Below are 72,089 nucleotides of genomic sequence, written 5' to 3'. Positions count from 1 at the left end.
TAACTTTTGATTTCTGATTAAGGATGAACGCACAGCACCCCTACACGTCATAAGAACACCCCATTGAATGGGAGGAGAGGGCCTTTAAACCCTACTTTGTTCTTATGACCGGACGACCGTGAGGAATACCTTAATCAGAAATATAAATTTAACTACAAAACTAGTTAGATCTAAATTTACATATCACATATATAATTTAAGATCTAACTAATACATACTTTGCATACATCTCATGTATCAAAAATTGATCTAATTAATATGCTTTCAGATTTAATACATCACATGTAATATCTGAAAAATAAAATTTAAATTGAACTATTCAACATAAAATTTATTCTAGACAGTTACTAGAACAATTCTATAACTAGTCTAGGCATGTAACAGATCAATCTTATGTATTATCCAAATTTTTATTTTTTATTTTTGATCTGAATATATAACATTTATATCATCAAAATCAGAGAATAAATCAGATCTAAATTATATTTTAATCTCATTAAAATATAAACTTACAAGACTATTCATAGATCAAACTATTCCTAGTCTAGTCATGTATCTCATGCATATTAGATCTTCTCAGATTTAATTTTAAATATTTTGATTTTAGATACTATCATAGCTGATGTGATATCTGAAATTTTTTAATATCAAATAAATTAAAATTAAAATCAAATTTAAATTAGATCTGAAACTGAGCCATCAACCTGGCTCTGATACCAGTTGAAGAAAAAACCGTCTTTTTCCTTGTAGGATCTTCCAGATTTCATCAAATCTGGGATGGAATAATTTAAAAAAAAAATTTATCCTACATTTATTTCAAATTTAAATCTCTAGAACTAATTTTATTATCTAATATTAATTCTAAAATAAATCTAAAAGCATGAGGAAATATGAAATACCTCAAGGGTAATCTGATTACCCTATAGATGATCGTAGCAAGCTTGAGGTTCTGATTTAGCCACGCAATCACCAGGCCTCTACTAGTATCCACTTAGAAAGGACTTGGATCATCTTCTCCTCACAAATCTTTGCTCCAAAAATCAGAACTAAATCTGATTAGGAAGATCTTCAAAAATCTCCTGAAGTTGGAGCAGCAGCTTGTCGAAGAACTCCTGCAGCCTTCCTGTTCAAGGCATCACCACATCTTGATCCTTCACTAGATGGATGCCCAACCTCTTGGGTGTGAAGAGGGGAGAGGGAGCACCAGGGAGGACATGGAGAAGAGGAGGGGTGGCTGGCTTTTGCTGTGTAGGGGGCAATCTCTTGAAACCCTAGGCACAGACAGAGTTTATATAGACCCTGCTGCACTGTGCAGTGCCATATCAATCGACCAATCAAAAAAATTTATTTAATCTAAAAAAATTTTGATTGGTGGAGTGATATCATCTGATCACATCAGATAAGAACCCCAGCCTCTCTCCAAGAGTTGGCACCAACATTGGATAAGCACAATCATATTGGCACCAAAGAGTCCATGTTGATCAAGACTCCTCTTGATCTTTATCCACTTGGGGCACAAGCCTTATCCAATTGTGGCACCCACTTTGGTGCTTATTTTTGATAGGTGGACACTCCACAAAAAACCTCCAATAACCTCTTGCCAAGTGGCCTTTAGTTTAAGACCCATATGTCAATATTTGACAGATGTCCTAAAATAAAAATGGCAGGTGTCAGGAATTAGCAGGTGTTGTCTTAAATTCATCTCATGAATTAAGACAAGACTTTTCTGAGCTGGACTGGCTTTAGTCAGACTAAGAGAAACCTTCTCAAGGTTCTCTGGGTGAGTCAAATCACATTTGGCTCAGTCAAAATGAAAAAGATTGCACGAGGAGAAAGTTAGGCTCAATCGTGTGCTAGTACAATTTTCTTAAACCTAATTGGATCTAATCCAAATCAATTGGGCTAGCCCAATTGATGACATCTAGATCCTAACCCTTGTTAGTGTGATCCAGTTAGGTTCAATTCCATATAGTAATGGGATATGTCATGATCTCATCATCGACATCATCGAAACTCCTTTCGATGGATCAGAACTCTTCTGATTCATACAATTAGAATGATCGATCATCAAGATCATTCTAATTGCTCTCAAAATCTACTAATGACACCTAGCAGTATATGGTGGCAACCCATCAGAACTGAAAATGAACCTCTCGGTGCAGCTACCTGTGTGATTGAGTTTCTCTATCATGAGTCCCGACTGAATTAGGGTGAAGGTGAACTCGTCAAACCCAACATCAGTCATATGAATTAATCGATCGATCCGAGTCCGATGTGAAACCCCAATGGAAAATTTTTTTTCATTATTTCACTCTACCATGGCCATGGGCTTAAGGACTTGATCTTTCGATCATCATAGGACTACTCTCATCTATCGAGATTGATAGATCCCATCTTGGTGCGATCTGGTTCCTACAATGAATATGCTACAGCCAACATACACCTCAAGATTTCGAATGGCTAGGAGACAGAGTTATGGTGTAGTCAAACTATAACATACTCAAGGTGAACTATCGATGCACCTTAGGTCAAAGAACCAGACACACAACTGCAGCATCGAGCTAGTCATCGATGAGAAGATAGACTTTCTTATGACTGCTCGATATGGTCACGCTCAGTACTCTCATTCTTAACGAATACCTGTACTCTCACTTCGATGTCTCCATACCGTAGATTCAAGATACATCTACCCTAAGGAATCGATCGTACACCAACCTTTCGGATCGATCACCATCCTCGTGATGATCCTATGGTCAGGAGCTGTTTATGAGTTATGTAAATTCATACCTTAAATTTTTAACTCTTGAAAATATGAATTGACATTCCTACTAATTCAAAGGATGGATCACAAACACGATGTACATAAGGTGATAGAAGAATAACCCATTTATTGATTTATAATCAAAATTATAAATTTGCCCTTAGATTTGTACATGAATGTGTCAGCCAATCTGGCATCTAGGATATACATCTAACAGTACATATCATGACATACATAATATATCCCACTGTCGAAGCATATGAATTCTACTCATACGCTCTCTCTCTCTTGAGGAGTTATCGAACAGTCACTCTTTGAGAGAGAAATTCTATGGCCTATCAGAAGATAGCCTTTTTTGAAATTCTCTATGTCGAACCTTTTTAGCATAGTATTAGTATGTGGACTGGAATAATCTAAGCAACCTCTTAGTTCTATCTCTATAGATCTTCATCCCAAAGATGTAGGATGCTTCTCTCAAGTCCTTCATGGAGAACTATAACGACAGTCAAACCTATTAAAAAATATATCCAAAAGCCAATCATTAGCTTGTTGACGATTGTGCTCATTTTTGTATATTAATTTTTGTTAATAAAAATTATTTAATATTTTCATTACAAATTATCCATCGTTGAACTCCCGTGTTGTAATGAAGTCCTTAAGACTATAATTGATCGACAAATGAGGATTTATCATTTAATCCTTAAAAGTGTTTGTGATCAAATGATATGCTATTAATAGGACGATAATGTTAGAATAACGCTACGATTTCATACGTGAAGTTTAAAATTTTTCTAAACATCTATGCAGCGAAAATAAATAAATTAAAATATTTTTAATTTATTAACATACTAGATTAGATCTGAAAAAGGATCTTGACACGAACATGCAACCATGATCTAAAATTTGAAAAAGAAAAACAACCATTAATGAAAACAAATGGAGATCAGATCTCCATATCTCAGATCCTACGAATGTCTCAGATTCTGATCGTAGCCATGCACGTAGCCAATCTTTACTGGTATCTACATGGAGATGCCTGATTAGAGCATCGAGATCATCAGTGTGCTCGCACTTTGTAGATCTCGCTCTTTAGCCTTGGATTTAGATCTCTTCTTCTAGATCTCAAAGAAGGAGATCGCTGCATGAACTCTTTCGCATAGATCCGACGGGATCTGAACCAGATCACCATGAAGAGAAAAAGAATCCTTCTTCTTCTCTTCTTTTCTCTCTTTTCTCTTCTTAGATCTGATCTCTATAAGATCTTGGCATGGAAGATGAAGGAAGGAGGGCGTTGGGATGTAAGAAAGAAAGATAGTTGGCGTAAAGAAAAATTTAGACATCTCTTAAAGGAGCCATCTCCACTCACACGCAAAAATTCTTCCCACACAAAAATTTTTGTTGCACCAAAATATGATCCCCACCTTCTTAATCAGATAAGATTTGGTTTCATTAGATGAAAGGATGAGATGTGGTGATGTGAAGAAGGAATGATGCTGTTGGGAAATATGTCCCAAAAGCCAATCGTCAAGCTGTTGACGGTTGAGCAACCAAGTATTGTAATTGATTTGTTAATAAATAAAATATATTTGGCATCTTCATCATAAGCTTTCATCTTCTAATGAACTCCGTTGTTATGATGAAGTCCTTAGGACTATTTAAGTTCGATAAAGAGAGGATTTATTGATTAGTCCTTAAAACTGTTCATGACCAAATGATAAGCTGTTAATAAGGACGACAGCTTCTATTGAGCATAGGTCGCTGTAGGCCATATGGGTTGGTTGTCCTCTTAACCAAGGAGTGTGGAGACACTGGTATGGCATACAGGTGAGATGTAAGGGTACATCATCATTGAACGTGACCAACTCCAGAGTATTCTGCTGTCGAGAATGTCTCTGATGGGATATAGGTATAAGTGTCCCTTAGACCTGAGATCGCCTCAGTGACTTGCAAGCAACTCACTGTGCTTTGGTACTGGACTAACTGAATTTTTAATTCAGGGATGGAAGACTTCTGGGCACAGTCAAGTACTTGCGAAGTCAAAGTGTGATCGAGATGGAATTGACCACTCCAAGAGTTGGAGAAGAATGAGTCGCTGTATTTCAATTTAGCAAAACCTTGGCCAGGGTAATCCATCAGATGGATTTGATATTTTGAAATACAATGTGGACAACCTGATCAGAGTTGACAGTTGAACTCTGGGGTGTCCTATGATCATTTTGGTCAAGGGGATGAATTATATGAAAACTATATCCGCATGGGTTCTAAGGATGTTGTTCTACACATTCGACCTATCCGGTCGTCGGGTACCATTACTAGATGGTCACTTCGATTGGTACAGGAATTTGTTCCTATGCTATCGGCTTAGGTTCGAACCTATAAGGTCACACACATTAGAGTTTATGATCCGATCGGATAGTTGATCAATGATTAAGAATCGTTCTAGGGTTAAATGATCAATACGATTGACATTTAACCCAGTGCAAGTGTTGTAGGAGGATCGATTAGCAATTCGATTGCTAATTGACTTAATTTGATTAAGCCAATGAGCTGAGATTAAGTCTAATTAAATATGATTTAAGTAGATTTAGTTTGGGCTTGATTGGATCAAGTCTAATTGATTTATTGGATAAGCCAAGTGCAAGGAAAAACTAGTCCTAGTTCAACTAGGACTTGGGTCAATCTAATTTCTAATTTGATTAGAAAATTAAATCAGATTTAAATCTAATTTAATCTGATTAAATTAAGTTTTTAATTGGGTTAAGTCCTATTTTAATTAGGTTGATCTAATTTTGATTTGATTTGATTTGAGAAACCAAATTAAAACAAGTCATGAGATAGAATCCTAGTAAGACTAGGATTCCACCTTGCGCCACATAAGCCTTCCCCAAGCTCTTATTCAATGCCAATCTCCACTTATTTTGTGCGACAAAAGCCCTCTCCCAGGTCTCTCCCACGTTCACAAAAGGTTTCCTCTCTTCTTTCTTACATGGAAGGTGGTTTGGATCAAATCAAAAAGGAATAAGTTTGGATTTCGAATTCTATGAGATAGAGTTTTAGAAATCCAAAACTCTTTCAATTTTGCATCGAATTTATTCAATTTTTTTAAAAAAATTTTTGTAGCTTTTAGGGTACACATTTTGTATCCTTTTCTGATGATCCATGCACAAAAATATGGAGGAGGTGCTCAAGAGTTGGGCGCCCCTTAACTTGCCATGTTTGGATAAGCCTTGACTAGGTATTTGACCTAGACAAGGACTCTATCATATCTCTCTGTATAAAATGAGTTTCTTTATAAAATTTTTAGTGAAGACAAAGATTTGAGAGACCTTTGAGCTATCCAAAAATTAGAGAGAAATACTTTTGGGTCGTGGAGATATAAAAGACAAAAGTTATGGTGTCTAGAGAGAGAAACGAGAAGAAGAAGAGGGTCTTTTTCTAGGGTTGTTTGTTTTCATATCTTTCCTCCCTCCATCTTGAGTTTCCTGAGAGTGTCTCAGATCTGAAACTCCTCCTTTTACTTTCTATCTTTAGAAGAATCCAAATCAAGAAGAAGGAGGCACCTGATCAACCATCAAAGAAGGATCAGCGCAGTACTAGCATACTGTGCTGATTTCCTAAAGCAGGACTTCTGATCGAGATTCGTGGGCTCGTGTGGATGACTCCTAGAGGCCGGACGTATGTGCGGCTTGCAACATCATCCTTAAGCCTGGATCAGCGAGGTTAGAGCATCTAACTTGCCAGGTAATAGATCTGATCTATTGTTTAATACATACATTAGATGTGGTATAGAAACATGTTGATATGATCAACATGTAGTTCATGCTATATTTATATATTTTAATTTTTGATTTAATACTATGTAATAATCATGTAATAGAATCTTAGATCTAGGGATTCTCTAGTTTTAAAAAATAAATTTTGATTTGTTTTAGTCTTCCGCTGTATGATCTTGAAAAAGTTTCAAGATCTAACCCTGAAACCCTAGATCTAGTTCCTACAATTGGTATCAGAGCATAGGTTCTTTATTACATGATTATTTATACATGCTTAGATTATTTCTTAGATTAGATTTAATTTATAATATTATTATTAAATCTGAAATTAAAATTTTAGATCAATCACAAACTGCAAGGTTGTCCTGCTGTAAGGTTTACCCCTTACAGTGCAAAGGTTGTCCTAGTTTATGTAGATCTATCTTTAATCATAAATTTGTTAGATATGATCTAGATTAAATTTATGATTTATTAGATTTAAAAGATATTCAAATCTGAAATAAAATCTCTTTGTTAATAATTTTTGTGCAAAGAAATTGTTTAAAGTTGAAATTGTTTCAATTACATGAACCTGTTTAGATTAGATCTAAAGTAGTTTTATGTTTATTTCACTTGTATCTTGATTATGAATCAAACATGCAATATGGTTGGTAGAATCATATTGTAAAATTATTTTACAAATATAAAAATTATTTTTTGAAAAGTCGAACCCAACCCTCAGCCCAAAACTTAATTAAGAATTAAGAAGTTGTTTGATTAGGTTCTAGGATCGTGAATTGAAGAACCTAAGACACAAATCATAACACATTGGGTTAATGGATTAGTAGAAATTAGGTCCATTAATTGGGTTAGACCTATGGTTAGATTAAAGATGGACTTAATTAGAGAATTGACTAAATCTAATTAATTGTTGTCTTAGATTAGGTCAAGGATTCTCTAGATCAATTACAATAGTTGTAGTTGGTCAAGTCCATATTTTTAACGAGAACCAAATGGACTTGATTCTTGGCTAAGCGGTCTAGCACAAACTGTTAGGTTGATCTAATCGAAACTAATTAAACCAGTTGGTGTCTAAGATAAACCAGACCGGTGGTTTTTAATTGGGAGCCCGCTTACCTGGCCATTTCTGATGGTGTCTAAGGCAAGCTTTGATAGACCCTCCCACTGATCGAACCTACCTGGCCTCTTGGTGAAATTATGTTTTGATCGGATCACTTGACTATTCGAGCTGACCCATGTCAGCTAGGTAAATCAGTGTGACTGATTTAGGTGCTCCTAGACTAGCCCTTTTAATGGTCTCCCTTAAGCTGACTTGGTGAAGCCAATGAGAGGATCATGATAAGCTGGTTCATCTGACCTCATCCTCTATATTATTTAAATCTTCTAAAATTATTAGGTCCTTAAAATGACAAAGTTATGGAGATAACTGAGTCATAGCCTCCCATTAAGGTGTTTGATAATGAGTCCATTAACTCAATAATCATTGCAGACCCAAAGGCCTGGTGCTTGTTGACTAATGAAATTATCACTCATCATATGATGACTTGGAAGTATCTCTCTAATGGTGGTTAAGTGAGCCAACCAAAGTTGGGCTTAATCATGTTAATGGTTGGACCTAATTGGATCCTTACAGTGGAGGCCAAAGCCTACTGATTAGGTTTCTGGGGTAAAATTAAAATTACTAGAAATTGTTTAGAGAAACAATTGGTTATGAACCTACCCTTAGATGTACATAGGTTGGCCAACCAAAGTTGGGCTTGTGTGCAGTCTAAGTGGATTCTAGTACCCACTAAGGAATAGGATAATTCCTCGAATTGGAGGTTGAGGCTATCAATTTGAATAAAATAGTGGAAGAAACCTTTTGATTAAAGTCCAAATCTTTAGGTTTAATGAATCAATTACTAATTAGGTTATGGTTCTCCTTTGTGCAAATATGGCTACTTTCCTATCGCTCTGATCATTGTTGGACAATGATAAGTTGGTGGGACCCAACTTCGATAGCTGGTATCGAAAGTTGAAGATAGTCCTGGAGCATGAATGGATCCTATATGTGATAATGGATCCTGCACCTGAAGAGCCAGCTGCCAATGCACATGGAACAGTCAGAGACACTTACTAGAAGTGGCTCAGTGACCGGATCACGGTGTGCTGTATCATGCTGGCTGCCATAAGCGATGAGTTCAGTTACAGATTCGAGATGGCTCAGTCAAAGGACATGCTTCAAGTGTTGGAGGATGCCTTTGGCACACCCGATGACGTAGAGAGGCACAAGACTAGTTGTGCCATCTTCAACACCAAAATGCGGGATGGTGCCTCTGTCACTGATCATGTGTTGTATATGATCGAGCTGATGGAACGATTGAGCAAGCTCGGCTTTTCCTTGCATGAGCAGCTTGGGAAAGATGCAATACTGAACTCGCTGCCCAAGTTTTATCTCCCATTCCTCACTCATTATAGAATGACAAAGCCTGAAGAGAACTACCACGGGTTACTGGGGTTGCTTCAAAACTTTGAGAAGGATCACCAACTTCACAAGGAGTCGGTAAACTTAGTGGGAGGTTCATCTTCTGGTTTTCGACCTTTTAAGAAAGGGAAGAAGAACAAGAAGAAGAAAGTGAAGAAGGTGCAAGTTTAGGCTGGGATATCAGTGCAGAGCCAGACCAAAAAGATCAAGTCTAATAAGACTCATTCTACTGGTAAGCATCCTAGATTAGATAGTGTATCAGATATCTACTTATGGCACTGTAGGCTAGGTCATATAAACAAGAACAGAATAAATAGGTTGACTCAAGAGGAAATCCTCGAAATTAGTGATTGTGAATCACTTCCAACCTGTGAGTCCTGTCTTCTTGGTAAAATGACCAAGTCACCTTTACTGGAAAAGGTGAGAGAGCTACTGAGCTCTTGGACCTAGTACATACTGATGTATGGGGCCCATGAGCACCAGTGCTAGAGGTGGATATTTCTACTTCATAACTTTCACGGATGACCTATCCCGATATGGATATATCTATCTAATGAAACATAAGTCGGATTCATTTGAAATGTTCAAACGATTTCGAAGTGAAGTAGAAAAACAAACTGGAAAGAGTATTAAAACTTTTCGATCTGATCGAGGAGGAGAATACTTTTCTAGTGAATTTCTCACATCTCTAGGAGAGAATGAGATTCTCTCCCAATAGACTCCTCCAGGAACACCACAGCATAATGGTGTGTCTGAAAGGAGGAATCGGACTCTATTAGACATGGTCCGATCCATGATGGGTTTTGCTAGCTTGCCGATATCCTTCTGGGGATATGCACTCGAATCTGTCTGTTATCTGTTAAATAGGATTCCAAGTAAGTCTGTAATTAAGACTCCATATGAGATATGGACGGGACGTAAGCCAGCACTTTCACACCTTAGGGTCTGGGGGTGCCCGACCTATGTCAAACGATTAGTCACAGACAAACTTGGACCTAGGTCTGACAAATGCTCATTCATAGGGTACTCCAAAGAGACAAAAGGATATTTTTTCTACCATGCTGATGAACAAAAGGTGTTCGTCAGCCTTAAGGCAATCTTTTTAGAAAAGGAGTTCCTTGGTGAAGGAACCGTTGCCTCTAAGGTTGAACTTGATGAAGTTCAACAGGTAGAAGGATCGACACCAATAGCTGAACCTGAGTCTGATATGATTAGATCATATCCAGAGCTCAATATACCTGCACCATTAAGGTGATCCGGTAGAGTACCGCATCGGTCGGACAGATACTACGATTTCTTGGTCCGGGATGGTGTTCCCATCGAACTTGATGAGAATAATGAGGATCCGATCACCTATATGGATGCGATGCAGAGACCTGACTCCGAGAAATGGCTTGAAGCCATGAAATCCGAAATGGAGTCCATGAAGGTCAACGATGTATGGACATTGATTGACCCACCTGAAGGGGTTAAACCCATTGGGTGTAAATGGGTCTTCAAAAGGAAGAGGGGCGCAGACGGAAAGGTGGAGACCTATAAAGCCCGTCTGGTCGCCAAGGGGTATCGTCAACGTTATGGTATTGACTATGACGAGACGTTTTCCCCTGTGGCAATGCTCAAATCTATTCGGATAATGCTTGCAATAGCTGCCCATTTGGATTATGAGATCTGGCAGATGGATGTAAAGACAGCTTTCCTGAATGGAGAGCTGACTGAAGAGGTGTATATGATACAACCTGAGGGGTTTACATCCACAGATGCGTCCAAGATGTGCAAGCTTCAGAGATCCATTTATCGACTGAAGCAAGCTTCTCGGAGTTGGAATATGCGTTTTGATAAGGTGATCAAAATGTATGGCTTCATTAAGAATGGAGAAGAGCCCTGCATCTATAAATGGGCAAATGGTCCAGTTGTGGTATTCCTTGTCTTGTACGTGGATGACATTCTCTTAATCAGGAATGACATCCCCGCACTACAGGGAATAAAAGTTTGGTTGTCATCACAGTTCTCCATGAAAGACTTGGGTGAAGCATCCTACATCCTAGGGATGAAGATCTATAGGGATAGATCTTAAAGGATGCTTGGGTTATCTCAGTCCATGTACATAGACACTATGCTGAAGAGGTTCAGCATGGAGAATTCTAAGAAGGGCTATCTACCGATAGACCATGGAATTTCTCTCTCTAAGAAGGATTGTCCGACAACTCCTGAGGAGAGAGAGCGTATGAGTAGAGTCCCATATGCTTCAGCCGTGGGATCTATCATGTACACCATGACATGTACAAGACCAGATGTGGCATACTCACTAGGAGTAGTGAGTAGATACCAATCTGATCCTAGAGAAAATCACTGGAAAGTGGTTAAAGCCATCCTTAAGTATTTGAGAAATACTAAGGACCAATGGTTGGTTTATGGCGAGTCAGATCTGAAACTTGTGGGGTTCACAGACTCCAGCTTCCAATCTGACCATGATGATAGCAGGAGCTTGTCGGGTTATATCTTTACTCTGAATGGTGGAGCCATCTGCTGGAAGAGTTTCAAGCAGCATACTGTGGCAGACTCTGTTTGTGAAGTGGAGTACATCACAGCATCGGATGCCACGAAGAAAGTTGTGTGGCTGAGGAAATTCATCAACGAGCTAGGAGTAGCACCCTCCTTCGATGGTCCGGTCTTGCTCTACTGTGACAGCATTGGTGCCATAGCTCTGGCGAAGGAACCCAAAGCACATCAGCAGACGAAGTACATCTTACGCCGCTTCCACCTGGTCCGGGAGATCGTGGATCCAGGTGACGTCGACCTTCAGAAGATCGACGGAAAGGAGAACCTAGCCGACCCCTTCACTAAAGCCCTGGCGATAAAGGAGTTCGACAACCACAAGTCGAAGATGGGTATTAGATACTGTGCCGAGTGGCTTTAGGACAAGTGGGAGTTGTTGGGAAATATGTCCCAAAAGCCAATCGTCAAGCTGTTGACGGTTGAGCAACCAAGTATTGTAATTGATTTGTTAATAAATAAAATATATTTGGCATCTTCATCATAAGCTTTCATCTTCTAATGAACTCCGTTGTTATGATGAAGTCTTTAGGACTATTTAAGTTCGATAAAGAGAGGATTTATTGATTAGTCCTTAAAACTGTTCACGACCAAATGATAAGCTGTTAATAAGGACGACAGCTTCTATCGAGCATAGGTCACTGTAGGCCATATGGGTTGGTTGTCCTCTTAACCAAGGAGTGTAGAGACACTGGTATGGCATACAGGTGAGATGTAAGGGTACATCATCATTGAACTTGACCAACTCCAGAGTATTCTGCTGTCGAGAATGTCTCTGATGGGATATAGGTATAAGTGTCCCTTAGACCTGAGATCGCCTCAGTGACTTGCAAGCAACTCACTGTGCTTTGGTACTGGACTAACTGAATTTTTAATTCAGAGATGGAAGGCTTCTGGGCATAGTCAAGTACTTGCAAAGTCAGAGTGTGATCGAGATGGGATTGACCACTCCAAGAGTTGGAGAAGAATGAGTCGCTGTATTTCAATTTAGCAAAACCTTGGCCAGGGTAATCCATCAGATGGATTTGATATTTTGAAATACAATATGGACAACCTGATCAGAGTTGACAGTTGAACTCTGGGGTGTCCTATGATCATTTTGGTCAAGGGGATGAATTATATGAAAACTATATCCGCATGGGTTCTAAGGATGTTGTTCTACACATTCGACCTATCCGGTCGTCGGGTACCATTGCTAGATGGTCACTTCGATTGGTACAAGAATTTATTCTTATGCTACTGGCTTAGGTTCGGACCTATGAGGTCACACACATTAGATTTCATGATCCGATCGGATGGTTGATCAACGATTAAGAATCATTCTAGGGTTAAATGATCAATACGATTGACATTTAACGCAGTGCAAGTGTTGCAGGAGGATCGATTAGCAATTCGATTGCTAATTGGCTTAATTTGATTAAGCCAATGGGCTGAGATTAAGTCTAATTAAATATAATTTAATTGGATTTAGTTTAGGCTTGATTGGATCAAGTCCAATTGGTTTATTGGATAAGCCAAGTGCAAGGAAAAACTAGTCCTAGTTAAACTAGGACTTGGGTCAATCTAATTTCTAATTTGATTAGAAAATTAAATCAGATTTAAATCTCATTTAATCTGATTAAATTAGGTTCTTAATTGGGTTAAGACCTATTTTAATTAGGTTGATCTAATTTTGGCTTGATTTGGTTTGAGAAATCAAATTAAAACAAATCATGAGATAGAATCCTAGTAAGACTAGGATTCCACCTTGCGCCACATAAGCCTTCCCCACGCCCTCTCTCTTATTCAATGCCAATCTCCACTTATTTTGTGCAAAAAAACCCTCTCCCAGGTCTCTCCCACATTCACAAAAGGTTTCCTCTATTCTTTCTTACATGGAAGGTGGTTTGGATCAAATCAAAAAGGAATAAGTTTGGATTTCGAATTCTATGAGATAGAGTTTTAGAAATCCAAAACTCTTTCAATTTTGCACCGAATTTATCCAAATTTTTTTTTGAAATTTTCATAAATTTTAGGGTATACATTGTGCACCCTTTTCTGGTGATCCATGCATGAAAATATGGAGGAGGTGCTCAAGAGTTGGGCACCCCTTAACTTGCCATGTTTGGATAAGCCTTGACTAGGTATTTGACCTAGACAAGGACTCTATTATATCTCTCTGTATAAAATGAGTTTCTTCATGAAATTTTTGATGAAGAAAGAGATTTGAGAGGCCTTTGAGCCATCCAAAAATCAGATAGAAATACTTTTAGGTCGTGGAGATATAAAAGACACAAGTTAGGGTGTCTAGAGAGAGAAATGAGAAGAAGAAGTGGGTCTTCTTCTAGGGTTGTTTGTTTTCATATCTTTCCTCCCTCCATCTTGAGTTTCCTGAGAGTGTCTCAGATCTAAAACTCCTCTTTTTGCTTTCCATCTTTGGAAGAGTCCAAATCAAGAAGAAGGAGGCACCTGATCAACCATCAAAGAAGGATCAGCGCAGTACTAGCATACTGTGCTGATTTCCTAAAGCAGGACTTCTGATCGAGATTCGTTGGCTCGTGTGGACGACTCCTAGAGGCCGGACGCATGTGCGGCTTGCAACATCATCCTTAAGCCCGGATCAGCAAGGTTAGAGTGTCTAACTTGCAAGGTAATAGATCTGATCTATTGTTTAATACATACATTAGATGTGGTATAGAAACATGTTGATATGATCAACATGTAGTTCATGCTATATTTATATATTTTAATTTCTGATTTAATGCTATGTAATAATCATGTAATAGGATCTTAGATCTAGAAATTCTCTGGTTATAGAAAATAAATTTTGATTTATTTTAGTCTTCCGCTGTATGATCTTGAAAAAGTTTCAAGATCTAACCCTGAAACCCTAGATCTGGTTCCTACAGATGCAAGAAAGGAATCGTCTAACTATCTTATGCATGCATATCCTATTTTCCTATTTTTTTTATCAAACAAAAAAAATATTCCATGCCCAATCTAAGTTAATTAGAATGTTCTCTTGATAAGGCATCTATTCAAAATATATTTGGATAGTTGTCCTAAAAGAGAGAGAGTCCCAGAAGGATGGGGCGCCAACTATTGGCACCCCTCCTCTCTTCACGCGCGCAAAGAAAAAAGGGGTGAGAAAACCATCGCCTTTCTTTTTTTTTGGCATGATTTCTAGAGAGAGAGTCCTAGAGGACCTGAGCTCTTTGAGCCATAGTTCTACTGGTTCAAATAAGGTCTCAATCGGATTCAAATCGAGTTCGAATCGAGTCGAATTTGAAAGACTATCAAGCCTGATCTAATCACACTTGAAATCCAAATCTGATTTTGATAATTGAACCCAATTAGCATTAAACTAAATTAAGTCTAATAAAATTAAATCTAATTTAAATTAATTAAGACTTAATTCATAATTTAATCAGCTCCAATAAAATTATAATATTTATAATTAAGTTCTTGTGCTAACAATTAGTAGTTGCCAAAACTGTAATGCTTACAAATTAGTAGTTTCTAAAATTCAAACTATCAATCTGATTGATAATTTGAATATGATTTAAGCCATTGATCAGGTCATACTCCTTTTGTATGTGACCCCTCAGGTTCTATTCCGTCTGGTAGTAAGACATACCGTGATCTCCATCACAGTATCATCGAAACTCTTTTCGATGAGCTAGAACAATTCTAACTTACCTCAACAAAGATCGTTGATCCGAAAATGAACTTAGTGAGTTCTCACGATCCACCAATGACATCTAGCAATATATAATGGTAATCTAGTAGAGTAAAAGAGATAAACTCTTTGGTGTAGTTATCGTGTGATACAATCCCTCTATCATGAGTCCCGACTTGACGGAGGTCATGAAAAACTCATTAAACTCTATCATCAGTCATATGCTAGATTGGCTCAACTCGAGTTCATCTATGAATCTTATGGAAACTCTTTTTCAATATTCACACTTACTCTGATCAAAGATTTTCTAAACTTGGTCTTACGAATCGCATAGGACTTCTCTTTTTCTACCAAGATTGATAGATTCCATCTAGGTGAATCCTACTCCAAACAGCGAACTTGAACCTATAATAACCCACATACATAGCAAGGACCCGAATGGCTAGGGACCAAGAGAATATGTAGTCAAACTAAGTAGCCTCACTATGAATAGCCAACACACCGTAGGTCAAAGGACTAGTCACACCACTGCAGTATCAAGAAAACTACTGATAAGTGAGTAGACATTTTAAGTGGTTTCTCATATTGGTTACACTCAGTGCAAGTTATTCTCTAACAACCATCTGTACTCTCACCTCAGTGTCTCTGCACCACAGACTTGAGACTCCTCTGTCCTAAAGGGAGGTGATCTGTGCACTGATTTTGAATGGATTGATCACTGTCCTCCGTGATGATCTTTCGATCAGAAGTATTTAGAAATTAACCACTAATAATATATGTCTCAAATTCTCAACACCTTGAGAATATACAAAATCATCTTTGTTAATTTTTAGGACAAATTATGGACACATAAGATATGATTGGTTATAAAGACTGTCCATCAAGTACAAAATATGTCCTAGAAAAAAGTATGAGTCAGTCATGATTGGCTTCTAGGACACACATCTTACAAACTTTCACTTGCACTAAAGCCAATCTGTCATATACCTGAGCCCCATCTTCTGAAGACAGGCTACAATGTTTAATTGACTAAGTAACTCAGGCCTACCACATTTTATGTGGAGTCTACTCTCTATACCTTCATATATTTTTACTTGAGATAATTACGTATATCTCTGCTCTATGTGCATGGACTTCTGGTGAGATCTTGGCTCCTTAGCGAGGACTATGGACCATTATCTTTGCAGTACAATGTCAAAGCATCCAATAGTATGACATCTAATTCTGTAACATCATAAGAACCAAAATGCATCCTGCACATTTATAGCATATTCAGCTTCTATAGATCGATTGCCTGGAACACTTCCAACATATCGAACTAACATTACTCAAGAATACATACTGATATAGACATTCTACTATCAGCATCAGTGTATTCTCTTAGCTCTAACCCTTGTTCAAAGATGAGGAATAATCCCTTTGTGCTTCTCAAGTACTTGGGATATTTGTATAGCAATCCAATGCTCCTAGCCTGGATTTGACTAATATCTACTCGTGACTTTCACAGCAAGATATACCAAGTTGAGTACATAGCATGGCATACACCTATACCCAAGAGGATAATGGATCCCTCTTGAAGGTTTCAATGCTGAACCCTTTCAACACCTCTTCTATATATTTATCTATGAAAGTCAAACATCCTTTTAGGATTTATCTCTATAGACCTTTATTTTCAAAATATTTGACCTAGATCTTTGCAAAAAAAATTTTATATGTAACCACATCATAATCGATGTCAGTATGGGACCCTCCCACTAACCTTCATGTAACTACATGATTCCTCATATCACATCGTTGTAGGACTTTTGGGATCATCCCTATATTCCCAATCTTCCTTGAGAAATATGTTTCCTAAATCCTTTGTAAGAATACCAAGTACTTTTCTAAAGGATAGAAGATCCTACTAGATCTTTGAGGTAGAGGATTTACTATATGTACTGGCTAATCTTAAATAGGTTGTATAGATCCTGTGACTTATTGTTCTTTAGAGATTTTCTTTTTGAGTTCATCCTCTCATTGTTTCCAAGAAAACAATATGATTGCTCACAATCACATTGTGACCCACCGAGAAAAGAAAGTGACATCTCCAACCCTTTTGGAATATCTCATAAACGAGCTCTCACAGACCTATCCTTTATCTTGTCCACCATATCATATCTCATATGATGAAACCAACTTTAGAGGGAACCTAATTTAGATTTTAGAAATTAAATCTTGTTTCTAAAGAAACAATAATTAAATCAGTGACGTTCATGATGGACTGGACCATATCTCATACAGTGGCATCGCTCCTTACAGATATCTCATTGAGCTGAGGTGTATAAGGAGAATTCTATCATGAAATTATGCCACTCTCTTTAGATAATCGATAAATTTTTTATTCGATATTACATCCTCGATCTGATCGAAGTACCTTTAAAATTTTTTAATTTATCTTTTTTACTTCACATCTGAATTCTTTGAACTTTCCAAAATCTTTCAGATTTATATCTTACATACATACCGATATCATGACAGTTCATTGATAAAAATGATGAAGTAGTGATAACTTTTTAGTCTGGCTCATCAAATGGGCCATGCACATCATATATGCACATCATAATGATCAAGCTGTCCTTTTTAGTCTGGTTCATCAAATGGGCCATCCCACAAAGGACAGCTTGATCATTAATCCTCAAAGAGATAATTCACAGACTAGATATGACTTAACAATCAATGAGTCCAAAAAATCCATTTTCTCCGGTTGGCAAATCATTTCTTCTTATACATGACCTAGCCAAAGGAATCATCTACATACTTCAGATTATTTGGTTTTGGATCTCTCAGACCTAATGGCATTCACTATTTGCTCAAATAAGTTTACAAATGCATCACCATGCAAATGATCAAGAACTAAATCCAAACGGTAATCACAAAGATTAAGTGCTCATGCCTAGTGCAACTTTTGCACCATTACCGACTCAAAAGAGTCACTTCACCTTCCCTCGGTCCTCTTCTTTTTTAGACCCTATATTAAGGTGCGTAATATGCACTAAAGTCCAATGAAAAAGAAAAAACTGTAAGATCAATTTTGAGCAATTCGACATACCTTCCAAAAGCATATCAATATTTCTTTAGGTTCTCTAGTTATGTACCTCTGAACTTTTTAAGGTCCCTTATTTACCAGCTTATTGACCAATTCAGTTAAGGTACTATAATATTTATTCATATAATAGTTTCACAAACTATCCGTATGAATCAGAAATTATAGGATTAAATCTATTAGCAATTTCTTATGCATAGTCATGTCAACCTTTTCAAGCTCTTCAACATCCTTGATCATCGATCATGGACAAACTACCCATCATGCATCTCATGCACTATGTGACTCTAATCATCTCACAACTATTACAGATGAATCAGTATGTCATTGGCAGTCTACATGTCCTTATGCATATATTGAATTTCATCAATTATGAAGTTCAATTTATAGCACCTAACCTAATTGTCAATGTCCAACCATTTGTCAAGTATAGCTCGTTGACTATGGATTGGACAAGCTGATGACATTGGGTTAATCTGATCAAGTACTATGGTTTAATTTCTAAAAACTAAGAACTTTTCTTAAATTTTTGAGCCATAATATATAGTTGGTTTCGTTTAAGTGGTTGATATTTAGGAGTTGAGCTAGAGGGTTGGAAGCTGAAGAATTGATCATAGAGAGTAAAGATTTAATTAGATGATTGTACTTGTAATAATTTATTTTAAAAATTTTAAAAATAAATAAAAAATCTTCTGCTAATTTTTTGAATCTCTCATACTCATCGGATGGAGAAATAGAAACCCTAACGTGATAAAAAATTCTAATGGGTGCTACAGTCCCATCGATATATGACACCTCACCTAACAGTTATTGATGGCACGTATACCAATATGTGGATAACTCTTTGTCCATATGCTTTTTGAAGCATGTTGTAGTGACTTAGTCTCTAAGTCCTATGGTCTCACCTAATAGTTATTGACACATTTCTTAGTTAAGTCCGACCCACCATTCACCAGCGAGTGCAAAGTCATCATTGGGTCCCTCATCTAACAGTTATTGGGTCCAACCCCTTCTTTACCCCAAGGCATCTAATGCTAATAGAGGGTTGTGCCTTTTCGATGCAATTGAACCACTGTAACTAGTCGAGAATGATCAATGTCGGAAAAAGTACTTGCATCTCTACAATGGTGGAAGACCAGTAGACTTAATATTTAGTGAGGAGATTTAAGTTCAGATCTCTTCTAATTAATCACATATATCTAATGTAATGACTAATCTGGTTTGGGTCAGCACATTTTATATCTGACCAACCTAGTCAACCTGGGTGAACTCAGATCAACAAGTAACCTAATACAAAATATAATCTTTCAAGATGGCCAGGTAAGTGAAGATGAGTGGGGGTCCCCCCATTGCTTTCTTTAGATACCAACAAATTGGTCAGGTCAGACAACGGAACCAATTAAAGAACCACCATCTAATACTTGTCTTAGATACTAAATTGATTAATTAGAATCAATTAGATTAACCTATAGACCCGGGCTCAAACTGCTGAGCTAAATTCAATCTTGACTTAATCAATTCACATCACATATGAATCAATTTGACCAACTACAACTAAATTCAATTTTGAGCCCCTTTGACCTAATCTCAACCAACTCTTGGTTAGGTTTGATCAACTGCTCAAAATCAGAAAGAGTTCTAAACTGATCTAATCAATGACTCTAGTTGTAGTTTAGTCTCTAAACCTAATTTGTTCAACCCATATCCAAAGTCCATGTTTTATGCATTGAAATTTAGATCTTAAATTCATAATTTTAGATCTTATAATTTTAAATCTTAATTCTCAATTAAGTGCATTATGTACATGGGTTTAAGTTTAGATCTCAAAATATTTTTTAATCTAAACCATTTATATTGTATCTCATACAATATGATTGTTTGCAGAATCGAGTTGACTCATCTTGGTACACAAATCAACTTATCACAGTGAGTCGGCATAATACTGAGATAAATAGAAATCTATAGATCTAGCCTGTACAATTGAGTCAGCTCATCAACAAATGAGCCGACCTACCAAAGTCTCGAGCGACTCCAACAAAAATGAGTCAACTCACCAATCACTTGAGTCGATTCAATTGAGAATCGAGTCGACTCCATAGGCATACCAGTCATAGTTTCATATTTTCATGCAAACAAAGCCTAAATTTTTGGACCTAGGGTTTTACAGAAATTAAATTTTATATTATGTGTCAAACAGTGTATCAAATATAATATTTAGCAATCTAAAATATATAAAATTACATGCATAATCTGGTTTAAATCTAAAAGTATGTACCGCATATAATTTTTCATTCACTGTTCATCTTCATGGAAAACATCACAGTCGGCACCCCTACTTGTCATAAGAGAGAACCCATCGAATGGGCAAGAAAGGGACTTTAATTGCTTCATCATCTTATGATCGGATGGCCATGATGACTATCCCAATTTGATTACTAAGCTACTAAGAATTTAATCTAATATATCACATATAATCAATTAAAAATTAGATCTAATTATCTTTTACATGTCAAATATACAAACAATAACATCGAATCTACGCATGTAATATAAATTTCAGCAATCATACTAGATCCAAATTAAACCCTAATTGACATATTCAGATCTAAATCAGATCTAAATAACTTATGATTTATTTTAGATCTAAAATAATTTTAGATCCAAAATAATTCTGTAATCATATTATAGTATGTTGAAAATTTAGATCTAATCTTAATCGATATTCTACATCATTCTAAGACAACCATTCAGCATAATAGGATTGTGCCAGGACAACCTTATTTCAAAATGAGTAGATCATCAAACTAACCTTCAGATCTGATTTCTACAAATCAGATTTCAGATCTAAGGAGTTTTCATATTCGTATCAGAACCTATGCTCAAATACCACTATTAGAATACCACTATGGTTTTGTATATGAAGTTTAAAATTTTTCTAAATATTTATGCAGTGAAAATAAATAAATTAAAATATTTTTAATTTATTAACATACCAGATCAGATTTGAAAACTATAGCAAAGATCTTGACATGAACATGCAATCATGATCTGAAATCTGAAAAAGAAAAACAACCCGTTAATGAAAACAAATAGAGATCAGATTTTCATACCTCGGATCCTGCAGATGTCCCAGATTCTGATCGTAGTCGCGTACATGTCCGACCTCTGCTAGTATCCACACAGAGAAACTTGATCAGAGCATCGAGACCACCGATATGCTAAAACTTTATAGATCTCGCTCCTCAACATTGGATCTAGATCTCGAAGAAGGAGATCACTACACGAACTCTTTCACGCAGATATGACGGTATTTGAATCAGATCACCATGAAAAGAAAAAGAACCCTTCTTCTTCTCTTTTTCTCTCTATTTTTTCTTCTTAGATTTGATCTCCATCAGATCTTAGCATGAAAGATGAAGGAAGGAGGGCATTGGGATGTAAGAAAAAAAGATAGTTGGCATAAAGAAAATTTTGAACGTCTCTTAAAGGAGCCATCCCCACTCACATGCAAAAATTCTTCACACCCAAAAATATTTGTCACACCAAAATATGATCCCCACCTTCTTAATCAGATAAGATTTGATTTCATTAGATGCAAGGATGAGATGTGGAGACATGAAGAAGGAATGATGCAAGAAAGGAATCACCCAACTATTTTACGCACGCACATCCTCTTTTCCTATTCTTTTTATCGCACAAAAAAAATATTCCACACCCAATCTAATTAGATTATAATGTTTTCTTGATAAGACATCAATTCAAAATATATTTAGATAGTTGTCTTAAAAGAGAGAGAGTCCCAGAAGGATGGGGCACCAACTATTGGCACCCCTCCTCTCTTCACTCATGCAAAGAAATAAGGGGTGAGAAAACCAGTGCCCCTCTTCCTTTTCGGCATGATTTTTGGAGAGAGTGTCTCAGAGGACCTGAGCTCTTAGAATCATGGTCCTACTGGTTCAAATAGGATCTCAATCTGTTGCTCCAAGAATTGATTTTGATGATCGTAAATTATTTGAGGAGACTACTAATGTGTTTCTTATCTTTGAAGAATATTTTTGTGATGTTTTAGGTAGTCCAAAAGATTGAGTTTGAAAAGCTTCATCAAATGTGTTAAAATTAAAGTTTCTGCAAGTTAGAGAAGTTTTCGAAGTCTTTTGAGAGTGTCCAATTGATTTAAAGCCATTTGAGAGCGTTTGAAAGTGTTCTGATAAATTTTGAACCTTAAATGCATAAAAAATTGAGTTTCAATAAAATGGGGTGACCCATCTGGGTCATTCTCTTTCATTGGGTAGCCAGCATGCTTCATTTTGGCTAATGACACGCAGTGGAATGACCCATACAGTGGGACGACCCACCTGGGATGACCCTTGAGACCCTGAGACCAAAACAGAAAGCTGAACTTTCTGTCTGGCCAAATGAGGCAGCTTATGGGACTTCCCAGTCACAGTGAGATGACCCATCTAGGACGATCCATTCTGGATGAGTTTATAATGGTTAGTTTTCAGTCCGTTTTTGGTACATTTAATGTGTATGAAACACTCTCCAATGGCTCTAAATAAACTCTAAGACATTCTCAATGGTAAATTGATGACTATAAATGGTCTCTTGAAGTAAGAAATCATAAGGTTAAGCAAGCATTCAAGTTTAAATCTGAGAAAAGCTCTATTAGCACTAAAGAGAGAAATAGAAGTATTTAATCACTTCACCAACCACTCTCTAGCAGCAATCAAGTATGGAATTCATTGAAGGTGTTCAACAAAAGCTTTTTTTTCTTAAGTATTGTATTTCTATTGTATTTATTATGTTTATTTAAGAGGATATTATGCTGAATTTTCTATATCCTGTTTTTCTTATATTATATTTGGGTTTTTGAGTTTTGGGAGATTTCAAAATATGGATAGGTTGATCTGAATCTGAAATTGGAGTGTTGAGAGTTGGCTTGTACTTAAGAAATAAGTATTCTTGCTTCGATAGCAAGGGTCAGAGGTGTTCGACATGTTATATTCTTGAAATCTGTTCAGTGGATTGAATTCTCAAGTAGGGACTTGGGGAGTGGATGTAGGTGCAAGGTTGGCACCGAACCACTATAAATTTTTGGTGTTTGTTGTGCTTGCATCTCTTTACTTGCTCTTTGTGTTTAATATTTGTTTATCTCTCATTTGTATTTGATTTTATCTTTATTGCAAATCAACTTATTCCACACAATACCTTAGCACATTATTTAAGTGCACTAATCTTGAAAATTTTAAAAAGACCCAATTCACCCCCTCTTGGGCTCTATATCTAGGCAACAAGTGGTATCAGAGACCGGTGCTCTAGTTCTTGCTTGATTTAACCATCAAGAGCTAAAGATTTATTGCAGTCCAATTTGGCATATCTCTAACCGAAGGGCAATCCACAAACCGACCTCCACTTTTCAATGGGTCAAACTACACCTATTGGAAAGCTCGAATAAAAATTTTTATTCAAGCACTTGTCTATGATTTGTGGAGTGTTATAGTAAATGGACCACACACACCCACTAAATTGATTGATGGTGTATCTCTCCCTAAGCTGGAAGGTGAATGGGATGAATTTGATAAGAAAATAGCTCAGCTCAATGCTAAAGTCATGAATATTTTATATTATACTTTGGATGCTAATAAATTTAATCATATTTTCACATACAACTCAGCTAAAGAGATTTGGGATATATTAGAGGTTATACACGAAGGCACAAATCAAGTAAAAGAATCTAAGATCAATATGCTTGTGCACAACTATGAACTATTTAAAATGAAACCTGAAGAATCAATAACTCAAATGTTCACTCATTTCACTAACATCATAAATGGTTTAAAAAGTCTTGGCAAATATTATTCTAATAGTTATCTTGTGAGAAAAATGCTCAGATCCTTACCAAGATCATGGGATGCAAAAGTCACTGTAATCCAAGAGGCCAAGGATTTGAATATTCTACCATTGGAGGAGCTGCTTGGATACCTCATGACTCATGAACTGATCATGAAGCAACACACTGAGGAGAAAATCAGAAGAAAGAGGACCATAGCTCTCAAGTCGACAGCTTAGGAAGAAGAAGACAGAAAAATCAGACAATAGCGAGGAAGATGAGGACTTGGCCCTGATTACCAAAAAATTTAGACACTTCATGAGGAGAAAAAGATAAGGGACCAAGAGAAGACCACCAGTCAAGGGGGAGGCGAGCAAAGAAAAAGAAAAGGAACAGCCCATCATCTGCTATGAATGCAAAAAGCTGGGCCACTTCAGATCAGAATGCCCCCAGCACAAGAAAGGCCAAAAAAAGTTCAAGAAGAAGAAGGCTATGATGGCTATATAGAGCGATAGTGATGACTCCACTACTGATGAAGAATCTCATGAAGAAGCCAACCTATGCCTTATGGCATATGAAAATGAGGTAACACCCAAAACTCAAAATAAATTTACTTATGATGAACTGTTAGAAGCTTTTCATGAACTTTTGAATGATCTAAAAGAATTAGAAATAAAAAATAAAAATCTAAAATCAAGAAACCATGCATTAGCTAAGGAAAAAGAAGAAGTTGATAAGAAAAATGAAGAATTACAACTAAAAATTAGTCTCTAATAAAAGAAAAAGATGAACATTTTAGTCAAAATGAAACTCTTGTAAAAAAAAATCAAAAACTAAAGAAAGAAGTAATCAAGTTAAAATCTATAGTTGACAGATTTACATTAAGTTCAAACAAACTTTAGATAATCATTGATAGTCAAAAGGCTGTATATGATAAAGTCAGATTTGGCTATAACACTCTAAGAAAGCAAAAGTTTTTAAAAAATATTTTTGTTAATGCATCTACAAGAGAACTGTCAAATATTACATATTTTAGATGTGGCAAGGTAGGGCATAAAGCTTATTTATGTTTATCAAATAAATTTGATACTAGAAATATTAAGAAAATATGGGTTCCAAAAGGAACCATTGTAACTAACTCCAAAGGACCCAAGTTAGATTGGGTACCTAAGGTTAAAAGTTGATTTCATATGTGCAGGTGTGTCTTGCATCTCAAGTAACAAAATAAAAGTGATATCTCGATAGTAGATGCTCAAGACACATGACTGGTGATAAATCTCAATTCATCACATTGGAAGCAAAAAATAGAGGAATGATCACCTTTGGAGATAATGACAAAGGAAAGATCATTGGTATTGGTAACATTGATATCACTTCCTCCACTTGTATTGAAAATGTATTACTTGTAGATGGTCTTAAGCATAATCTTTTAAGTATTAGTTAATTATGTGATAAAGATTATAAAGTAGTTTTTGAATCATCTATGTGCATTGTAACTAGTCCCACTGATATTAGTACTAGATTCATTGAACATAGGCATGGCAATATATACATAGTTGATTTGGATGATCTATCCTTATGAAATACACAATGTCTTGTGGCCATGAATGCTAAAATTAATGAGACTAGTTGGCTTTGGCACTATAGGCTTGCACATATTAGTATGCACACACTTTCTAAAATCATTAAAAAGGATTTGATTTTTGATTACCAAAAATTAATTTTGACAAAGATAAAATTTGTAATGTATGTCAATTAGGTAAACAAACAAGAGTTTTCTTTAAATCTAAGAATATTGTTTCAACTTCTAAACCTTTAGAGCTCTTACATATGGATTTATTTGGTCATACAAAGACAACTAGTCTAAGAGAAAAAAGATATAGTTTTATAATCATTAATAATTTTTCATATTTTACTTAGGTTTTATTTTTAGCTTCTAAGGATGAAATATTTTCAGCATTCTCTAAGTTTTGTCGAAAGATTTTGAATGAAAAAAATTTACCAATTATTTCTATTCGAAGTGACCATGGCATTGAATTTGAAAATAAAGATTTTAAAAAATTTTGTGATGAAAAAGGCATAGATCATAACTTTTCAGCACCTAGAATACCACAACAAAATAGAATTATTGAAAGAAAAAATAGAATCCTAGAAGAAATGGCCCGTACCATACCATGTGAAAGCAATCTCTCAAAATACTTTTGGGCAGAGGCAATTAACACAGCATGTTACATTTTAAACTGTGCTTTAATAAGACCTATTTTAAAAAAAATACCTTATGAATTATGGAAGGGTAGAAAATCTAATATAGGCTATTTTCATATTTTTTGTTGTCAGTGTTTTGTTTTAAATAATGACAAAGATAGCTTAGGTAATTTGATGCTAAATCTGGTGAAACTATCTTTCTTGATTATTCAACTTCTAGCAAAGCTTTTAGAATATTCAATAAAAGAACACTAGTAGTGGAAGAGTCAATTCATATTATTTTTGGTGAAACTAATGATCTTCCATCAAAGAAGAGAGAGGGTGCTGATGATGTAGGTATCATAGAAGATGGAATGAAAGAGCTCACCCTTAATGACTCAATTAAACGAAACAAGGATCAATTGGATGAAAAACTTGAGGATGAAAGCATCAATAATTAGAATATTCAAGAACAACCTCAGGACATAGGTAATCTTTCAAGAGAATAGAGGTATGTCCACAATCACCCCAAAGAATTAATAATTAGTGATCCGATATAAGGAGTAAGAACTAGATCCTCACTTAGAGATGTTTATAATTATGTAGTTTTTGTTTCACATCTAGAACCTAAAATAATAGATGAGGCTGAAAAAGACCATAACTAGATAATTGCCATGCAAGAAGAGCTAAACCAATTTGAAAGAAACAATGTATGGACACTAGTTGCTAGACCTAAAAATCATCCTATAATAGGAACTAAATGGGTATATAGGAATAAATTAGATGAAGATGAAAATGTAATAAAAAATAAAGCAAGATTAGTTGCTAAAGGATACAATCAATAAGAAAGAATTGATTTTGATGAAGCATTTACTCCTGTTGCAAGACTTAAAGCCATAAGAATGCTACTTGCTTTTGTTTGTTTTATGAACTTTAAATTATTTCAAATAGATATTAAAAGTGCTTTTCTAAATAATTATATTGCTGAAGAAGTATATGTAGAACAACCTCCAGGTTTTGAAAGTCATAAATTTTTAGATCATGTATTTAAGTTAAATAAAATATTATATGATTTAAAACAAGCTCCTAGGGCTTGGTATGAAAGATTAAGTAAGTTCTTATTAGAAAATAATTTTAAAAAAAAAATTGATACAACTCTATTTATAAAAAGAAAAGATAAAGAAATTCTAGTTATACAGATATATGTTGATGATATTATATTTGGATTTACTAATGAAGATTTGTGTCAAGAGTTTGCCAAGCTCATACAGGAAGAGTTCGAGATGAGCATGATGGGAGAACTTACTTTCTTCTTCGGACTTTAGATTAAGCAAATGAAGGAAGAGATCTCCATCACCCAAAGTAAGTACACAAGAGAATTATTAAAAAAATTTGAAAGGAAGAGCTCAAAAATTGTAAGTAGACCTATGACCCCTTCCTGTAAATTAGAAAAAGATGAGCATGGTAAAAATATTGATTCAAAACTCTATAGAGGCATGATAGGCTCTTTATTATATTTTACTGCTAGTAGACCTGATATAATATTCAGTGTATGCATGTGTGCTAGATATCAGTCAAATCCTAAGGAATCTCACTTAAATGCTGTTAAGAGAATTTTTAGATACTTAAAAAGAATACAAAATCTTAGACTTTGGTTCTCAAAATAATCTTCTATTGACTTAATAGGTTACTCAGATGCAGACTTTGCTGGATGTAAATTAGATAGAAAAAATCCCAATGAAACTTGCCAATTTTTTGGAGTAAACTTAATCTCTTGGTTTAGTAAGAAGCAAAATTTGATATTATTATCTAGGATCGAGGCAGAATACATTACAACCAGAAGTTGCTGTGCTCAAATCCTATGGATTAAGCAATAACTCATAGATTTTCGTATTGAACTTAAAAATATCCCCATGAGATGTGATAATACTAGTGCTATCAATTTGATCAAAAATCTAATTCAACACTCTAAGTCAAAACATATTAAAATTAAAAATTATTTCATAAGAGAATATATTTAAAATAATGACATAACATTTGAATACATAAATACTGAAAATTAATTAACTGATATTTTCACCAAAATACTTAATGAAAATAATTTTCTATAAAATTAAAAGAGAATTTGGCATCTTAGACCCTTCTGCTTGATTTTCAATCATAATTTCACTCCCAAAATCTTTCTAAAATTTTTTGATATCATTAACTTAATTTGGGAGCCATTTATTCTTTTTTAAGATTTTTTTAAGATAATTAAAAATTATCAGTGCTATTCAGATATTTTTTTAGATTTTTTCTATTAAAATATTCAATCAAAAATTATATCAAAATTTATCTGGACTTATCATGATCATCTTAACTCGATATGATCAATTTCAATTTTTTTTTTGAATTTTCTCTCATTTTAAAATCTTTTTCTCATCGTCTGAACCTTTTCTGGATGGGACGTCCCATAGCAAATAGATTTCATGTGAGTCGACCCATTTTCTATTCCATTAAATAGGCTTTTGGGGTATCTCAAACTCCAAAACCCTTCCTCTCCCTCTCATCCCAAACCTAGGAATCTCCTTTTAGATCTCTCCAAACCTCAAAATCTCACAAAACCGTGGATCACTCTCCTCAATTTTTTTGATCTCACAGCTTACTCTCTTGATTTTTTCAAATTTCAAACCCTAACCCACAAAATCTGTGAAAAACTCTCCAAACTTATCTTCTCCTCTTAGTTTCACTTCAATCAACATCCTTCTCCACCCTCTTGACCATTATCCATCCTCTCCTTAGGATATGGCCCCCAAAATGAGGTTGCCGCAGAGAAGGAAGTCGGTTAGATCCTTGGAGGCAGAAAAAAGAAGGAAGAAGGCAGCACATGAGCCGATCCAAGCATCCCCACCAATCACTCCAAGTAAGATTCCTCTATCTACAAGGAAGGTTGCTTTGGGAAGAAATGTAGAAAAATTAATTAAGCAAGGATAGAAATTTTTTCTAAGTTTGTCTGAGCCAGTTTATATTGATTTGGTCAAAGAATTTTATTCAAATTTGGTTTTTTCTGATGGTGTTTTAAGGTCAACTTTGAAGGGAGTCCAAATTATTTTGAATGCACCTAGGCTAGATAGACTCCTTCAGATGCCTTATGAGGGTAGTTGCCTAGATGAGCTACCCAAAAAGGAAATTGGACTTTAACTATTCTTGAAAGAGATGATGTGGAAGGTTTTTTGAAGATTGAGGCCAAAGATCTTAGTGTAGAGATGAGGTTACTCTACCAGATGGTGTCTAGGATTTTTTTTCCTAGAGGGAGAAGATATGACTTGATGACTGATAGAGATATTTGTCTGATGCACCATGTAGTTTCTGAGACTCCCCTAAACCTATCTTTCCTGATGATCGATGCCATGAGGGAGGCCTTGAACAGATCCAAGGCTCTCTTACCATATGGTATGGCTCTCATTGTGATTTTTAGGAAGTCTAGAGTGAGTTTTGAGGGGGAGGTTGTTTGTAGACTGTCATACACCGACACCTACAACAACCACTCCCTTTGGTGCATAGGGTTTGTCAGAGTTGATGGTAGTTGGGCCAAGAGCCGTGCAGCTGCAGTTGAGGAGGAGGATGATGAGGAGGAGGAGCATGCTAAGGGGGGGTCCATCTTCTCCTATGCCCAGGCAGAGTCCAGTTGATCATCCTGTATCGGAGCCTGAGACAGGACCCTCTGTCAGAGTACCCCTATCGAGCTGTACCGTGCCATCTTTTAGTTGAGAAAGGATGAGATGGGACTGTTGGCTGAGAGAGTGGCAGGCATTCTATCTGTTTAGTAGCAGTGGTTTCAGGATCAGCTTCTTCAGCAGTCTCACCAGTTTCAGCAGCAGATCCTCCAGTTGGTGCAGCAGCAGCAGCAGTAGTATTGCTAGGCTCATCGAGTACTTTCTTTGATCCTTCCTCGGACTTTTCTGTCGTGCCACACATATCTTCACTGATGGAGCTCTTGTCTAATCTGAGTACTAGACTAGAGAGTGTGGAGAGCTCTCTACTCAGATTCAGTGGTAGGATTTTTGATATTGAGAGGGAGATCAGACGGATTTTAGATTCTCTATCGGAAGGAGTGAGCACTTCGACCACCACTTCACTTCAGCTGGATGATTTAGCTCGAGAGATAGAGAGACTCCACAGCCAGCTTTATTCTTCTCTTAAGCTGATTCGGACAGACATCAGAGACTTCAGAGACTTTGTATCAGCTGATCTAGATGGACTTAGACTTACAGTGAGGGGTATCCTATCCCAGCTTGATGCTATTAGGACTTAGCTTCAGTCTAGACCCTCTGCATTTAGTGAGCCAGCCTTTGTTCAGCCCATTGCTTTTCATCATCCGACATCCTCCTCTCGGACCAGACCCTTCGGTCAAGTATGAGGCTGATCATGTCTCACCTATCTTGATCTCATGCTCGATGCCTATTCTCACTGATTTTGTCATTTTGTATTAGGTTACTTAATTGTATTTTGTAGATTGGATGTATGAGAGCTTTATGCTCATTATGACTCTTGTAATCTCTCTTTTTGGTGTTAATGAATGAGGTTATTATCATTTTATTTGGCTCATTTCTTATTTGGATGAATGAATGGATGAATGCCTATTATACTTGAATGAATGCACTATTACATTGATACCTGATATGCAATCATGAAAAATCTTACTCCCTTTAGTTTATTTTTTTTGATGATGTCAAAAAGAGGGAGAATGGTATCATAATGGAGAAAGTAGTATATTATCTATCTGAATTTTTTAAATTTACATGCTCTTTTAAATTTTTTGCTCTGATATAGTATTTTGCACTGATACACCTCTGATACACCCATTTTTTACTCTGATACATCTATTTTTGTTACCTTCATTTTGATACTATTTGAAAAATTACTCTGATATATCTATTTTTTTTTAGTGCTCTGATAATTTCATTTTTTGCATTGATACCAAAATAACTCAACACATTCATTTTTGATTTTACAAAATACTCCAATTTCTTCTCTTTTAACTATTATTCAAATGGTTTCATTCTTGCTTTAATATCAAAACAAGAAAAAGAAAAAGAAACATTCTTTTCACATTTATTGCTCTGATACTAAAAATAAGGAAGAAAAGAATAAAATTCTTTTATGAACTATCTCTGCTTCAATAAGAAAAATTTTTACAAATTGAACACACTTCATATAAGAAAGGGGGAGATCTTTTTCAAAATGATCAAAATAGTTATTTTTATGTTTCATACAAGAAAAGGGAGAATTTTAACTAATTAAGAACAATCTTTAGAAAAACTCTGATATCTTCACAAATGAGTTTCAACAAAATGAATTGAAATATTAAAATTATTGAAAATATATATCTCATGATTTTCTATGATTAATCTTTAGCATATTCTTATAAGTGCTTCACAAATCAAAATTTCTTAAGCTTTAAGGACTTATTTTATGAACACTCAAATATTTTATCATCATCAAAAAAGAGGAGATTATTGCTTCAAGAATTGATTTTGATAATCACAAATCATTTGAGGAGATTACTAATGTGTTTCTTATCTTTGAAGAATATTTTTGTAATGTTTCAGATAGTTCAAAAGATTGGATTTTAAAAGCTTCATCAAATATACCAAAATTGAAGTTTCTACAACTTGGAGAAGTTTCTGAAGCCTTCTGAGGGTGTCCAATTGATTTAAAGCTATTTGAGAGCATTTGAAAGTATTATGATAAATTTTGAACCTTAAACGCATAAAAAATTGGGTTGCAACAAAATGAGGTGACCCATCTGGGTCATCCCCTTTCATTGGGTAGCTGGTACGCTTCATTTTGGCTTATGGCATGCAGTGGGATGACCCACTTGGGAAGACCCATGCAATGGGATGACTCACCTGGGACGATCTTTGAGAACCTGAGACCAAAATAGAAAGCTGAACTTTGTATCTGGCTAAATGAGATGGCTCATAGGACTTCCCAGTCACAGTGGGATGATCCATTCTGGGTGAGTTTGTAACAGTTAGTTTTTAGCCTATTTTTGGTGCATTTAATGCACATTAAACACTCTCCAACGGCTCTAAACGAACTCTAAGATATTCTCAAAGATATATGGTGACTATAAATACTCTCTTGAAGTGTGAAATCATAAGGTTAAGCAAGCATTTAAGTTCAAATCTGAGAAAAGCTCTATCAGTCCTAAAAAAAAAAATAGAAGCATTTAATCACTTCACCAACCACTCTCCAGCAATAATCAAGTGTGGAATTCATTAAGGGTGTTTAGTAGAAACTTCTTCTCCTTAAGTATTGTATTTCTATTGCATTTATTATGTCTATTTAAGGAGATATTGTGCTGAATTTTTTGTACTCTATTTTTTTTTATATTGTATTTAGGTTTTTGAGTTTTGAGGGATTTCAAAACTTGGATAGATTAATCCGAACCTGAAATCAAAGTGTTGAGGGTTGGCTTGTACCTGAAAAATAAGTATTCTTGCTTGGATAGCAAGAGTCGGAGGTGTCCGATGTGTTGTATTCTTAAAATCTGTTTAGTGGATTGAATTCTCAAGTAAAGACTTGGAGAGTGGATATAGGTGTAAGGTTGGCACCGAATCACTATAAATTCTTGATGTTTGTTGTGCTTGCATCTCTTTACTTGCTCTTTGTGTTCAATACTTGTTTATCTTTCATTTGTATTTGATTTCATCTTTATTACAAATCAACTCATTCTATTCAATACCTTAACGCATTATTTAAGTACACTAATCTTGAAAATTTTAAAAAGACCCAATTTACCCCTCCTACTCTTAGGCTTCATATCTGGGCAACACAATCGGCTCAAATCGAGTCTGCATTGAGTCAAATTCGAAAGGCTGTCAAGTTTGATCCAATCACGTTTGAAATTCAAATCTGATTTGGATAATTGAACCAAATTAGTATTAAATTAAATTAAATCTAATTAAATTAAATTTGATTTAAATTAATTAGAACTTAATTCATAATTTAATCAGCCCCAATAAAATTATAACATTTACAATTAAGTCCCTGTGCTAACAATTAGCAGCTGCCAAAACTGTAACGCTTACAAATTAGTAGTTTCTAAAATTTAAACTATCAATTTAATTGATAATTCGAATATGATCCAAACCATTGATCAAGTCATGCTCTTTTTGTGTGTGACCCCTCAGGTTCTATGCTGTCTGATAGTGAGACATACCATGATCTCCATCACAGTATCATCGAAACTCTTTTCGATGGGCTAGAATAATTCCAACTCATCTCAACAAAGATCGTTGATCCAAAAATGATCTTAATGAGTTCTCACGATCTACCAGTGATATCTAGCAACATGTAGTGGCAACCCAATAGAACAAAAAAGATGAACCCCTAGCTGCAGTTATCATGTGATGCAATCCCTCTATTGTGAGTCCCAACTTGATGGAGATCATGGAGAACTCGTCAAACCCCATCGTCAGTCATATGCTAGATTGACTCGATTTGAGTTCATCTATGAATCCTGTGAAAACTCTTTTCTAGTATTTACACTTGCTCTAGCCAGAGATTTTCTTAACTCAGTCTTATGAATTGCATAGGACTTCTCTTTTTCTACCAAGATCGATAGATTCCATCTAGGTGCATCCTACTCCAAACAGCGAACTTAAACCTACAATAGCCAACATGCACAGTAAGGACCCAAATGACTAGGGATCAAGAAAATATGCAGTCAAACTAGGTAGCCTCACTGTGAATAGCCAACACACTGCAGGTCAAAGGATCAGTCACACCATAGCAGTATCGAGAAAATCACTGATGAGTGAGTAAACATCCAAGTGATTTCTCGTGTTGGTCATGTTTAGTGTAAATTATTCTCTAATAACCACTTGCACTCTCACCCTAGTATCTCTATACTATAGACTCAAGACTCATCTTCCCTAAAGGAAGGTGATCCATACATCGATCTTGAATAGATTGATCACTATCCTTCGTGATGATCCTTCGATCGGGAGCATTTAAAAATTAACCACTAATGATGTATGTCTCAAATTCTCAACACCTTGAGAATACACAAAATCATCTTTATTAATTTTTAGGATAAATCATGGACATATAAGATATGATTGGTTATAAAGACTGTCCATCAAGTACAAAATATGCCCTAGAGAAAGGTATATGTCAGCCATGATTGGCTTTTAGGACACACATCTAAGAGATAGCAATATCGAGTATAGGTCATTGTGTGCCATATGAGTTGGTTATCCTTTTAACCAAGAAGTGTGGAGACACTGTTATGGCATGAAGATATAATATAGGAGTACATTCACATCGAACGTGATCATGTGCGGAGCACTCTGCTATCAAGAGTAGCTCGTAAAGGGTATGGGTATAAGTATCCCTCAGACCTGAGATCATCATGGTGAGTTATAGGTAACTAACTGTACTTTAGTACTAGACCATTTGAGTTTCTAATTCAATGATAAAAAAATATTGGGTGCAGTCAAGTACTTATCAAGTCGGTGTGTACGTCAAGATGGAATTGACCCCTCTAAATTAGTAGGAGATATGCATCAGTGTATTTCAATTTAGTAAAATCTTGACCAAGGTAACCTATGAAATAGATTTGAAAGATTAAAATATAATGTGATCGACTAAATTAGGATTGACAGTTAAACCCTAGGTCATCTTGAGCATTGAGATCAAAGGGATGAATTATATGGTAACTTTATGTCAATCAATTCTAGAATATTGCTTTGTAATACTTCAACCTATCCGATCGTCGGGTCACCATTGCTACATGGTTACATTGATTGGTATAGAAAGTTATTCTTATGATACTAACTTAGGTTTGAACCTATGAGGTCACATGCATTAGAAGATTTGGTCAGATCTGATGGCTGAAGAGTACAATTGGATTGTGACTCTGGTGAGGAGTCCTATTAGGATTGGGACACTGGAGGAGAGTCCCACTGGGACTAAGATTCTACTATCAATGGAGAGTTAATTAGTAATTGACTCAATTTGATTGAGTAAAGAGCTTTGGATCAAATTTAATTGAATTAAATTTAGTTCGACTCAGATTGTGTTGGATATGATCAATCCTGATTACAAGAGGAAATTAAATCCTGATTCAATCAGGGTTTGGAATCAGGCAATTCCTAATTGGGTTAGAAATTTATTAAGATATTTAAATTTCTAATTAAATTAGATTCATTTCTATCAGTGGGTTTAATTCAAATTTGATTTGGATTAAAATTGAATTAGAAATGAAGAGTCCAAGTTGATAAGGACTCTATCCTTATCTCCTTGTGCCATACTTGGACCCATGCCTTTATCTCCATGCCAATTAGGATTTGGCTTGACCATTTTGGTTTCAAAGTAGTAGACCCAATAAGGGTAGGTGGCAATGATTGATGTCTCATAATTCTATCTCTTGTCAAATTCGAATGCGATTCGAATTAGAGATAAGATAAAAATAAAGAAAAAAAAAATTCATACAAGGAAGGTTGTTGGTGCCATAATAAGTTTTTTTTTTTATTTTTCTTGAAGAGTTCTTGGGTGTGTAAGATATCAAAATCCTTCTCCACATTGTAGAGCCCTTTTTAGAAATTTTTGGGATGCCAAAAGGTGTTTGGCGTGGACTCTTGGCACCCTCCCTTGGATGAAAACCCTAATTCCTTGCCTATGAAAAGGGGTCCCCTATTCTTGGCATCATAACATCAATTTTCTTGCTGGTTTTTATTTTTTTAGAGCTCTTCTCCTCCTCCTCTCTTCCTCCTCTAGATCCCTTCATCCTTTGGAGTCCAAGGTATTTGAAGAAAAAATAAGAGATTAGCCGTTGAAGTTGCTTGCAGGCTAGCACCTCCAAGCCCCTGATCTGCACCAGTCTTCGCATAGATTTTTTTGTAGAGATCAGATGACTTTGTGTGACTGTGTGTGATCTGAGAAATATCTTTTCCAAGTGTTGGACTAGTAAAGATCAAGATCTCATTGGTTTGGTAATTATTTCTAACCCGTCTTGATCATATTATTAGATCTAATAGTTAGATCTATAATTTCAGCATTGATGAGATCGATGTGAGTTTTTATTTTTAGATCTAAAGTGTATCATATTTTATATACTTTATTATAATATAGTAGTTTAAATTAGATTTTATACATATAATTTAATTAAATTATTTAATTTTTCTCTTCTGTTGTATAAAATTTTTGAAATTACATGCGTAGCACTACCTATGTTTCCTTCACTTGGTATCAGAGCTATGGTTATTTTGATATGATTTATTATATCTTTAGATATGATTTTATGATATTAGATCTAATTATTTATGATTTAGATTAGATTTAAATATATTTATTTTTAGATCTGATATTTATCATGTTTAGATTAAATATTCTGAGCAGCAAAGTACTCGGATTGGGTAATCACTAGGCCATCCGACCATAAGAGCAAGTAGAGTTTCATGACTCTCTCTTCCCATTCAATGGGGTGCTCTTTATGGTGTATAGAGGTGCCACTGTGAGGTCCCATGAATAAGAAAGTGAAAGGAGAAAAACTTACTTTTTTGTAAAACCCTACATCTTAAAACCCTAGGTGTTGTTGTATGTGATGCAAATTGAAAAGAAACTAGTTACATCTAATCTTAATTAATCAAAATTATTTTGATATAAAATCATAAAAAAAAATTAAATTTGATCTAAAAAATTTTATGATTTAATGTAAAAAATTTACATAAAAATTATTTTCAAAATCTTAACCATGTTGATGCATAACTTAATTAAGAATTAAGTATTGAGTTGATTAGATCTAGAATTGTGATTTAAGATCTAATGACATTGCATTAAACATGGGGTATGGGTTAGCTCAAATTAGATCCTTCTCTTTAAATGGATTAGACCTAAGGTTAGAATTAAAGAATTGATTGATCATGTAAAAAAATTGATTAAGTCTAACCAAGTATTAAATTAGATTAATCAGGATTTTTCTAATAGAATAGTTGTAGATGGTCAAGTCCATATCTTTGATTAGATCAAATGGATCTTGATTGTGGCTCAGTGGTTGAACCCAAATCATTAAGTTGGTTAAATCAAAACTAATTAACCAATTGATATCTAAGATAAGTTTGGCATTTCAATCGGTGGTTTTTAATTGGGTGCATCTTACCTAACCATTTTGGTGGTGTTTAAGGCAAAGCTTAGCAGACCCTCCCATCGATCTCACTTATCTGGCCAATTTGGTAAATTATATTTTGATTAGATCACTAAGTGATTTGAGTTAGCACATGCCATTAAGGTTGATCAGTGTGACTGATCTAAGTACCATTTCAATTAGCATGACCCTAACCAGATTCAGTGACTTGGTGAAGTCAGTGGAAAGATTATGGTCTACTGATTGATTTTTTCTCTTCTCTTTTCTAAATTATTTAAATTTTTTAAATTATTAGGTCCTTAATATGAGCTGGTTATAGTGATTACTGGATCATAGTTAAGGTGATAATGGGTCCATTAGTATGATAATCATTAGAGACCCAAAGGCCTGGTACCCATCTACTATTGGAGTTATCATTCATAATATGATGACTTAGTCGAGTCTCTCTATCAGGTGGTCATGTTAACCGACCAAAGTCATGCCTAATCATTTGATAGTTAAATTTGTAACTATGATCATATTAATGGTTGAACCTAACTAGGGGCTTACAGAGAAGATCAAAATCAACTGAAAAGTTATCTGGGGCTAAATCAACTACTAGAAATTATTTGGTGAAATAATTAGTTAATGAACCTACCCATGGATGCACATGGGTGAGCTGGCCAAAGTTGGACTCATGTGCAGTCTGTGTGGATTCTAGTAACCACTAAGAAATTAAAGTAATTTCTCAAATTGGAGGTAGAGGCTACCGATTCGTATAAAATAGTGAAGAACCTTTAGACTAAAGTCTATATCTTTAGGCTTAATAAATTCATATACTCATTAGGTTTTGATTTTTTCTTGTATGTGCAGATATGGCCTCAAACTTGTCACTCTGATCACTATTGGATAGTGAGAAATTGACAGGATCCAATTTTGATAACTGATATCGAAGCTTAAGATCATCCTGGAGTATGAGTGGATCTCGTATGTGATTATAGATTTGGCACCTGAGGAGTCTACTCCTAACGCTCGAGGTGCGGTCGAGATACTTATTTGAAGTGGCTCAACGATCATACCATAGTTCATTGCATCATGCAAGCCTCCATGAATGATGAGTTCAGTCAAAAATTTGAAGAGGCTCAGCTAGAAGAAATGCTCCAAGTGTTGAGAGAGTCCTTTTGTACTCCTGATGATGTTGAGCGGCACAAGACTAGTTGCACCATTTTCAATGCTCAAATGAGAGAGGGTGCATCTATCATCGATCATGTATTGTACATTATCGAATAGATTGAGAAGTTGAGTAAGCTCGACTTCTCTTTGCATGAATAGCTGGGGAAGGATGCGATCCTAAACTTTCTACCCAAATCTTACCTACCGTTTCTTAGTCATTTTAGAATGACAAAGTCTGTAGTCAACTACCATGATTTGTTGGAGTTGTTACAGACTTTTGAGAAAGATCACCAGCTCCACAAGAAGACAATGAATTTAGTGGGAGGATCTTCTTCGGATAGTCATCGTTCCTTTAAGAAAAAAAAAAGAAGAAAAATAAAAAGGTACAAAGTGCTGGGAGTCAGACCTAAAAGCCCAAGTTCAAGGCTGATTAGAGTCAGACATAGTACTTTTACTATAAAAAGTAGGGTCACTGAAAGAGAAATTATTCTTAGTATAAAGCTTCTATTGACCCAAACAGGCCAAAGAAGAAGCAGCAATCGGTTGCTAGACAAGGTACTTATGTGATAACACCTTGTAACTTTTCTCTTTTTGATACATGACCTGGGTATTGGATACCAAAAGCCCCATTAATATTTATAATTTATTGCACGATCTTCAAGTTAGTAAAAGATTTGGAGATGATAAGAGATTCTTGAATATTGGAGATGGAAGATCAGCTTCAGTTCTAACTTTAAGAATTATCAAGCTTGTATTCGAGTTTCATTCTATTATTCTTAATGAATGTCATTATTATCCTAGTTTTTTTTTAATATTATTTTTGTAGGCCATCTGGCCAAATCGAATTATGAAATATCAATAAAGAAAAAATTTGTGATATCATTTTGGATGTGTTACAATATTGTGTAGATAATTGAACAATGAAATCTATGTTGTATCTAAGCCTAATATAATGTACATGTTAAATAAATGCCCTAGGATTGTCGATGTCATGGATGCCTATCTTTGACATTGTAGGCTAGGTCATATCAACAAGAACAAAATGAACAGATTAGCTCAAGAAGATTCTTGATAAAGACGATTATGAATCGTTACCTACCTATGAATTTTGTTTGCTTAGAAAGATGACCAATTCACCTTTTACTAAAAAAGGTGAACGAGCCAGTGATGTTCTGGGTCTAGTACATACTAATATATATGGATCCATGAGCACAAGTGCCAGAAGAGGGTATCACTATTTCATTACGTTCATAGACGACTTATCAAGGTATGAGTATGTCTACTTGATAAAATACAAGTCCAAATCGTTTGAAATATTCAAATGGTTCTGTAATTAAGTAAAGAAATAAATTAAAAAGAATATTAAAACTCTTCGATCAGATTGAGAAAAAGAATATCTTTCTAGTGAATTTCTGACATACCTTGAGATGAATGGGATTCTCTCTCAATGGACACCTTCTAAAATACAACATAATGGTGTGTCAGAAAGGAGGAATCGAATCCTGTTGGATATGGTTCGATCCATGATGGGCTTTTCTACTCTGTCGATATTCTTTTGGGGATATGTACTCGAGTCAACTTGTTATGTGCTTAATAGGATTTTGAATAAGTCTGTAAGTAAAATACCATATGAGATATGGACTGGACGTAAGTCAATGCTCTCTCACCTTAGGGTTTGGGGATGTCCGGCTTATATCAAACGTTTGAAAACAAACAAACTTGGAGTCAGGTATGATAGATGTAATTTTATGAGTATTCCAAAGAAACTAAGAGATATTACTTCTACTTTGCTGATGAATAAAAGATATTTGTCAGCCTTAGGGCTGTCGTTTTAGAAAAAAAATTTCTTGGAGAAGGGATTAATGCCTCTAAGGTTGAACTTCAGAAAGTTCAACAAGTAAAACCGATATAGTCTAGTGAATCCACAGAACCGGATTTGATGATGTCAAACCTGAAACCCGTTATAGAGGCACCATTAAGGAGATCCGAAAGAGTATCGCATCAACCAAACAGATATTATAGTTTCTTGGTCTTGGACAAGGATCCTATGAAGAGAAGAAAAATAGTTTCTCCTTGAAAGGCTCAGGTTGCATCTAAAAATTTTTCTATTTATCTATATGATTAAGGATCAAATTCTTATCTGATTAGTAGTGGAATCAGAGATAAAATCTCAAATAATCTGATATAAATCTTTGCAGAGGCCTGGATGTGCAGATCCTCTACTTCGCATGCACGTCAGACACCGCAGGAAAGCAGGATGAACTCAAATCCAATTGCTTTCGCAACTCAATCAATCGAGAGATGAGATGTGCTGGTGTGACACCTCACACCAGCAGGTGGGATGCCCAAGATGGATCCACACCCAAGGGAAGAGGGGCAGCAATAAGAGGAGAGGGCAAAAGGGAAGAAGGAACCTCTCTCTCTTCTCATGCCTCTCTCTCTCTTTCTCTCTTCTCTCAATCTGATTTGTTTGTTATGCATCTATAGGTAGAGACCCTCTCTATTTATAGATAATTTTCATGACCCAATAAGTATAGGAGTCCTAATTCAAATCTGATTTGAATCAGTCCAATACTCATGAAAGAAAGATTCCTACATGAGATAGAATTGCCATCACATATGACAACCAATTTACACCCACTCCCACATCCATATGGGACACCCCAAGTGAGCAAAGCTCCAGGTATTGGTCGATCTATAATAGAGGAGAATCCCAGTACAAGTGAGAATACTCATATCTTATTAAAAATAGGATCCGATTCCAATCAAATTCAAAGTTGGTTCGAAATAATTTCGAAAGACTGTCAATCTCAAACTCTTTAAGACTTTTGTACCAAGTCTAACCTGAATTTTTGGATCTAATTAAGTCTAATTAATTTAGATCTAATCTAAAATTAATTAATACTTAAATTCAATCTTTCATATGCTTCATGGATCATAGATCAAAAATTATTCATCCCCGGGATAGAACCTGAACCTCATGTGTAGTGCTAGCTAGACATAGTCAACTCTTCAATCCTGTTTGACCCATAACTTAATTCTCAATTAAGTTAGCTTATATATTCAATCAAATCAAGTACTTTCAAATTGGATATATAAACATAGGTCAATTCCTTCTTACTTTGTCTCACTTGTGTGCGTGACTCCATAGGTTCAAACACTAAGCCGGTAGCACAGGAACCAACTCTTGCACTAATCAAGATACTATTTAGCAATGATTTTCGATGTTCAGATAGGTTAAATTATCACAAAAAAATATTCTAGAACCCATACACATGGTTACCATATAATTCATTCTTTTGACTCTGAATGCTCTAGGATGGTCTCAAGTTAACTGTCAATCAAGATTGCTTCATTTGCATAGTATTTAAACCTTTCAAATCCATCTCATAGATTACCTTGACCAAGATTTTACTAAATTAAAATACAGTGATACATCAACTCTAATAATTCAGAGTGGTCAATCCCATCTTGATCCACACACAAACTTCGTAAGTACTTGACTGTACCCAGTAGCCTTCCGTCACTGTATTAAAAATTCAGGTAGTTCGACACCAAAGCACAGTGAGTTGCTTGCAAGTCACTATAGTGATCTCAGATCTGAAAGATACTTATACCCAAGTATTTTTCGAGTAGCTCTTGATAGCAGAATGCTTAGCAGGTGAGTCATTTATTCAGTGATGATGTACTCCTACATCTCATATGTATGCCATACTAGGGTCGTCACTACACTCCTTGGTTAAGAGGACAACCAACCTATATCGAATACAATGACCTCCACTCGATAAATATCATTGTCCTGTAATAACGTATCATTTGGTCGTAAAAATATTTAAGAACTATACAATAAATCTTCTCTTTATCACACACCAGTATAGTTCTAAGGACTTCATCATATCACAAGAGTTTAAGGAAGATGTAACTTTGTGATGAAAAATGCCAGAATAATTTCTATTAAAAAATCAATAATTTATATACAAAGATAAACTCAATCATCACACGATTGGTTTTAGAACATAATTTTCAATAACTCTCACTTGGACTAAAGCCAATCGAGGCAGTATCTTATACCCATCTTCCATTTGAAATTATGAACTCTTTGATCCTGAGAGCTTTAGTGAAGGGGTCGGCTAGGTTCTCTTTTCCATCGATCTTCTGAAGTTCGATGTCACTTCGGTTCATGATCTCTCGCACTAGATGATCGCAGCACAGAATATGTTGCAGCATCTGATGCAGTATTATATTCTGCTTCACATATAGAATTGATAGCAGTATGTTGCTTGAAACTCTTTCAGTAAACAGCTCCTCCATTCAGAGTAAATACGTAGGCCGACATGTAGGAACCAGATCTAGGATTTTAGGGTTAGATCTTGAAACTTTTTCAAGATCATACAGTGGAAGATTAAAATAAATTAAAATTTATCTTGTAAAACTAGAGAATCCCAAGATTTAAGATCCTATTACATAATTATTACATGATATTAAATTAAAAATTAAAATATAAAGAGCAAGAACTACATGTTGATTATATCAACATGTTTTTATACTACATCTAATGTATGTAAAATATAATGATCAGATCTATTACCTTGCAAGTTAGACATTCTAACTTTGCTGATCCAAACTTGAGGATGATGTTGTGAGCCACCATGCATCTGACCTCTAGGAGTCATCCACATGAGCCCACGAATCATGATCAGAAGTCCTGATCCAGAAAATCAGCACAGTATGCTAGTACTGCACTGATCCTTCTTCGATGGTTGATCAGATGCCTCCTTCTTCTTAATTTAGACTCTTTCAAAGATGAAAAGTAAGAGAAAGAGTTTTAGATGAGACACTCCCAAAAAATATACAGATGGAGGAAGGAAAGAGATGAACCCAGCAACTCTAGAAGAAGACCCTCTTCTTCTTCTCTTTGGTCTAACCCAAACACTTAGTTTTGTGTCTATTAGATCTCCACGCCCCAAGACTCTTTCTTCTTGGTTTTTGGATGCCCCAAAGGTCTCTCAATTCTCTACAATCTATGAAAATTTTATAAATAAATTTATTTTAAATAGAGAGATATGAAGAGTCCTTGTCTAGGTCAAATATCTAGTTAAGGATTATCCAAACAAGGCAAGACAAGGGGCACCCAACTCTTGGACATCCCCTCCTTCTTTTTCTACCATGGACCACCAACAAAGGGCATATATTATGTGCCATAAAATCCACAAAAATATCAAAAAAACTCTGGATAAAATCAGTGCCATAAGGAAAGAGTTTTAGTTTCTTAAAACTCTATCTCATAGAATTTGAAATCCAAACTAATTCCTACTTTGACTTGATCCACAACTACATTTTATGTAAGAGAGAAAGAAAGAAAAGTTTTAGGTGTGTGTGAAGACCTAAGAGAGAGGGTTTTATCACACAAAATAAGAGAGAGTGGGCATGGGATAAGAGAGAGTGGGAATGGGGGGCTAAGGTGGCGCAAGCTGGAATCCTAGTCTTACTAGGATTCAATCTATGACTTGTTCAAATTTGGTTTCTCAAACCAAATCAAACCAAAACCAAATAAATCTAATTAAAATAGGTTTCAACCCAATTAAGAGCCTAATTTAATTAGATTAAATTAGATTTAAATCTGATTTAATTTTTTAATCAAATTAAAAATTAGGTTGACCCAAGTCCTATTTGAACTAGGACTAGTTTTTTCTTGCACTTGGCTTATCCAATAAATCAATTGGACTAGATCCAATCAAGCCCAAACTAAATCTAATTAAATTATATTCAATTAGACTTAATCTCAGCCCATTGGCTTAATCAAATTAAGCCAAATAGCAATCAAATTGCTAATCGATCCTCTTGCAATACTTGCATTAGGTTAAATGTCAATCATATTGATCGTTTAACCCTAAAATAATTTTTAATCGTTGATCAACCATCTGATCGGATAGTGAACTCTAATATGTGTGACCTCATAGGTCTGAACCTAAGTCAGTAGCATAAGAATAAATTTTTATACCAATCAAATTGACCATCTAGCAATGGTACCCGACGGTCGGATGGTCGAATGTGTAGAACAACATCCGTAGAACCCATGCGGATATAGTTTCCATATAATTCATCCCCTTGACCAAAATGATCATAGGACACCTCAGAGTTCCACTATCAACTCTGATCAGGTTGTCCATATTGTATTTCAAAATATCAAATCCATCTGATGGATTACTCTGGCCAAGATTTTGCTAAATTGAAATACAGTGACTCATTCTTCTCCAACTCTTGGAGTGGTCAATCCCATCTCGATCACACTCTGACTTCACAATTACTTGACTGTGCCCAGAAGCCTTTCGTCACTGAATTAGAAATTCAGTTAGTCCAGTACCAAAGCATAGTGAGTTGCTTGCAAGTCACTGAGGCGATCTCAAGTCTAAGGGATACTTATACCTATATCCGATCAGAGACATTCTCGACAGCAGAATGCTCTGGAGTTGGTCACGTTCTATAACGATATATTTTTAGATCTCACCTGTATGCCATACCAGTGTCTCCACACTCCTTGGTTAAGAGGACAATCACCCATATGGCCTACAGCGACCTATGCTCGATAGAGGCTGTCGTCGTTATTAACAGCCTATCATTTGGTCATAAACAGTTTTAAGGACTAATCGATAAATCCTCTCTTTATCGAACCTAAATAGTCCTAAGGACTTCATCACAACAATGGAGTTCATTAGAAGATGAAAACTTGTAATGAAAGTGCCAAAAATATATTTTATTTATTAACAAATCAATTACAATACAAGGTTGCTCAACTGTCAACAGGTTGATGATTGACTTTTGGGATATATTTTTCAAGAACTCCCACTTGACTTAAAGCCACTCGACACAGTATCTAATACCCATCTTCGACTTGTGGTTGTCGAACTCCTTTATCGCCAGGGCTTTAGTGAAGGGGTCGGCCAGGTTCTCTTTTTCATCGATCTTCTGAAGGTCGACATCACCTCGATCCACGATCTCCCGGACCAGGTGGATGCGATGCAAAATATGCTTCGTCCGCTGGTGTGCTTTGGGTTCCTTTGCTTGAGCTATGGCACCAGTGCTGTTGCAGTAGAGTAGGACTGGACCATCGAGGGAGGGTTCTACTCTGAGCTCGTTGATGAATTTTTTTAGTCACACAGCTTCCTTCGCGGCATCCGATGCTGCGATGTACTCCACCTCACAAATAGAGTCCACCATAGTATGCTGCTTGAAACTGTTCCTACAGATGGCTCCACCATTCAGAATAAAGATATAACCTGACATGCTTCTACTGTCATCATGATTAGATTGAAAGCTGGAGTATGTGAACCCCATAAGTTTTAGATCTAACTCGCCATAAACCAACCATTGGTCCTTAGTATTTCTCAAATACTTAAGGATGGCTTTAACCACTTTCCAGTGATTTTCTCCAGGATCAGATTGGTATCTACTCACTACTCTTAGTGAGTATGCCACATCTGGTCTTGTATATATCATGGCATACATGATAGATCCCACGACCGAAGCATATGAGACTCTACTCATACGCTCTCTCTCTTCAGGAGTTGTCGGACAATCCTTCTTAGAGAGAGAAATTTCATGGCCTATAGTTAGATAGCCCTTCTTGAAATTTTCCATGCTGAACCTCTTCAGCACAGTGTCTATATACATGGACTGAGATAACCCAAGCATCTTTTTAGATCTATCCTTATAGATCTTCATCCCTAGGATATAGGATGCTTCACCCAAGTCCTTCGTGGAGAACTGCAATGACAACCAAACTTTTATTCCCTGTAGTGCGGAGATGTCATTCTCGATTAAGAGAATGTCATCCATGTACAAGACAAGAAATACCACAATTGGACTATTTGCCCATTTATAGATGCAGGGCTCTTCTCCGTTCTTAACGAAGCCATACATTTTAATCACCTTATCAAAAGCATGTTCCAACTCCGAGAAGCTTGCTTCAATCCCTAAATGGATCTCTGAAGCTTGTACACCTTGGACTCATCTGTGGATGTAAACCCCTCAGGTTGTATCATATACACCTCTTTGGTCAGCTCTCCATTCAGAAAAGCTTTCTTTACATCCATCTGTCAGATCTCATAATCCATATGGGCAGCTATTGCAAGCATTATCCGAATGGATTTGAGCATTGCCATAGGAGAGAACATCTCGTCATAGTCAATACCATAACGTTGATGATACCCCTTGGCAACCAGATGGGCTTTATAGGTCTCCATCTTTCCATCTGCGTCCCTCTTCCTTTTGAAGACCTATTTACACCCAATGGGTTTAATCCCTTAAGGTGGGTCAACCAATGTCTATACATCGTTGATCTTCATGGACTCCATTTTGGATGCATGGCTTCAAGCCATTTCTCAGAATCAAGTCTCTGTATTGCATCCATATAGGGGATCAGATCCTCATTGTTCTCATCGAGTTCGATAAGATCACCATCTCGGACCAAAAAATCATAGTATCTGTCTGACTGACGTGATACTTTACTAGATCACTTTAATGGTGCAGGTACATTAGGCTCCGAATCTGATCTAATCAAATTTGACTCAGGTTCAGCTATTGGTGTCGGTCCTTCTACCTATTGAACTTCATCAAGTTCAACCTTAGAGGCAACGATTCCTTCACCAAGAAACTCCTTTTCTAAAAGGATTGCCTTAAGGCTGACGAACACTTTTTGTTCATCAGCATGGTAGAAAAAATATTCTTTGATCTCTTTGGGGTACCCTATGAATGTGCATTTGTCAGATCTAGGTCCAAGTTTATCTGTAACTAACCGTTTGACATAGGTCGGGCACCCCCAAACCCTAAGGTGTGAAAGTGCTGGCTTACGTTCTATCCATATCTCATATGGAGTCTTAATTATAGACTTACTTGGAACCCTGTTTAACAGATAATAGGCCAATTCGAGTGCATATCTTCAGAAGGATATCGACAAGCTGGCAAAACCCATCATGGATCGGACCATATCTAATAGAGTCTGATTTCTCCTTTCAGACACACCATTATGATGTGGTGTTCCTGGAGGAGTCCATTGAGAAAGAATTTCATTCTCTCCTAGATATGTGAGAAACTCACCAAAAGATATTCTCCTCCTCAGTCAGATCAAAGAGTTTTAATACTCTACCCAATTTGTTTTTCTAGTTCACTTCAGAATCGTTTGAATATTTCAAATGAATCCGACTTATGTTTCATCAGATGGACATATCCATATCTAGATAGATCATTCGTGAAAGTGATGAAGTAGAAATATCCACCTCTAGCACTTATGCTCATGGGCCCGCATACATCTATTGGAAAAGGTGGAGGATTTCATGCATGAATTTCAAAATATTTTTGAAATATAACGCAGTGAAATATGTAAATTAAATAATTTAATCTATAAATGTATGTAATCAAATTACTAAATCCTACAATTAGGACTTATAACATATCATATTATATTTATAAATCAGAAAATAAAAGTTTTGGTATTGATCAAATCAATATCCTAGATCTAAAATGGTTTTAGATCTAAACCTAGATCACATCTAGATAAGAGAAGAGATCAGATCTCTTACCTTGGTGTGGGTCGAGAACTCCATGGTTGATTTTTTTTGTTGCCTTTGAAGCTACACATGCATCTGACCTCTACAGGTGATCCACATGAGGCTGCAACAAAATCGAAGGTTCGACGAACGAAGATCCATTCGAAGTGCTAGCTTCTTGTAGATCCCTCCGGATGGTTAATCTAAAAATATTCTTTGGATCTCTTGGATATTCTATGAGATGAAGAATATGAGGAGGAATGAGGGAGAAGTCAAACCCTTTGACCTCGCTAAAATCAGAAATAATAATATAAAAGAAAAAGTCTTAAGAGAAGATAGATCTTCTCTTTCAGTACATCAACGATTGATGTCCTGAGAACATCTCTATGCTAGGACATGAGAAGACCTTCTTCTCTAAGTATTTCTCTAACTTTCAGATCTTATGATATCTGATTTTTCTCATAAAAAAATCTCATAATTTACGGAGAAGAAGGGTTCTAAAAGAAACCTTAAGAGAAGACCTTTTTTTCTTCTTCTTCTCTCATTAGAACATGATCAGATCATGTCCAAAATTAGATCACCATGCCCCAACTCATTGGAACATAGATCTACTATGCCATTCCTCTTTCTCTCTCAAATTTTTATCACATAAAAATATAAAAATAAAGAAAAAATAATGTGAAAGAAAAACAATGAGAGAAGATAATCTTTCCTCTTACCTTTTTTCTCTACAAGATATCAACTTTTGATCTCTTGATAGAAGACTCTCCTCCAAGGATCATGGTGCCTCAAACCACCCATGCCATCCTCTTTCTCCTCTACTTTCTCTCTCAAAAAACTATAGATTTTAGACTCCTATATCTTCTCATATGGCGCGGCACCAATATAAGAGGTAGATAAGGTCAAGAGTCCTAGTTAAACAAGGAACTTATGGGGCGTCCAACTTTTGGATGCCCCCTCCCTCAAAAATTTTGTGGAGAGTATGAAAAGATGCTTAAAAGGGGTGACAAAATGATAGGATAGGCTTGAGAAAATTTGGCGCAAGAGAGGAGGGAAGAGTCCTTGTGAAGAGGGACGCTTTCAAAAAAAGAATAAGCCTAAACCACTTTCCATAGTTAACCACATTACTTTCCACATTGAACCAAATCAAATCTGATTCAAATATTTAGAATAAGTAGTGTGAGATAACATTTCTTGGATGTCGATGTCATAGAAAAATATCTAAAAATTAATTAGTGGGTGTGGGCTTGAGATTTCTTAGGTGGCGCAAGAGATGATATGGAATCCTAGTCTAACTAGGAATCTTATGTAGATTAGGTCAAACACTTTGAATCCAATCCAAATTAATTGTAACCTAATTAATAATGATTCTAATTTAACTAAAAGTTTAATTAAATCAGATTAAACTATATTTAATTCTGAGTTAAATCTTAACTTAATTAGGAATTAGGTGCATACAAGTCCTAGTCGAACAGGGACTTGTTCTCCCTTGCAATTGGCTTATCCAATAAACTAATTAGACATATTTAAATTAAATCTAAACTAATTCTAATTGAATCAAATTTAATTAGACTTAATCTCAACCCAATTGGTCAATCAGATTGAGCCAATTAGCAATCTAATTACTAATCGATCCTCCTGCAATACTTGCATTAGGTCAAACATCAATAACATTGATCGTTTAACCTTAGAACGATTCTCAATCATCGATTAACCATCTGATTAGGTTATAATCTCTTATGTGTGTGATCCTATAGGTTTGAACCTAAGTCGGTAGCATAGGAATCAATTTTTGTACCAGTCGAAGTAACCATCTAGCAATGGTTCCCGATGTCCAGATAGGTCGAACGTATTCAAAGCAACATTTTAAGAACTCTGACCCATGGTTACCATATAATTCATTCTTTTTGACCATTAATACTCAAGATGACTTCGAGTATGCTGTCAACACTCATACAAGTCATCTCTATTGTGTCTCAAATTTTTACAAATTTCGTGACTCCTCACGAGGATTACCCTGGCCTAGGATTTGCTAAACTGAAACACAGCGAGACATTCTCTTTCTGAAGTTAATCAGGAGTGGTCAATCCCATCTTGACTCACACACCGACTTCACAAGTACTTGACTATATCCAAAAATCTTTCGAACTTATATTAAAAATACAGGCAGTCCGATATCAAAGCACAGTGAGTTGCTAACCATCTAGCAATGGTTCTGACGTCCAGATAGGTCGAATGTATTCAAAGCAACATTCTAAGAACTCTGACCTATGGTTACCATATAAATCATCTTTTTTTATCAATAATGCTCAAGATGATTTTGAGTATGCTGTCAACACTCATACAAGTCATCTCTATTGTGTCTCAAAATTTTGCAAATCCCGTGACTCCTCACGAGGATTACCCTGGCCTAGATTTTGTTAAATTGAAACATAGTGAGACATTCTCTTTCTGAAGTTAATCAGGAGTGGACAATTCTATCTTGACTCACACACTGACTTTATAAGTACTTGACTGTATTCAAAAATCTTTCGAACCTGTATTAAAAATACAGGCAGTCTGGCATCAAAGCACAGTGAGTTGCTAACCATCTAGCAATGGTTTACGATATCCAGATAGGTCGAATGTATTCAAAGCAACATTCTAAGAACTCTGACCTATGGTTACCATATAATTCATCTTTTTTGACCAATAATGCTCAAGACAACTTTGAGTATGCTGTCAACACTCATACAAGTCATCTCTATTGTGTCTTAAAATTTTGCAAATCCCATGACTCCTCACGAGGATTATCCAGGTCTAGGTTTTACTAAATTGAAACACAACGAGATATTCTCTTCCTGAAGTTAATTAGGAGTGGTCAATCCCATCTGGACTCACATACTGACTTCACAAGTACTTGACTGTACCCAAAAATCTTTCGAACCTATATTAAAAATATAGGCAGTCCGGCATCAAAGCACAGTGAGTTGCTTGCAAGTCACCGTGGTGATCTCAGATCGGAGGGATACTTATACCCATTGGCCTTAGCTAACTACTCTTGATAGTAGAGTATTACATTGGTCATGTTCAATGCAAATGTACTCCTACATCTTACCTGGATATCATACAAGTGTCTCCACACCATTTGGTTACGAGGACAACCAATGCATATGGCATAAAGTGACCTACACTTGATAAGTTATCGTCCTTATTAATAACTTATCATTTGATCGTGAATAATTTAAGAACCATCCAATAAACTCTCTTTTATTGATTGATTGTGGTTCTAAGGACTTCATCATAATTTAGGAGTTCATTTAAGAAAGATAAAACTTTTATGATGAACCTGCCAAATAACTATTATTATTAGATAATTCATATACTAATTTCAATCATCTACCACTTAGATGATAGGCTTTAGGATATATTTTTTAACAACTCTCACTTGTACTAAAGCCAATCAGAACGATATCAAATATCCTGTCTTCCACTTGAGTTCGTAGAACTTCTTAGTTCCGAGGTCTCAGCAAATGGGTCGGTCAAGTTCTTCTTTATCATCGATCTTCCAAAGATCGATGTCACCCTGATCAAAAGAGATAGCAATACAGGGTATGTTGGTCCTTCAGTTTTTTAGCCAGATTTATGGCTCCAGTGCTACGATAGGACTGGACCATCAGTGGAGGGTGCCACTCCCAACCTGCTAATGAAGCTCAGCAACTACACAGCTTACATGGCAGCATCATATGCTATGATGTACTCTACATCACTAACTGAGTAGACTAAAGTATCCTGCTTGGAAACTTTCCAGCAGATTGTTCCTATAATTAGGGTATGATCCGACACTTTCATATTGTCATCTTGATCTGACTGAAATCGAAACATCCACATGTTTAAAGTCAGTATTTTCATATTTGAGTCATTGGACTTTAGTATTTTCTAAATACTTAAGGATTGTTCATACAATCTTTCAGTGGTTCTTACTTAGATCAGACTAGTATCTGCTTACTACCATTAGTGAGTATACCATATCTGATCTTGAACATGGAGAAATTAGATGACACCCAAACCTTTATTCTTTGCAATGCTGGAATGCCATTCTCGATTAAGAAATTTCATCCATAGACAACACAAGGAATAACACTACAGAATATTTTGCTGACTTATAAATACAGGGTTCTTCTTTGTTCATAACAAAGACATATGTTCAAAACATATGTTCCAACTCTGAGATAATAGCGAAAATGGGCTTTTTAGGTCTCCATCTTCTTGTTTGCGCTACTCTGATCCTTTTGAAAAATCCATTCACACCTAATGAATTTTATTCCTTCAGGTGAATCATCTAGTGTCTATACACTATTGATTTTCATGGACTTCAATTTAGATTTAATGGCTCTAAGCCACTTCTCAGAGTTAGACAACTGCATTGCTTCCCTATAGGTGATCGGATCCTTGTTAATCTCATCGAGATCAATAGGATCGCCGTCTCAGACCTAGACACTAAAGTGTCTGTCTAGATAACACGGTACTCTACCAGATCTTCTTAAAGGTGTTACTTTAATGGGCTTCGAGTTTGATCTAATCAAATTCAGTTCTATAGGTTTACTAGATTATGTCTGTTCATTTTCTACCAGTCAAACATCCAAGTTCAACTTAATAGGCATTATTTCTTTCTCTAAGGAACTCCTTTCCAAAAGGAATGCCCTACTGCTGATGAGCATCTTATGTTCTTCAACATGATAGAATTAGTAACCCTTAAACACCTATTGAACCAAGAACCAAGTTTATCTGTATGCAAACCTTTGACATAGGCCGATTAACTCCAAACCCAAAGGTGAGAGAGTCTAGATCTATGCTTGTTCCATATCTCGTATGGAATCTGCACAACAGACTTACTTAGTATATTTTCAGAGTAAAATAGGTAATCACACAAGAGCACAATCCTAAAATAGGTAGAGAAGTAAACCCTATTGTGGATTGAACCATGTCTAATAAAGTTCAACTTTTTCTTTCAGATACACTTTGTTCCAAAAAAAAATCCACTGAGAGAGAATCCAATTCTCTCCTAGATATGTCACAAACTCACTGGATAACTATTTGCCTCCTCAATATGATCGAAGAGTTCTAACACCTTATCCAGTTTGTTTCAATCTTTCATTATTGAATCATTTGAACATTTCAAATGATTCATGCCAGACGCACCCATGCCCAGATAGGTCGTCTGTAATGAAATATTAATATCTTTCTCTAGCACTTAAGTTCACAAGTCCACATACATCACTATGTATGAAACTTAGAACTTTATCAGCTCCCTCACCTTTTCCATTAAAAAGTGATTTGTCATCTTTCAAAGAAGATAAGACTCACAGGCTATCAATGATTCACAATCATTGATATCAAGGTTTTCCTCTCAAGCTAATTTGTTTATCCTATTCTTATAAAGGTGACTAAGCCTATAATGCCAAAGATAGACATCCATGACATTATCTAACTTGAGTGTGTACATTACACTTAATAGGCTGTGTAAATGTTAAATGTCATTTCCTTATTGTCCATGTATTATTGTAACATTATTCATAATAATATCATAATAATCTTCTTTATTAATGAATGATGATCATCTTTGGCCAATAGGCCAACAAAGATTACATTCATCATAAACAATGGACAATGTAATAATTACTCTAAATGACAATATTTGAAAATAAGCTCTATAATTCCTAAAGTTAGGATTGGAATAAGACTTCCATTCCTAACATTCAAAAATTTCTCATCATTTTCAAACATTCCACTTACTTGTAGTCCTAGCAATAAATTGTATAAGATCATGGTATCTAATACCTAGGTAGTGGAATTACATAGAGAAATTTTATGGTGTTATTATATAACATCCTTGATGAGCAACTCTTACTCCTTTCTCTTATTCAGCCTATTACGGTCAAGGGAAGCAAGACAATTCTTCTTCTTATGACCCTGCTTCTAGTAGAAGCAATATATCTGATTTGGATCAATTTTAGACTAACTATTTTGATTGGACTAAGAAGCCCCAATACGAACCTATTCATACAGCTAAACCAAATTCAACTTTCGATACTAATTAACGAAGTTGGGTCCCATAAGTCATCACTGTCTAACAGCAATTGGAGCAATTAAGGTTTAGCCTTATTTTGAGAAAAAAAAACAATGACCTAATGTATATGAATTATTTTAAGCCTAGAGACTTGGACTTTAGTCTCAAGGTTATCCCACTATTTTGTTCAAATTGGTAGCCTCTACCTCCAATTTGGAAATTACTTTAATTTCCTAGTAGATACTAGAATCCACATAGACTACACACAAGCCCGACTTTGGTCGGCCAACCCATCTACATCTACGGGTAGGTTCATTAACCAATTATTTCTCCAAACAACTTTTAGTAATTTAAGTTTGCCCCAAAAACCTAATTAGTAGGCTTTGGCCTCTACTGTAAGGATCCGATTAGGTCCAACCATTAACATGACCATACTTGGTGTATCTAACCAATGAATGATTAAGCCCAACTTTGGTTGGCTAATATAACCACCATTAGAGAGATACTTTTAAGTCGTCTTATGATGAGTGATAATTCCATTAGTCAACAAGCACCAGGCCTTTGGGTCTGCAATGATTATTGAGTTAATGGACTAATTATCAAACACCTTAATGGGAGGCTATGACTCAGTTATCTCCATAACTTTGTCATTTTAAGGACCTAATAATTTTAGAAAATTTAAAATTATTAGTGTTTAAGGATAGAAAGGATATGGATCAATTTGCTCCTACTGACTTCATCAAGTCAAGTCCTCCCACTAACTTCTCAAGTCATTAACAAGGACTAGGATCAAATTTGGTCCATGGGCACCTAGATCAGTCTCACTGAATGAAATCAGACACTGATTTCCAATGTGACATAGGTTAGCACGAATCAACGAGCAATCTAATCAAGACCTGATTAACCACATTGGTCAAGTAAGTCTGATCGATGGGAGGGTCTGCCAAAGCTTGCCTTAGACACCATAAGAAATGGTCAGGTAAGCAGGCTCCCAATTAAAAACCATCAGTCAGATTTATCTTAGACACCAACTAGTTTATCAGTTTTGATTTGGTCTGCCTAAAGACTTGAACTCAACCACTAAGCCACGATCAGCATCCATTTGTTAGGTATATGGACTTTGATCAACTACAACTATTGAAGTGATCTACAAAAATGACCTAATCCTAATTAACTTTTAATTAGATTTGATCAATTTCTTAACTTAGTCCATATTAATCTAACCCTAGGTCTAACCCCAATTAATGACCTGATCAAAGCTAGCCCATTACCCTTTAACCCATATTTTATGAAATTGCATTAGGATCTTTAAATCACAAATCTAGATCCTAAACAATCACTTAATTCTTTTAATTAAGTTCATGGCTAAGGGTTGGGGTTCGGCATTTTGAAAATCATTTTCAACTTTTGAAAGATTTAATACAATTTAGTGTTGTTTCACTAAATAGGTCAACTCATTTCAAAAATGGGTCGGCTTATTTCACTAACAAATATTAACAATTAAAATCAGTCAGAAAAATAATTGAGCCAACTTTTCAGTCGAGCTGGATTGCTGGTCGAGCTGACCTGATAAGCAAACAGAACCTTCACAAGATGTTGTTCTTGGCTGATTTTAATCTATGTACATTACATAAGATTTCATGAAATGAAATAGACCTACTCTAAAATATTCATGATAAGATTTATTTAAACTCTTTTAAATTTTTTAGATCGCAACATACCAGGATAACCTTTGCACTGTAAGGGGTAAACCTTACAGTAGGACAACCTACAGTCTGTGCGATCATTATTTTATTTTTTTAGATATATTTTAATATAATTATGAATATGTTATAAAAGAACCTAGATACTCTGATACCACTGTTGGAAAAAGTACAGGATTTCAAGCATGAATTTCAAAATATTTTTGAAATATAACGCAACGAAATATGTAAATTAAATAATTTAATCTATAAATGCATGTAATCAAATTACTAAACCCTACAATTAGGACTTATAACATGTCATATTATATTTATAAATTAAAAAATAAAAGCTTTGATATTGATCAAATCAATACCCTAGATCTGAAATGATTTTAGATCTAAAATCTAGATCACATCTAGATAAGAGAAGAGATCATATCTCTTACCTTGGTGCCGGTCGAGAACTCTGTGGTTGATTTTCTTTATTATCTTTGAAGCCGCACATGCGTCCGACCTCTATAGGTGATCCACACGAGGCTACAATAAAATCGGAGGTTCGTCGAACGAAGATCCACTCGAAGTGCTAGCTTCTTGCAGATCCCTTCGAATGGTTAATCTAAAAATATTCTTCGAATCTCTTGGATATTTCATGAGATGAAGAATATGAGGAGAAATAAGAGAGAAGTCAAACCCTTTGACCTCTCTAAAATCAGAAATAATAATATAAAAGAAAAGGTCCTAAGAGAAGACAGATCTTCTCTTTCAGTACAACAACGATTGATGTCCTGAGAACATCTCTATGCTAGGACATGAGAAGACCTTCTTCTCTAGATATTTTTCTAACTTCTAGATCTTATGATATCTGATTGTTCTCATAGAAAAATCTCATGATTTATGGAGAAGAAGGGTTCTAAAAGAAACCTTAAGAGAAGACTTTCTTTTCTTCTTCTTCTCTCATCAGAACATGATCAGATCATATCCAAAATTATATCACCATGCCCCAACTCATTGGAGCATGGATCCACCATGCCATTCCTCTTTCTCTCTCAAATTTTTATCACATAAAAATATAAAAATAAAGAGAAAATAATATGAAAGAAAAACAATGAGAGAAGACAATCTTTCCTCTTACCTTTTTTCTCTACAAGACATTAACTTTTGATCTCTTGATAGAAGACTCTCCTCTAAGGATCTTGGCACCTCAAACCACCCATGCCATCCTCTTTCTCCTCTACTTTTTCTCTCAAAAAATTATAGATTTTAGACTCCTATATCTTCTCATATGGGGCGGCACCAATATAAGAGGTAGATAAGGTCAAGAGTCCTAGTTAAACAAGGAACTTATGGGGCATCTAACTCTTGGATGCCCCCTCCCTCATAAACTTCATGGAGAGTATGAAAAGATGCTTAAAAGGGCCAACAAAATGATAGGATAGGCTTGGGAAAAGTTGGCATAAGAGAGGAGGGAGGAGTCCTTGTGAAGAGGGATTCTTTCAAAAAAAGAATAAGCCTAAACCACTTTTCATAATTAACCAAATCACTTTCCACATTGAATCAAATCAAATCTGATTCAAATCTTTGGAATAAGTGGTGTGAGATAACATTCCTTGGACATGGATATCATAGAAAAATATCTAGAAATTAATTAGTAGGCGTGGGCTTGAGATTTCTTAGGTGGCGCAAGAGATGATATGGAATCTTAGTCTAACTAGGATTCTTTTGTAGATTAGGTCAAATATTTTGAACCCAATCCAAATTAATTGCAACTTAATTAATAGTGATCCTAGTCCAACTAGGAGTCCAATTAAATCAGATTAAACCATATTTACTTTTGATTTAAATCCTAACTTAATTAGGAATTAGGTGTATACAAGTCCTAGTCGAATAGAGACTTATTCTCCCTTGCAATTGGCTTATCCAATAAATTAATTGAACTTAATCCAATTAAATCTAAACTAATTCTAATTGAATGAAATTCAATTAGACTTAATTTTAGTCTAATTGTTCAATCAGATTGAGCCAATTAGCAATCCAATTGCTAATCGATCCTCCTGCAACACTTGCATTAGGTCAAACATCAATCACATTGATCGTTTAACCTTAGAACGATTCTCAATCATTGATTAATCATCTGATTAGGTTACAACCTCCTATATGTGTGACCCTATAGGTTTGATCCTAAGTCGATAGCATAGAAACTAATTTTTGTACCAGTCGAAGTAACCATCTAGCAATGGTTTCCGACGTCCAGATAGGTCGAATGTATGCAAAGCAACATTCTAAGAATCCTGACCTAAGGTTACTGTATAATTCATCTCTTTTGATCAATAATGCTCAAGATGACTTCGAGTATACTTCAACACTCATACAAGTCATCTCTATTGTATCTCAATATTTTGCAGATCTCATCACTCCTCACGAGGATTATCCAGACTTAGGTTTTGCTAAATTGAAACACAGCGAGATATTCTCTTTCTGAAGTTAATTAGGAGTGGTCAATCCTATTTTGACTACACACTAACTACACAAGTACTTGACTATATCCAAAAATCTTTCGAACCTATATTAAAAATACAGGCAGTCCAGCACCAAAGCACAGTGAGTTGCTTGCAAGTCACCGTGGTGATCTCAGGTCGGAGGGACACTTATACCCATTGGCCTTAGCTAACTACTCTTGACAGTAGTGTGCTACATTGGTCATGTTCAATATAGATGTACTCCTACATTTCACCTAGATGCCATACCAGTGTCTCCACACCACTTGGTTACGAGGACAACTAACGCATATGTTAGATGTGTGCCCTAGATGCCAGATTGGCTGACACATTCCTATACAAATCTAAGGGCAAATTTATAATTTTGACTATAAATCAATAAATGGATTATTCTTCTATCACATTGTGTACATTGTATCTGTGATACATTCTTTGAGTTAGTAGGAATGTCAATTCATATTTTCAAGAGTTAAAAATTTAAGATATGAATTTACATAACTAACTCATAAATAGCTCCTGACCATAGGATCATCATGAAGATGGTGATCGATCCGGAAGGTTGGTGTACGATCACTTTCTTAGGATAGATGTGTCTTGAGTTTATGGTGTGGAGACACCGAAGTGAGAGTACAGATATTCATTGAGAACGAGAGTACTGAGCGTGACCATCTCGAGCAGTCATAAGGAAGTCTACCTTTTCATCGATGACTAGCTCGATGCTGCAGTTGTGTGTCTATTCTTTGATCTGAAGTGCATCGATAGTTCATCTTGAGTGTGTTATAGTTTGACTACACCATAACTCGATCTCCTAGCCATTCAAAATCCTGAGATGTATATTGACTGTAGCATATTCATTGTAGAAATTAGGTCGCATCAAGATAGGATCTATCAACCTCGGTAGATGAGAGGAGTAGTCCTATGGTGAACGAAAGATCGAGTCCTTAAGCCCATGGCCATGGCAGAGTGAAATAATAAAAAATAGTTTTTCATTAGGGTTTCACATTGGACTTGGATCGATCGATTAATTCATATGACTGATGTTGGGTTTGATGAGTTCACCTTAACACTAATTCAGTCAAAACTCATGATAGAGGAACTCAATCACATAGATAGCTGCATCGAGAGGTTCATCTTCAGTTCTGATGGGTTGCCACCATATACTGCTAGGTGTCACTGGTGGATTTTGAGAGCAATTAGAATGGTCTTGATGATCGATCATTCTAATTGTCTGAATCAGAAGAATTCTGGTCCATCGAAAGGAGTTTCGATGATGTCGATGATGAGATCACGATATGTCTCATTACCATATAAAATTGAACCTAACTGGGTCACACTAACAAGGGTTAGGATCTGGATGTCATCAATTGGGCTAGCCTAATTGATTTAGATTAGATCCAATTAGGTTCAAAAAAATCGTGCTAGCACATGATTGAGCCTAACTTTCTCCTCGTGTAATCTTTTCTATCTCGACTGAGCCAAATATGATTTCACTCATCCAGAAAATCTTGAGAAGGTTTCTCTCAGTCTAAATGAAGCTTGTCCAGCTCAGAAAAGTCTTGTCTTAATTCATAAGATGAATTTAAGACAACACCTGCTAATTCCTGACACTTGCCATTTTCATTTTAGGACATCTGTCAAATGTTGACATATGGGTCTTAAACTGAAGGCCACTTGGCAAGAAGTTATTGAAGGATTTTTGTGGAGTGTCTACATACCAAATCAGCATTAAATTATGCACCATAATCAGATTATGGTGTGAGCCCAATTGGATTAAGTGGGCGCCCTAAGTGGATAAGGATCAAGAGGAGTCTTGATCAACATGGACTCTTTGGCGCCATCTCTTTGTGCTTATCCATTGTTGGCGCCAACATAGGAGAGAGGGTGGGGGTTCTTATCTGATGTGATCAAATGATATCACTCCACCAATCAAAATTTTTTTGGATTAAATAGAATTTTTTGATTGATCGAATGATGTGGCACTGCACAGCGCAGCAGGGTCTATATAAACCCTGTCTGCGCCTAGGGTTTAAAAAAAGAGATTGTGCCAAACCCATCAAAGCTGCTGCCCCCTTTCCTCTTCTTCACATCTCATCTAAATTTCTCCCTCCCCTCTTCACATCCAAGGAGTTGGACGTCCATCTGGCAAAGGTCTAAGGCGTGGTGATGCCTTGAATAGGAAGGCTGCAGGACTTCTTCGACAGGCTGCTGCTCCAACTTCAGGAAGATTTTTGAAGATCTTCCTAATCAGATTTAGTTTTAATTTTTAGAGTAGAGATTTGTGAGAAGAAGATGATCCAGATTCTACCTGAGTAGATACTGGTAGAGGCCAGACGATTACGTGGCTAAATCAGAACCTCAAGCTTGCTGTGATCATCTACAGGGTAATCAGATTATCCTTGAGGTATTTCATATTTTTAGATTTATTTTTGAATTAATATCAGATAATAAAATTAGATCTAGAGATTTAGATCTGAAATAAATATAGGATAATTTTTTTTAAAAATTATTCCATCCCAGATTTGATGAAATCTGAAAGATCCTACAAGGAAAAAGGCGATTTTCTCTTCAACTGGTATCAGAGCTAGGTTTATGGCTCAATTTTAGATCTAATTTAGATCTAATTTTAATTTTAATTATTTAATATTAAAGAATTTCAGATGTCACATCAGATATGATAGGATCTAAAATCAAAATATTTAAAATTAAATTTGAAAAGATCTAACATGCATGAGATGCATGACTAGACTAGGAATAGTTTGATCTATGAATAGTCTTGTAAGTTTATATTTTAATGAGATTAAAATATAATTTAGATCTAATTTATTCTTTAATTTTAATGATATAAATGTTATGTATTTAGATCAAAAATAGAAAATAAAAATTTAGATAATACATAAGATTGATCTGTTGCATGTCTAGACTAGTTATAGAATTATTCTAGTAACTATCTAGAATAAATTTTATGTTGAATAGTTCAATTTAAATTTTATTTTTTAGATATTATATGTTGTGATGTATTAAATCTGAAAGCATGTTAATTAGATCAATTTTTGATACATAAGATGTATGAAAAGCATGTATTAGTTAGATCTTAAATTATATATGTGATATATAAATTTAGATCTAACTAGTTTTGTAGTTAAATTTATATTTTTGATTAAGATGTTTCTCATGGCCGTTCGGTCATAAGAACAAAGTAGGGTTTAAAGGCCCTCTCCTCCCATTCAATGGGATATTCTTATGACGTGTAGGGGTACTGCGTATTCATTCTTAATCAGAAATCAAAACTTACTTTTCTGCAAAATCCTAGATCCTGAAACCCTAGAATTTATTTTACATGTTTTGTTTATGAACCCAAGACTTAATGAATTAAGCTTATGAAATTAAATTAGGTCTAAAATTGAGAATTTTAGATCTAAGTCTTTTCATAAAATTAGATTCAAGCTTGGGTAGCTCAATTAGGTCTAGCGGTTGATCAAACCGAATAAACAGTTGGTTAGGTAGGATCATGAAAGCTAATAATTGACCAGCCTAATAGGATTATGTCTGGGTCAAGTTCGAATCACATTTAGATGTGACTCGATCAAGTTAAGATCTAATTTGGCTCAGTGGTTAGAGTCTGGATTGTAGGCTAACCCAATTAGTTCTGGTTCAATAATTTAGTGTCTAAGGTAAGTTGGGTAGATGCGACCGACTAATTTTTAATTAGGAGCTACTCGACTCGAATGCATTCTTGTTGAGTTAATGGCATATCCCTTCCATCGGTCTCACTTACCTGGCCATATGTGTCGATCTAGTTCTGATTTATGATGGCTAACAATTTGAGCTAACCCATGCCACTAGGTTAGTCATAATTGTTATGACTATGTCAAGTCAAGTTTAAAGAGACCTAAAACAAATCTTCCTAAGAAAATATTAAGTCTAGGTCTTCCACCATTGTGGATGTGTGGGTCCTTCTCGGGGTTGATTGTTCTCGACTGGTTACAGTGGTTCAGTTGCACCGAAAAGATGCAACCATGTCCATTAGGCATTGGATGCTACGAATTAGAGAATGGGTTGGGCTCAATATTTTGAATGCGGTGAGGGACCCAATCAGGAATCTAGTTCGTGCAAATGGTGGGTCTGACTTAACTAAGGATTGGAGCAATATTCCGGGCACGGTGAGCTTCATGAATTAGAGATCAAGTTTTGGGTGCACCATGATTAGAGAATCATTGGACAAGAGTTGTCTACTCATCGATTGACCCATCATCAATAACTGTAAGGTGAGGTGGTGAGCCAGTCGGTGAGACCGCACCACCCACTAGAAATCACTGATCATGGAGATTTTCACATCTCTACCAAGGGAGTGTAGGGATTTGAGAAAATAGTGGGAGCCTAATCTATTTAAAAATGAAACCCCTAAATAAATTGGTTAAGTCTGATTATAAAATCTAACTAGAAACTATTGACTCTCTACAGGAAACATGTTTGCCTCAAACCCCCTGACCAAAATACTAGACAGCCACAGATTGACTGGATCCAATTTCAAGGACTGGTTAAGAAACGACATAATTATTCTGGATTCTGAAAAATTGACTCATGTCTTGGACCAGGACCCACCTACCATGCTAGCATGTCCGACTGCTGAACAGAGAGCATCTCTAAAAAGTAGACAGATAATGATAACAAAGTAAGGTACTACATGTTGGGTGCAATGCTTGATGACTTGCAGCACCAACATGAGAACATTTTGACTACCCACCAAATGTTGGCTCACCTACAAAAGTTGTTTGGTGAACAAAGTCTCACAGCCAAGTATCAAGTCTGCCAAAGACTTTTTAAGGCTAAAATGCATGATGGGCAGTCAGTCCAAGATCATTATTTAACAATGATCAAGGATCTTGAGGAGCTTGAGAAGCTCAGTGTCATCTTAGACAAGGATTTTCAGACTGATGTGATCCTTCAGTCCTTGTCTGATGCATATGGTCAGTTCATGATGAACTTCCATATGCATAAGATGCAATGTACCTTGGCCGAGTTAATGAACATGCTGGTTACAACTGGGCTTTCTATGAAGGGTTCAAAAGACTCAATTCTCACTATGGAGCGGACTTCTTCCAAGAAAAAGCCTTTTGGAAAGAAGAAAAAGTCTGCGAAGAAGCAGAAGGTGGATGGGAAGAAGAGGAAGCAGAACTATCCTCAGTACCTGGCCACCCTAAAGAACAAGAAGGATGGTCCTTCTGGATATATGCTTGTTATAGAATCTAATCTTACGGTTTCCTCTGCATCCAGTTGGGTTCTTGAATCTGGTTCTAGTGCTCATTTGTGCACTTCTACGTAGGGTCTTGAGGAGAGCAGGAGGCTGAGAGATGGAGATATGATCCTACGCATTGAGAACAGAGCAAGAGTTGCTGCTGTGGCCGTGGGAACCTACCCTCTATGATTACCATTAAAATTAGATTTATTTCTTAGAGATTGTTATTATGTTGCAGCAGCTAGAAATTTAATTTCTATTTCATGTTTAGCACAAGAAGGCTATGTGATTAGCTTTCTTAAGGACCATTGTAACATATTTTATGAAAATAATAAAGTTACAAATGATTTTCTTATTAACGATCTCTATCAACTATATATTGATGTATCTGTATTTAATATCGAGCAAAATATGAATGCCATAAGAATTAAAAGGCTTAGAGATAGTCTAAATGATAGGTATCTGTGGCACCTAAGGCTAGATCATATAGCGAAAGATAGGGTTAACAAATTGGAGAAATTCGGACTGTTGAGTCCATTGACTTCCGAGCATATCCAGTTTGTGAATCATGCCTTCAAGGCAAATTGACCAAACTCTCTTTTATAGGACATGGGGAAAGGGCCACAGACCTACTTGCCTTAGTACATACGGATGTGTGCAGCCCATTTGATGTGCCGACTAGAGGCAACTATATCTACTTCATTACCTTTACCGATGATATGTCTAGGTACGGATATATATTTTTAATGAAATATAAGTCTGAAGCCTTTGAAAGGTTCAAAGAATTCAGACATGAAGTAGAAAAACAAACAGGAAAGCCCATTAAAGTTCTTTGATCAGATCGAGAAGGTGAATACCTTAGTCGGGAGTTCCTAGACTATCTTAAGGACAATGGCATAGTCTCTCAATGGACTCCACCTGGAACGCCACAACTCAATGGAATTTCAGAACGGAGAAATCGGACCCTATTAGATATGGTCCATTCCATGATGAGCTTTACGGACCTCCTTGAGTTTCTTTGGAGATATTGTCTCATGACAGCAATATATGTATTGAATAGGGTTCCCTCTAAAACCATTCCTACCACACCGTATGAGATATGGCATGGTAAGAAGCCAAGTTTGAGTCATCTCAGAATTTGGGATTGTCCGACTCATGTCAAGAGACAACAGACGGACAAGTTAGAGTTCAGGTCTTTTAGAGCTCGATTCATAAGATATCCTAAAGAGTCATTAGGATACTATTTTTATATTCTGGAAGACCACAATATGATTGTGAGTTGAAATGCTATTTTTTTTGAAAAATAGTTTATTCAAGATGGTGGCGTCGGAAGAATAATTAAGCTTAAAGAGAATGTCTTCCAAGAGCAACGAGCTAAAGAACCTGAGGAACCAAATCAATCAGAACCAGTCCTAACACAACCTCTTCCACCTCATAGATCGACTAGAGTTTTTCGTCCTCCTGAAAGGTACTTAAGTACTATACAAGAGGATATAAAGAAAATGTTCCTCATGAAAAATTGAGCTCATGGTGATGATCCCAAGACTTATGACGAGGCGATATCAGATATCGACTCTGAGAAATGGTTAGAGGCAATGATATCAAAAATTGACTCGATGCACTCAAACCAAGTCTGGACCTTGGTAGATCCACCTGAAGGTATTGTACCTATTGGGTGTAAATGGATCTTCAAGAGAAAGATAGGTGCAGATGGGAATGTAGAGACATTCAAGGCTAGGCTCATGGTGAAAGGTTATAGTCAGCATGAAGGCATTGACTATCAGGATACCTTCTCGCCCGTAGCCATGCTAAAATCCATCTGCACATTGCTTGCTATTGCAGCCTATTTCGATTATGAAATATGTCAGAGGGACGTGAAAACGACGTTCTTAAATGGATATCTTGAGGAAGATATCTATATGGAACAGCCGCTTGGTTTTACATCTAGTGATGATGATCACAAGGTCTGCAAGCTGCAAAGGTTCATTTATGGACTTAAGCAAGTATCTCGGAGCTGGAATACTCATTTCAATGATGTCATCAAAATGTTTGGTTTCATCAAGAACGAGAAGAAACTATGTGTGTTCAAAAAGGTCAGTGGGAGTGTAGTTGTCTTCCTCGTATTGTACGCAGATGACATCCTCCTAATTGGAAATGTCATTCCCATGTTGATCTCAGTCAAAGTATGGTTGTCTAAGGAGTTCTCTATGAAAGATCTAGGGGAGGCATCCTTTATACTGAGTATTAAGGTCTATAGAGATAGACCAAATAGGATGCTGGGACTTTCACAGAAGATGTACATAGAGGAGGTGCTAAAAAGGTTTAGCATGGAAAACTCTAAAAGAGGTTTAGTACCTTATAGACATGGCATTCATCTCTCCAAGAAGATGTGCCCTAAAACACCTGAGGAGATTGAACGCATGAGCAAAATCCCTTATGCTTCGGCAATAAGGAGCCTCATGTATGTCATGCTATGTACACGACCTGATATAGCCCATGCTGTGAGTGTCACAAGCAGATATCAGTCGAATCCAGGCGAAGAGCACTGGACTTTCTGTGAAATGTATCCTTAAGTACTTGAGAAGGACTAAGGATATGTTTCTAGTCTTTGAGAATGGAGAACTCCAGATTCAGAGATTTACAGACTCAGACTTTATGTCTGATATAGATGATCAAAAGTTGACATCTGGGAGTCTGTTTATTTGCAATGGTGGTGCAGTTAGCTGGAAGAATTCCAAGCAGACGGTGATTGCTGATTCCACCATGGAGGCAGAATATATTGCTGCATCGGAAGCTGCGAAGGAGGCATTATGGTATAAAAAGTTTCTCACGAAGCTTGGAGTGATGACATTGGATGTCATCCCTCTTTACTGCAACACTAATGGTGCCATAGCCCTAGCTAAGGAGCCAAGGTCTCATCAGAAGTCCAAGCATATCGAGCGACGATTCCATCTGATCCGTGATTACCTCGAAAAAGGTTATGTCGAGGTTAAGAGAGTCGACTCCACAGACAATATGGCAGACCCACTGACAAAGCCATTAGGCCAGTAGAAGATCGAAGCCCACTTTGAGAAGATGGGACTTAGATATGTAGCCAATTGGTATTAGCTCAAGTGGGAGTTTGTTAGATGTGTGCCCTAGATGCCAGATTGGTTGACACATTCCTGTACAAATCTAAGGGCAAATTTATAATTTTGACTATAAATCAATAAATAGGCTATTCTTCTATCACATTGTGTACATTGTGTCTATGATACATTCTTTGAGTTAGTAGGAATGTCAATTCATATTTTCAAGAGTTGAAAATTTAAGGCATGAATTTACATAACTAACTCATAAACAACTCCTGACCATAGGATCATCACGAGGATGGTGATCGATCTGAAAGATTGGTGTACGATCGCTTTCTTAGGGTAGATGTATCTTGAGTCTATGGTGTAGAGACACCAAAGTGAGAGTGCAGGTATTCATTGAGAATGAGAGTACTGAGCATGACCATCTTGAGCAGTCATAAGGAAGTCTACCTTCTCATCGATGACTAGCTCGATGCTGCAGTTGTGTGTCTAGTTCTTTAACCTGAGGTGCATCGACAGTTTACCTTGAGTGTATTATAGTTTGACTACACCATAACTCGGTCTCCTAGCCATTCGAAATCCTGAGGTGTATGTTGGCTGTAGCATATTCATTGTAGGAACTAGGTTGCATCAAGATGGGATCTATCAACCTCGGTAGATAAGAGGAGTAGTCTTATGGTGATCGAAAGATCGAGTCCTTAAGCCCATGGCCATGGCAAAGTGAAATAATAGAAAAGAGTTTTCCATTAGGGTTTCACATTGGACTCGGATCGATCGATTAATTCATATGACTGATGTTGGGTTTGACGAGTTCACCTTAACCCTAATTCAGTCAAAACTCATGATAGAGAAACTCAATCACACAGGTAGCTATACCGAGAGCCCTAATTCAGTCAGAACTCATGATAGAGAAACTCAATCACACAGGTAGCTACACCAAGAGGTTCATCTTCAATTCTGATAGGTTGTCACCATATACTGCTAGGTGTCACTAATGGATTTTGAGAGCAATTAGAATGGTCTTGATGATTGATCATTCTAATTGTCTGAATCAGAAGAGTTCTGGTCCATCGAAAGGTGTTTCGATGATGTCGATGATGAGATCACGACATATCTCATTATCATACAGAATTGAACCTAACTAGATCACACTAACAAGAGTTAGGATCTAGATGTCATCAATTGGGCTAGCCCAATTGATTTGAATTAGATCCAATTAGGTTCAAGAAAATCGTGCTAGCACACGATTGAGCCTAACTTTCTCCTCGTGTAATCTTTTCTATCTCGACTGAGCCAAATATGATTTGACTCATCCAGAGAACCTTGAGAAGATTTCTCTAAGTCTAAATGAATCTTGTCCAGCTCAAAAAAGCCTTGTCTTGTTTCATGAGATGAATTTAACACAATACCTGCTAATTCCTGAGACCTGCCATTTTCATTTTAGGGACATCTGTCAAATGTTGACATATGGGTCTTAAACTGAAGGCCACTTGGCAAGAGGTTATTGGAAGATTTTTGTGGAGTGTCTACATGCCAAATTAGTATTAAATTGGGTACCATAATCAGATTATGGCGTGAGCCCAATTGGATTAAGTGGGTGCCCCAAGTAGATAAGGATCAAGAGGAGTCTTGATCAACATGGACTCTTTGGCGCCATCTCTTTGTGCTTATCCATTGTTAGTGCCAACATAGGAGGGAGGATGGGGGTTCTTATCTGATATGATCAGATGACATTACTCCATCAATCAAAATTTTTTTGGATTAAATAAAATTTTTTGATTGGTCGAATGATGTGGCACTGCGTAGCGCAGCAGGGTCTATATAAACCCTATCTGTGCCTAGGGTTTTAAAAAAGAGATTGTGCCAAATCCATCAAAGCTGCCACCCTCTTTCCTCTTCTCCACATCCCATCTGAAGTCCTCCCTCCCCTCTTCACATCCAAGGAGTTGGACATCCATCTGGCAAAGGTCTAAGGCGTGGTGACGCCTTGAACAGGAAGGTTGCAGGACTTCTTCGATAGGCTGCTGCTCCAACTTCAGGAAGACTTTTGAAGATCTTCCTAATCAGATTTAGTTTTGATTTTTAGAGCAAAGATTCATGAGGAGAAGATGATTTAGATCCTGCCTGAGTGGATATTGGTAGAGGTCAGATGATTGCGTGGCTAAATCAAAACCTCAGGCTTGCTGCGATCATCTACAGGGTAATCAGATTATCTTTGAGGTATTTCATGTTTCCTCATATTTTTAGATTTATTTTTGAATTAATATTAAATAATAAAATTAGATCTTGAGATTTATATCTAAAATAAATATAGAATAATTTTTTTTTAAAATTATTCTACCCCAGATTTAATGAAATCTGAAAGATCCTACAAGGAAAAAGACAGTTTTCCCTTCAGCATATGGCATATAGAGACCTACACTTGATAAGTTATCATCCTTGTTAATAGCTTATCATTTGATCGTGAACAATTTAAGAACCATCCGATAAATCCTCCTTTATCGATTGATTATGGTTCTAAGGACTTCATCATAATTTAGGAGTTCATTTAAGGAAGATAGAACTTTTATGATGAACCTGCCAAATAACTATTATTATTAGATAATTCATATACTAATTTCAATCATCTACCACTTAGATGATAGGCTTTAGGACACATTTCCCAACAACATTAGTATGTACTAGAACCAAAAGCTCAGTAACTCTCTTACCTTTTCCAGTAAAAGATGACTTGATCATTTTATCAAATAGACAGGATTCACAGGTTGGAAGTAATTCACAATCATTGACTTTGAGAATTTCCTCTTGAGTCAACCTGTTTATCCTGTTCTTGTTTATATGACCTAGCCTATAGTGCCATAAGTAGATATCTGATACACTATCTAAACTAGGATGCTTGCTAGTAGAATAGACTCTTATCGGGCTTGATTTTTTTGGTCTGGTCCTGCATTGATGTCCCAGTCTGAACTTATACCTTCTTTATTTTCTTCTTCTTGTTCTTTTTTTCTTTCAAAAAGTATCAAGAACCAGAAGATGAACCTTCCACTAAGTTCACCGACTCCTTGTGGAGTTGCTGATCCTTCTCAAAGTTTTGAAGCAACCCCAGTAACCCATGGTAGTTTACTTTAGGCTTTGTCATTTTATAATGAGTGAGGAATGGGAGATAAGACTTGGGCAGCGAGTTCAGTATTGTATCTTTCTCAAGCTGCACATGCAAGGAAAAGCCGAGCTTGCTCAAATGCTCCATCAGCTTGATCATGTACAATACTTGATCAGTGACAGAGGCACCATCCCGCATTTTGGCGTTGAAGATGGCACAACTAGTCTTGTGCCTCTCCACGTCATTGGGTGTGCCAAAGGCATCCTCCAACACTTGAAGCATGTCCTTTGGCTGAGCCGTCTCAAATTTGCGATTGAACTCATTGCTCATAGTAGCCAGCATGATGCAATGCACTGTGGTCTGATCACTAAGCCACTTCTGGTAAGTGTCTCTGACTATTCCACGTGCATTGGCAGCTGGCTCATCAGGTGCAGGATCCGTTATCACATATAGGATTCGTTCATGCTCTAGGACTATCTTCAACTTTCGGTACCAGCTACCGAAGTCGATCCCACCAACTTATCATTGTCCAACAATGATTGGAGTGATAGGGAAGTGGCCATATCTGTATAAAGGAAAATCATAACCTAATTAGTAATTGATTCATTAAACCTAAAGATTTGGACTTTAATCAAAACATTTCTCTCACTATTTTATTCAAATTGGTAGTCTCTACCTCCAATTCGAGGAATTACCCTAATTTCTTAGTGGATACTAGAATCCACTTAGACTGCGCACAAGCCTAACTTTGGTTCGTCAACCCATGTACATCTAAGGGTAGGTTCATAATCAATTATTTTTCTAAATAATTTCTAGTAATTTTATTTTTGCCTCAATCCCTAATCAGTAGGCTTTGGCCTCCACTGAAAAGGTCTGATTAGGTCCAACTATTAACATAACCATACTTGGCCCATCCAGCCAATGAATGATTAGGCCCAACTTTAGTTGGCTAACCTAACCACCATTGAGAAAGATGCAGTCAAGAAATCATATTATGAATGACAATTCCATCAGTCGATAAGCATCAGGCCTTTGGGCCTCCAATGATTATCCAACTGATGGACCCATTATCATCCACTTAATGAGAGGCTATGATCTAGTTATCACCATAACTATTTTATTTTAGAGATCTAATAATTTTAGAGGATTTAATTGATTTAGAGGAGGAGATCAGATGAACCAGCTTATCATGATCCTCCCACTGGCTTCACCAAGTCAGCTTAAGGGAGACCATTAAAAGGGCTAGTCTGGGAGCACCTAAATCAGTCACACTGATTTATCTAGCTGACATGGGTCAGCTCGAATAGTCAAGTGATCCGATCAAAATATGATTTCACCAAGAGGCCAGGTAAGTTCGATCGGTGGGAGGATCTGCTAAAGCTTAGCTTAGACACCATCAGAAATGGCCAGATAAGCGGGCTGCCAATTAAAAACCACCGGTCTAGTTTACCTTAGACACCAACTGGTTTAATTAGTTTCTATTAGATCAACCTAACAGTTCGTGCTAGACCGCTTAGCCAAGAATCAAGTCCACTTGGTTCTCGTTAAAGATATGGACTTGGCTAACTACAACTATTATAATTGATCTAGAGAATCTTTGACTTAATCTAAGACAACAATTGATTAAATTTAGTCAATTCTCTAATTAAGTCCATCTTTAATCTAACCTTAGATCTAACCCAATTAATGGACCTAATTCCTACTAACCCATTAACCCAATGATTATGGTTTGTGTCTTAGGTTCTTCAATTCACAATCTTAGAACCTAATCAAACAACTTCTTAATTTTCAATTAAGTTTTGGGCTGAGGGTTAGGGTTCGGCTTTTCAAAAATAATTTTTGTGTTTGTAAAATATTTTTACAGTATGGTTCTACCAACTAAATTGCATGTTTGATTCAAAATCAAAATGCAAGTAAAAAAAAAAGGTATGAAACTACTTTAGATCTAATCTAAATAGGTTCATGTAATTGAAATAATTTTAACTTTAAACTACATAAATTTTTCAGACAAATATATGACAGTTCTTTGCACGGAAATTATTAACAAAGAGATTTTATTTTAGATTTAAATATTTTTTAAATCTAATAAATCATAAATTTAATCTAGATCACATCTAATAAATTTATGATTAAAGATAGATTTACACAAATTAGGACAACCTTTACATTGTAAGGGGTAAACCTTACAGCAGGACAACCTACAGTTCATGATTGATCTAAAAATTTTAATTTCAGATTTAACAATCAGATTATAAATTAGATCTAATCTAAGAAATAATCTAAGCATGTATAAATAATCATGTAATAAATAATC

This window comes from Elaeis guineensis, chromosome 3 (assembly GCF_000442705.2).
Source record: "Elaeis guineensis isolate ETL-2024a chromosome 3, EG11, whole genome shotgun sequence".
In the NCBI taxonomy this organism is placed as follows: Eukaryota; Viridiplantae; Streptophyta; class Magnoliopsida; order Arecales; family Arecaceae; genus Elaeis; species Elaeis guineensis.
Note: the sequence above shows the minus strand (reverse complement) of the source record.